A 72,089-nucleotide genomic window follows, 5' to 3' on the forward strand; every position below is an offset into this window, starting at 1 on the left:
ACTAGATGGGGACCTTTCCCTGAGCTATTCTTCCAAGTTGCAGTCCTTACTTAGGAAGGGTGTATTAGGTGGATTAATCCCTAAAAAATTTGCTGAAAAACTCTTCCCTTGTAATCCACAGAAACCTTGCTGGTATTATTTACCAAAAATACATAAGACCCTGATAAAACCGCCTGGGAGACCGATTGTGTCGGGCAGGGGCTCTCTTTCTGAGCCCCTGTCCCGATGCCTGGATTGGTTCCTACACCCATTACTAAAGTCAGTTCCCTCCTACCTGGCTGATATGAAGGCTCTCCTTCAACTAGTAGAGGGTCTTGAGTGGCGTTCGGGATACAGGTTGGCTACTATAGATGTGGTCTCCTTGTATACCAGAATACGCCACCAAGATGGAGTAAAGGCAATACAGACTTTTTTGGAGAGGGCAGGGAAGGACCAGGTCTGTGTGAATTTTATTTGTGAAGCTCTTATGTATGTGCTGGAACACAATGCCTTTCAATTTGGTGACCACTGGTTTGCCCAGCGAACCGGAACGGCGATGGGCACCCCAGTGGCACCAACATATTCTATTTTATTTCTGGCCTTATGAGAATAAATTTACTCCACTGACAACCCCTTCAAAACCAACATAATACATTGGTCAAGATATATTGACGACTGCTTGATTATATGGGATTGCTCCAAGGAGAGGTTTAATGAGTTTGTTACGTACATTAACACTAATAATCTAAATTAGCAGTTTACATTGAACCTCTCTGATACATATCTATAATTTCTAGATGTCACACTACTTGCTTCTCCTTATGGTATCTCGGTAAAAGATTATAGGAAAAAAAACAGCCACCAATTCATTACTGCATTTTAACAGTTTTCACCCTGCTCATGTTTCTAAATCATTACCATACAGTCAATTTCTATGTTTACGTCGTATTAACTCAGAATATTCATCATTTTTACAACAATCATGTGAATTGATGCAGAGACTAAGAGATAGGGGTTACAATGAGCAGATTATACAGGATGCTTTCTCTAGGGCAAGAGTGAAAGACAGGGAAGAACTGGTGTTCAGAAGGGGGATCGGCAGGAAGGGTGGATTGACCCGAGCTGTTTTCTCATTTGAACACAGTCCTATGTCTAATATTTCAGACAGATAATCCGAAAGAACTGGCATATCAAACAAGCTGATACCGAACTGCGATCCCTTACAGTTGAACCACCGCTTGTATCCTTCTGTAGAGCTTGGAACCTAAGGGACGAATTGGTCAAGAGTCGCATCCCTCAGAATGGCCACAACTGGATACAGCAGAGTCTTCCAAAAGGGAATTTAAAATGGAAAACATTGTTCTTTTTGCAAACAATTTGAGCACTCTGCTACTATCCAGCTGGGGTGTATAAACCATATTGTATCCGATTTTATTACATGGCGTTCGGATTTTGTTGTATACATGGTGTTATGCCCTTGTCATCCATTCTATATAGGCAAAACAATTCGCCCTTTGTTTCATAGGTTCCGGGAACATGTTTACTCAATCGGGACGGACAAAGGGTGTCTCTGTTAAATTTCCCATATTAATGAAATGCACAATGGCAATAGTAGTTCACTAAGGTTCATGGGTCTTCAAAGAATGATGCACAGAGAAGGAGGTTTAGATCGCCATACCAGACTTTTGCAGGCTGAAGCGAGATGGATCATTCGGAACGACCGGAATGATCTGTCCTCATTTCTCTGACTGTTATTATTACTATTGTTGGTTAATACTCCATAATATTTATTCCTTCTTTCTTTTGTTTTCAATTGTCATTAATCGTATTTATTTTGTGTGTATTTGTTACAAGTTATGTGATTTTAATATTTGTTATTTTGATTGGTTAAAGGGAGGGCACAGACGGGGCTCCGTCCACTCCCATCATGCCTTCACAAAGCCTCATTGGACGCGAAACCAGCGCTCGTCGACGTCTTGGTCCAGCTCCTTTTTCGCCCTGCTATGCTGCAATAAAGAAGGCTTTTACTTGCAAGTTTACCCAATGCCGTGGCTCTTTTCTTTCAAGTAAGGACATAAATTGTCTTATATCACTACATAAATCAACTTGATAGCCAAGCTAAATCTACTAGAATGCAAAGTTACAGGTGGAGTAGAACAAACGCTATACAAATGTTCCGGGAAGTTCATCCCCATTTTAATTTCCTTATAAAATTTCACAGGACATTTTGTGCCCTTTATACTTTACAATTCTTAGTATTCAGGGAAGGAAGATTTAGAACTTTAATTGTTTATGTACATGTCTAGGTCTAGAACAATGGTTTAAATTGAAACATATATCGTCAACAAGGTCAAGTTCCTTCCTTACTTGTACTTAACGAAACATATGTAAAATAAGTTTCTAAATAAAACATTCAATGTTTTTAAATACTAAACTAATTAATGTATAGTCCTAATAGATTGTTCCATCCATGTCTCATTCCAAAATATAATTGAACATAATCAGAACTAGAGACATATTTCCATTGGGGTGGAAAGGTGATCATATGCCAATTCTCAAACATTTTATATATAATATATTTTAGATAAATGTATATTTGTACAGTGTTCCCTCAACATACAATGGTAATCCGTTCCAAATGGACCATCGTTTGTTTAAACCATCGTATGTTGAGGGACCCGTGCAATGTAAAGTATAGGACAGTGGTCTACAACCTGCGGACCTCCAGATGTTGCAAAACTACAACACCCAGCATGGCCGGACAGCCAACGGCTGTCCGGGCATGCTGGGAGTTGTAGTTTTGCATCATCTGGAGGTCCGCAGGTTGAAGACCACTGGTATTGGAAGTTATACTCACGTGTCCCCGCTGCTCCAGACCATCACCACTCGTCACCGCTGCCCTGGATGTCACCCTCAATTGCTGTTGCCGCGTCCCCGGGGTGTCCCCGAAGCTCCAGCAAGGCCTCTGCTTCCCCGGCATCCTCGCTCTCTGTCGCCGCCATCACGTCCCTATGCACGCCGCTCCTATTGGATGACAGGACGGCGTACGCAGCGACGTGATGACGACGATGGAGAGCGCCAGCGATGCAGGGGATCCCGAAGAGGACGTGCCGGAGCCCCGAGGACAGGTAAGTGATCGTCAGCGGAAAAACACAGGGCACCGTAAACGGCTATCCGTGGCAGCTGAAGCAGTCTGCGCTGCCGGATAGCTGTTTATGCGATGGCCCCGACATACAAAAGCATCGTATGTTGATGCTGCCTCTGAGAGACCATTGTATGTTGAAATGATCATATCTGGGGGCCATCGTAGGTCGGGGGTCACTGTATTTATAGAGAGAGAAAGAGAGAGATTGTGCTTCATACATTGACCTAGGTTGTTTATGAAGGAAGTTATATGTAATTGTTTAACCTTTCATTTGTTTTTGTTTTTTCTTGCAGATATTGAATTTCCTATTTATTTACATACCAAATAAGATAAAGATTTTGGATGTTGCTTGGTGTCTCCTGAAGAGGGTCCTTTATTTAGTAAAATATGCTGTTCCTATGCTGTAAATTGTTTTAAGTGCAACTTAGAACAGGGTGCAATGGAACCATCAGGTTTAAAAAGGTATTGCGCCCCCAGACATCCTATCCCCTATCCAAAGGATAGGGGATAAGATGTCTTATTGTGGGGCTCCCGCCGCTGGAGACCCCAGCGATGTCCAAGCTGCACCCGGTGTTCATTTAGAGTGTCAAGTTCAGCACTGGAGGCTCGTGATGTCACGGCTGTGCCCCACTCGTAATGTCACGGCTCCACCCCCTCAATGCAACCCCCTCAATGCAACGAGCCCGTCACACCCCCTCCCATAGACTTGCATTGAGAGGGCACGGCTGTGACATCACGAGAGGGCGAGCAGGTCCCCAGCGCCGGGAACCCCGCGATCAGACATCTTATCTCCTATCCTTTGGATAAGATGTCTAGGGGCGGAGTACCCCATTTTACTTTTTCTGGTGTAGAAGTAGTATGAAAGAACTAATGTCCAATCTTTGACAGAGGTGCCTTGTTAAAACATAGCTTTTACTAGAAATGATTAAAAATAGATGAAAAAACAAATAATAGTGCACAAAAGTGGTAGAAAACAAAAAATACTATCTGTTATGTAGCAGTAAATACAGCCATGTGTTCACACAGATGGTATATGATACATAAATATGCTCCTACTTGTCATCACAGTGGAGTATTGATTTAATAGAGTACACCATACTCTACTGACTATTCAAAGACAGTGCTCGCTAATCACAAACACGTCCTACTAAGTCCTTATGCCCAACGCGTTTCCATGTGGGCAATCAATGCAAATTGCTATTCCCCGCACTTCATCAGGGGATATATAATATAGCATAAAAATATTGGAGCAATAGCCAAGAAATAATAAAATTAGAAGGCGGGGCCCATCATCATATCAACAAGGTATATAGTCGCATATGGATACATCAATGGGCAGATTAAATCACCCTCAAAGAAACTGATCCCCAAGTAAAACTTATCTATCCAGCCATCTGATATAGTAACCCCATGCTTCTGGGTAAAACAGACCTGTGGAGACAAAAACAGATAAAAATTTTCCTTAGCAACACTGGGTTCACTTACCCCCTATGTTGCCCCTCAGGGAAATTAGAAATATTTACTCACGGACTGCTGGATAGGTAGGAGAGACCCAGGGGAACCGAATACTGAAATAACAATATACCCGTGCTCAATTCATCTATACAAACAAGCCGCAAGGTATTATCTAAATCGTAAGCACTTATTAAGATAATCCTAGAAGGCGTACATACCGTGTCGGCGAACAAAGCAATAAGCTGTCCCTGCAATGGCAGGGGGTCCCGGAACGGTGTCCAGGTTGTGAGCGTGTTAGGTGAAGCCCCCGTAATTCACGGTAAATAATAATGGCAGAGTATTAGATATAGGTCCCACCGGTATTGTTGGTTCATATTCATAACCTTAATAGAGATTAAATCTAACGCTGTGGCATTATGGGAATCTGAAGACTTTACCTTATTTAATCTCTATTAAGGTTATGAATATGAACCAACAATAGCGGTGGGACCTATATCTAATACTCTGCCATTTCTCCTAAGTGTTCTTATTATTTACCGTGAATTACGGGCTAATGACGTCGAGTCTCCCCTACATGCCTCCCTCCAGAATGACCTTCTGCTCATCACAATTGGTATTGGATAAAACTCTTTCATGGGCTATATATGCCTTTCTTATGGTTGTTGCTAGGGGTGATGGTTGATACTAATCCCGGTCACACCTAACAGAACAAATGAGCAAATGTAAGGTTTTGAATGTCCCTATGTTTAGCCTAAGTCAGGAGTCTATTGGTTAACATTATGCAGACGAGTAACCGATATCGCATCCGCCGTCTTTTCTATCATGGGCCGGATCAAGGCCAGTTTTCTATCCGGCTCCGTGTGGAGGCCGCGCCCCCAGCCGCGGCGTCATGGGGACGGGCCTCCGATGACGTAAATAGGATGCGCGCCGGTGTTAGTGAGACGCCGGCGTGTTCACCTAACACGCTCACAACCTGGACACCGTTCCGGGACCCCCTGCCATTGCAGGGACAGCTTATTGCTTTGTTCGCCGACACGGTATGTACGCCTTCTAGGATTATCTTAATAAGTGCTTACGATTTAGATAATACCTTGCGGCTTGTTTGTATAGATGAATTGAGCACGGGTATATTGTTATTTCAGTATTCGGTTCCCCTGGGTCTCTCCTACCTATCCAGCAGTCCGTGAGTAAATATTTCTAATTTCCCTGAGGGGCGACATAGGGGGTAAGTGAACCCAGTGTTGCTAAGGAAAATTTTTATCTGTTTTTTGTCTCCACAGGTCTGTTTTACCCAGAAGCATGGGGTTACTATATCAGATGGCTGGATAGATAAGTTTTACTTGGGGATCAGTTTCTTTGAGGGTGATTTAATCTGCCCATTGATGTATCCATATGCGACTATATACCTTGTTGATATGATGATGGGCCCCTCCTTCTAATTTTATTATTTCTTGGCTATTGCTCCAATATTTTTATGCTATATTCTATATTCCCTGATGAAGTGCGGGGAATAGCAATTTGCATTGATTGCCCGCATGGAAACGCGTTGGGAATAAGGACTTAGTAGGACGTGTTTGTGATTAGCGAGCACTGTCTTTGAATAGTCAGTGGAGTATGGTGTACTCTATTAAATCAATACTCCACTGTGATGACAAGTAGGAGCATATTTATGTATCATATACCATCTGTGTGAACACACGGCTGTATTTACTGCTACATAACAGATAGTATTTTTTGTTTTCTACCACTTTTGTGCACTATTATTTGTTTTTTCATCTATTTTTAATCATTTCTAGTAAAAGCTATGTTTTAACAAGGCACCTCTGTCAAAGATTGGACATTAGTTCTTTCCTATTATCTATTGCCGAGAGGTTTAGTGATTATTAGGGGCACATGTATGGCCTGAGACTCCTTACATACATTTAACTATTTTGTAGAAGTAGTATACTAGGACTTGGCGCCATAACCGTTCATAATTGGCTTCCTGAATGCAGCTATTATATTCAATAGGCCAGTAAGTAAACTGTATATGTGCCTCATTTAAGGAAAACCTCTGTATTTTTGGGACTAAATACATCATACAATTTTGGCACAGTAAAAAAATATTCCTTCATTGAGATTGCTTACACAGTTCTCCTCATGGGCCATAGCACCTTGTTAGGGGTCACATGACCACTACAGGAACAAGCACAAGACGCATGGTTAACGATAGTAGCGCATGCGCAGTGAGCAATGCAAAAAGCTGATATACGTCAAGGGAGATTTATCAAAACCTGTCTAGAAGAAAAGTTGCTGAGTTGCCCATAGCAACCAATCAGATCCCTGCTTTCATTTTGCAGAGGCCTGCAAAAGAAGCCATCTGATTGATTGCTGTGGGCAAATGGGAACTTTTCTCTGCCACAGGTTTTGTTAAATCTCCCTTATTATGTTGAATGGGTTTCATATGAAATTTAAATCCTTGAAGGGGTTGCCATAGCCCAGGAAAGGATAACATAGTTACATAGTTACATAGTTAGTACGGTCGAAAAAAGACATATGTCCATCAAGTTCAATCAGGGAATTAAGGGGTAGGGGTGTGGCGCGATATTGGGGAAGGGATGGGATTTTATATTTCTTCATAAGCATTAATGTTATTTTGTTCCAGGAATGTATCTAATCCTGTTTTAAAGCTGTAAATTGTTCTAGCTGTGACCAGTTCCTGAGGTAGACCGTTCCATAAATTCACAGTCCTCACGGTAAAGAAGGCGTGTCGCCCCTTGAGACTAAACTTTTTCTTCTCCAGACGGAGGGAGTGCCCCCTCGTCCTTTGGGGGGGTTTAACCTGGAACAGTTTTTCTCCATATTTTTTGTATGGGCCATTAATATACTTATATACGTTTATCATATCCACCCTTAAACGTCTCTTCTCAAGACTAAACAATTGTAACTCCTTTAATCGCTCCTCATAGCTAAGATGTTCCATGCCCCATATTAGTTTAGTCGCGCGTCTCTGCACCCTTTCCAACTCCGCAGTGTCCCTTTTATGGACAGGTGCCCAAAACTGAACAGCATATTCCAGGTGAGGCCGTACCAATGCTTTATAAAGGGGGAGTATTATGTCCCTGTCCCTTGAGTCCATGCCTCTTTTGATACATGACAATATCCTGCCGGCTTTGGAAGCAGCAGCCTGACATTGCATGCTATTCTGTAGTCTGTGATCTACAAGTACACCCAGATCCTTCTCTACCAGTGACTCTGCCAGTTTAATCCCCCCTAAGACATACGACACATGCAGGTTATTAGTACCCAGATGCATAACTTTACATTTATCCACATTGAACCTCATTTGCCAAGTGGATGCCCAGACACTTAGTCTATCCAAGTCATCTTGTAACTTATGCACATCCTCTATAGACTGTACTGTGCTACAAAGCTTGGTGTCATCTGCAAAGATAGAAACAGAGCTGTTAATACCATCCTCTATATCATTAATAAATAAATTAAACAACAGCGGGCCCAGTACAGAACCTTGGGGTACACCACTAATAACCGGGGACCAATCAGAGTACGAATCATTGACCACCACTCTCTGGGTACGATCCATGAGCCAGTGTTCAATCCAGTTACAAACTAAAATTTCCAAACCCAAAGACCTTAACTTACCTGTCAGACGTCTATGAGGGACAGTTTTAAACGCTTTAGCAAAATCCAGAAACACTATATCCACAGCCATTCCTCTGTCAAGGCTTCTACTTACCTCTTCATAAAAGCAAATTAGATTGGTTTGACAACTTCTATCCTTAGTAAACCCATGCTGGCTATAACTTATAATACAATTATCCCCTATGTATTCCTGTATGTAATCCCTTATAAGTCCTTCAAACAATTTACCCACAATGCACGTTAAACTTACTGGTCTATAGTTTCCTGGGGAAGACCTAGAGCCCTTTTTGAAGATTGGCACCACATTCGCCTTGCGCCAGTCCCTTGGCACAATACCAGACACCAGAGAATCTCTAAATATCATGAACAGGGGTACAGATATTACTGAACTTACCTCTCTAAGAACTCTTGGGTGTAGTCCATCCGGTCCTGGAGATTTGCTTACATTTATATCACTTAACTTACCTTGTACCATCTCTACATTAAGCCAGTTCAGTACATTACATGATGTGTTACCAGCACTGACCTGGCCAATGTCAGCTCCTTCTTCCATAGTGTATACAGAACTAAAGAACCCATTCAGTAGCTCCGCCTTCTCTTGATCGCCCGTGACAACCTCCCCATTATCATTATCATTATTACATCAATTCTTTGGACACCTGTCTCTCATTTTGAATTTTTGCTGTTTTTATTACATTTTTACAGATTTTATTAAGCTCCTTGTACTGTTTAAATGTTATAGCTGACCCATCAGATTTGTATTTTTTGAAGGCTATTTTTTTGTTGTTTATTGCTCTTTTAACATCATGTGTCAGCCATGTAGGATTTAGTTTTAATCGTTTATATTTGTTCCCCTTTGGTATATATTTAGCTGTATAGTTATTTAGAGTTGATTTAAAGATGTCCCATTTACCTTCTGTATCAGTATTTGACAACACCTCCCCCCAGTCTATGTCCTGTAGTGCAGCCCTCAGCCCAGGGAAATTTGCCTTTTTAAAGTTATATGTTTTTGCCTTCCCCGCCTGTCTTTGTTTTCTACATTTTAAGTTAAAAGTAACTATATTGTGGTCGCTATTACCAAGGTTTTCCCGCACAGTTACATTACCAACCAGCTCTGCGTTGTTGGAAATGATCAGATCCAACAAGGCATCACTTCTTGTTGGGTCCTCCACAAACTGGCCCATAAAATTATCCTGCAATAAATTTAGGAATTGTCGCCCCTTTGTAGTCTTAGCCAACCCCGGACCCCAATCTATATCTGGATAGTTAAAATCTCCCATTATTACCACTGTACCTGCCCGGGCGGCCCTCTCTATTTGTTTATGAAGCCGAACTTCTATCTCTTCATTGATATTAGGGGGTCTGTAGATTACACCAAATACTATTTTTTCAGTATTTCCCTCCTTTTGTAATTCTACCCACAATGATTCCACATCCTCAGAATCATCACACACTATGGCATCGTTCACACTGACTTTCATACCACTTCTTACATACAGACAGACTCCACCACCTTTTCTGTTCATTCTATCCTTGCGAAACAATGTAAACCCCTGCAGATTGACAGCCCAGTCATGCGAGGAGTCCAGCCATGTCTCAGTGACCCCAACTATATCAATATGTTCCTCCAGTATCAAGGCCTCAAGTTCCCCCATTTTATTTGCTAGGCTTCTGGCATTTGTGAACATACACTTTACATTTCCATCCTTTATGTTATTGGGGTTAATGGGATTCAAGGGTGTAAGTTTTATTTTCCTATGAAGCTTATTCCTATTAACTATTCTAACCCCTCCCTCCGCTCCACCCCCAGGTACATTTATAATTCCCACCTCTCTATCTACACTATCTTCCCCCTCTTTGCTGTAGGTTCCCTCCTCCCAAGTCCCTAGTTTAAACACTCCTCCACCCTTCTAGCCATCTTCTCCCCAAGCAAAGCTGCACCCTCCCCATTGAGGTGCAGCTCGTCCCTACGGTAGAGCCGGTAACCGACAGCGAAGTCAGCCCAGTTCTCCATGAACCCAAACCCTTCCTTCCTACACCAGCTTCTGAGCCACTTGTTTACCTCCCTGATCTCCCGCTGCCTCTCTGGTGTGGATCGTGGTACAGGTAATATTTCAGAAAAGACTACCTTGGAGGTCCTTGCCTTAAGCTTGCGGCCTAAGTCCCTGAAATCATTTTTAAGGACACTCCACCTACCTCTTACTTTGTCATTGGTGCCAATATGTACCATGACTGCTGGGTCCTCTCCAGCCCCGCCCAACAACCTGTCAACCCGATCCGCGATGTGCCGAACTCGTGCGCCAGGCAGACAACACACTGTTCGGCGATCCCGGTCTTTGTGACAGATTGCCCTGTCTGTCCCCCTAATAATTGAGTCCCCCAAACATACACTCCATCCCCAAAACCTCAATGGAGCACAAAGACACAGCACTATAGAAAAGATTTATCAAAACTTGTGCAGAAGAAATTGACCAGTTGCCCATAACAACCAATCAGATTGCTTCTTTTATTTCTCAGAGGTCTTTTCAGAAATAAAAGAAACAATCTGATTGGTCAACATTTCCTCTCCTCTCCAAGAGATAATAGTGGCACTCACCAGGTATGTTTCTTCATGCTTTAATAATGAACATCCATACAGTACAGGTTACACTTCAAGCATCTCATTGTGTGGGTGCAGTCACCGGTGCATTCAGATGGATTATGGGTACACCCGTTTACCTGTAATCCAGCTGAATACACCAGTGTCTGCACCTAAACAGTGAAATGCTTGAACGGTAACCTGCAATGTATGGATGTTCATTAATAAAGCACGAAGAAAATGTACCTGGTGAGTGCCACTGTAATCTCTTCATATACCTGATGTCACAGACTGAAGTTCAGCATAGTAGAGCACCACCTGTATATATGAACAACCTTCTCCGTCACCGAAGGTTCAGGGGAGCAGTGGGGATTTGAATATAATTCCAGCCATCTATCCTTTCTAACACCACTTAAAGGGGTTATCCAGCATAATGTGATATTAGTATGTACGTGGCAGACAGTAATGGGCATGCTTAGGAAGGATCTGCGCTTGTCTTGGGGCTAAATGGCCATGTCATGAAATTACCATAACACTGTGGCTGTAACGCCGATCGCTCTGGGCACCGCTTCCCCTCCGGAGCGTCGCGGCGTTACTCCTCTGCTTGCAGCGCTCCAGTCTGCGAGTCTGACCGGGAGCGCTGCTCTATGTCCCTTGGCGGGGATGCGACACCCGTGGTGGGACGTGCCCGCCCTTGGGTCGCATTCCCTGTCTCTTACCGGCCCCGTCCTTCTGCTCAGTCCCGGTGCGCGCGGCCCCGCTCTCAAGGGCGCGCGCGCGTTGGGTCTCTCAGATTTAAAGGGCCAGTGCACCATTGATTGGTGCCTGGCCCAATTAGTTCCTAAGCACTTCCACTCCATAAAAAACAACTTCCCCTTCCTGTCCCTGCCAGATCTTGTTGCCCTAGTGCCCTGAGAAAGCTTTTTGTGTATCCCAAGCCTGTGTATCCAGACCCTTGCCATTGCCCCTGACTACGAACCATTGCTGCCTGCCCAGACCTTCTGCTACGTCCGACCTTGCTCTTGCCTTGTCCTTGTGTACTGCGCCTGTCTCAGCTGTTAGTGAGGTTGAGTCGCTATCGGGTGGAACGACCTGGGGGTTACCTGCTGCTGCAAGTCCATCCCGCTTTGCGGCGGGCTCTTGTGAAAACCCGTAACCCCTTAGATTCCGTTCCCCTGGTACAGCCCACGCCATCACCCCACTGACACAGAGGATCCACCACCAGTGTCCTCGCTACATACCAGTCCGGATCCTGTCAGTGGCTAGCTTTTTGTGAACTTGTATTTCCTGTTTGACTTATGTTTTTTGACTACAAATCCCACAATGCCCTTTCCCTCCCTCCCACACATCAGCCACCCCACCCATTGAAACTAAAGACCTGTGGTTTTCAATCAAGGTGCCCACAGCTGTTGCATTAGTTGCAGATTGATCCCTCCACCCATTGAAGCAGACAGGCTCCCTGTCATCAGCTGACTAGTGAGTCAGGTCTCGGCCGCATTGCAAGCTGGGAAAAATCCGAGACAACAGTCATTTTGTATGCTGGTAAAAATAAATATTGGCGTGAAAATCACAGAAGAATTGTGAGAAAACCATCAAACACAGGTACAGACACTATATTATGAACTACACTAACTTTACAGCCCCTGTAGCATAGTCAAATAAAAAAAAATGGAATACCCCTTTAACTTGAAGTTTGGATCGAAAAAAGGTCCAGAGATGGGGTTGGACAAGCCAATAAAAACAAGTCAAACAAGATCAGGAAGATCCAGTAGTGACAGGATGTTCTCAAGGATATAAAAACACATATATAGATCATAGAATAAAAAAAAATGTATCACCCAAATGAGAGATTGTCAGGTGAGAAAGAATCCTGCACCTGTAAAGCCAGGTACATGGGTCTGAATCCCAGATGAGAAATACTGCACTGTGCAATGAGAACATCCTTTAAAGATGCCCCTGAGATGTTACCTCCTAAGGACTCATTCACATTACCAAATCTCTGCCCGGAGATATTTTGGATGGATATTTCATCTGACGTGCGCTTTATGAACACTTAGAAAGGTGCAGTCTCCATAGATGGCAACGCATTTCTGATCACATCCCGCCAAAAGAATGACATAGTGTGAATGGTTCTGCAGAATCCCATTGAAAATAATGCAACGGAATGGAGTTTCTGCAACAGAACTCAGGTGCGGAATTAAGCTCCAAATATACATAGTGTGAATGGGCCCTTAGTATGACCAAAGACTGTATGTTTTTAGAACTTGTGTAAAGGGTTGGGGGGTGTTACCCTAAGGCCGGGTTCACACAACAGAATTTCAGACCAAAATTCAGCTCAGGTAACATTGCTGCATGAAGGTAACATTCAGTAGAATGGGTTTTCCGACAGAAAATTCTGATCAAACAATTCCGCCAGAACATCGAACCTGCTCAATGTAAGTTCGAACCCGGCCTTACTCCCTTACTTTGTTTGCTTGTTTTTGTCACCTTACATCCCAAAATGGTATCAATGAATAATAATCATGCAAATAATGCATTGGGTTTTAAGTGCAAGAGCTTGAAGCATATATTTATCAGTTTTACTGCACAGTAGAAAACCGTAACATGAAACCACTGAAAGTTGCAGAATGCCTTTTTTTTCAGAACTTTTTTTTTTTTGACCAATATTGTACATTTTTGCACTGATCTAACTCTTGGTCTACTAAGAGTTACGTAAACTCATTGGTTTCAGTTGTTTTTGGTTTCCTGATCACCTATGGCGCTGCAGCAATGTACTTAGTGCACATCAATACAGATCACGGCATCTGCTGCAGTGCTGCACTTAAAATGGCTTATCTGTTCGCCTGTGACACTGCCGCAGGGACCAGCCAAGATGGCAGATGGATGTCCTCTCACCTGCCTCTGTCCCTCTCCCGGGGTCTTTGTCTAATGATTGCTATATATAGTCCCCTATGGGGACAAAAAAAAGTGTAAAATAAATGTAAAAAAAAAAGTTTAAAAAATATGTGAAAAAGCCCCTCCCCAATAAAGATTTAAATCACCCGTCTTCCCCATTTTAACAAAAAAGCGTAAAAATCATAAATAATAAACATGTTTGGTGTCGCCGAGTGTGTAAATGTCCGAATTATAAAAAATATAATGTTAATGATCCCGTATGGTGAACTGCGCAAACATAAAAGAAAAAAAAAGTCCCAAATTTCTGCTTTTTGGTCATATCACATTGAATTTATTTTTTTTTTTTATAAAAAGTGATCAAAAACTCATATATAAGCAAAAGTGGTACTTAAAAAACGACAGGTCATGGCGCAAAAAATTAGCTATCGCACATCCTTGAATACAGAAAAGTAAGTAAGTTAGAGGTGTTAAAAATAGGGCACTTCTAAATGTACTGATTTTGTAAAAAAAATAAAAATTACAGTAATAGAAAAGAATGTAACCATGGGTATCCTTTCAATTGTATTGACCCAGAGAATAAAGAAAACATGTAATGTTTACAGAATTTCGATTTACCATACATGAGTCAACTGGTCACGCAAAAAGCAAGCCCTCATATGGGTCTGTAAATGGAAATATAAAAGAGTTATGGATTTTAGAAGGCGAGGAGGAAAAAACGGAAACGCAAAAATAGAATTAGCTGTGTCCTTAAGGCCAAAATGGGCTGTGTCCTTAAAGTGGTACTCCACTGGAAAAGTTTCTTTTTTTTTTTTTTTTTTATCAACTGGTGCCAGAAAGTTTTTAAACTACTTCTAATAAAAAAAAATGTAATCCTTCCAGTACGTATCAGCTGCTGTATAATCCACAGGATGTTCCTTTCTTTTTGAATTCCTTTTCTGTCTGACCACAGTGCTCTCTGTTGACACATCTGTCCATGTAAGGAACTGTCCAGAGCAAAATAGGTTCCTCAAATGGACAGAGGTGTCAGCAAAGAGCACTGTGGTCAGACAGAAAGAAAATTCAAAAAGAAAAGAACTTCCTGTGGAGCATATAGCAGCACATAAGTACTGGAAGGATTAAGATTTTTCAATAGAAGTAATTATAAAATCTGTTTAACTTTCTGGCACCAGTTGATCAAAATAAGAAAACAAATGTTTTCCTGTGGAGTACCACTTTAAGGGGTTAAAGAATCACACACATACATTTTTATGCCATCTGTATCAAGTATTTTATTGGTCATTTCTGTGAACAGGGTTTAACTGGTAGGGCTGCTTGGTCACATTCCCAAAATACTGGGTGTTGAGATAAGTCAACAAGCCACATTGGTTAAAATATTCAGATATAGGCGGAGATTTAGAGGAAAAGGGTCACCTGTTTACCCGCACTATAATCTGAAACATGGGGTTATAGTGCGGGTGAACAGGAGAACTGCAGTCCGTAGCCCCGATCCCCTGAAGGTCCCCCTCTTCCAGCGCTGACTTGCGCTTTGAGGCGGGCCCGCAGCTAGATTGAAATATTCATAAGCGCTGGTCATGTCACCAGCGCTTATGAATATTTCAATCTAGCCCTTGGGCCCACCTCAAAGCACAAGTCAGCGCTGGAAGAGGGGACTTCCGGGGATCCTGACCGGTCAAGACCACGTATCAGTCTCCTGTTCACCCGCACTATAACCTTGTGTATCGGTTTATAGTGCGGGTAAACAGGTGACCGTTTTCCTTTAATAAAACCTGTGCAGGGGAAAAGTTGACCAGTCACCCATAGCAAGAAATCAAATTTTTGAGACGCCCTTTAAAAATAAAAGAAGCAATCTAATTGGTTGCTATGGGCAATTGGTCAACTTTTGCACAGGTTTTGCTAAATATCCCCCATAGGGCTTGTACAGTAAGCTAAACTTCTTATACAGGGGGATAAAATCATCCGTATGGCTATTCTAAATCTCCTAAAAAAATAAAATATAAAAATAAATAGGTCATTGTAAGGTAACAGCTTCACGTTTAGGACATCATTTTGTTGTGATACGTGAGAACAAGAGCCAATGTTGGCACCTAATGTAATGTTGTGAATCATGCATTAGCCATGAAGACAATTGCACATTTATTACATTTCATATAGAAGATTAGATAAAGATTAACTATGACCTTCCTATTGGATAGTTTGGCAAAATAAGACAGACATAACTAAATACGGTCCAAAAATAACAGCCTGTGACATTTATAGTGAACCTCTTCCCAGAAAGTTCCAGTTACATAAGGTCCTCCACATAATTTACTGCTGCACATCACAAAGGTGAACACTTAATAGCATCGTTCATGTAAATGGGTCCACCCTGAGGCTGGGTTCACACGATCGGAATCTCCATGTGAAATTGTGGCTGGAGATCCCGAGGATGACCAGTGCTGACAGCAGTCAGCACTAGGACCCCACGGACTGCATTGCCCTTCTTATAGACAGCAATGCATTTCTGAGCAGGTCCGTCTTTTGCAGATTGAATCAGAAATGCATTGCTGTCTATAGGAATGGTAAAACAATTTGCACAGTCCTAGTGTCGACTAATGTCACAATTCCAGACAAAAATGATGTGCATGTGAACCCAGCTTTACAGTTTCTTTAGTTAAAGAGGTACCCAACTGCCCCATTTTGCTCTGAATGCTGGGTGCGAGCTGCGGGGGTCATGACGTCACACCACGCCCACTCAATGCAAATCTATGGGAGGGAGTGTGGCATCCCATAGACTTGCGTTGAGGGGGCACAGCGTGACGTCATGACCCCCGCAGCTCGCACCCAGCGTTCAGAGCAAAATGGGGCAGTTGGGGACCGTGGCCGCCAGTAATCCAGAACTCCGTCCGGTTCAGGGAACCGGCCAGAGGTGGCAGCCGCTGTCCTGGCATTAATATTGTGGCAGTGTGGCAAGGAAAGGGTGTATTATCCTTGCTAACTCTGGAGAATGCTCCACCTGTGGCCTGATTAATGAGGTATCAGGAAGGGAAAGTGTGTTTAAAAGGAAAAGAAACAGAGTAGTTGGGGCTCTCCCTGGGAAACAGTACATCGCTGTAGGGGGAGACACTCGGACCCTGTTGAGAAAGCACACAGCTGGAATCTGTGAGTGGTCCAAGAACTGTGAACTGTGAGTAACAGGTTGCAGGAGTCACATGTTTAACTGGCTGAGGGTAGCTCACCAGCTAGTAGTCAGGACATGCTGATATGTGTAGTCAGTGACCAGACGGTCTAGGATTTTATTTTATTCCTGCGTTATGTTTGTCTTCCCCCTGCAACCTGTCTAAATAAAGCTGGCAAGGTGCCAGGCTTGCATGAATAACCATTATCTGCGGGTTTATTGAGTGGAAATGTGTCCCGTGGCAGTGTCCAGGACGATCCCGGAGCTAATCGCCAAGGAGGAATCCTTACAATATGTGTCGATGTCTTTAAGGCACCGATACAAATGAATAGATGAGCGCTGCTGGAGGGAGGGAACACTCTTCTCCTATGATGCAGGTGACGTAATTAGCGCTGCCTGCATCATCTGCTCTGGCCAGGCCTGACAAGAAGAGGCCAGAGCAGCAGAGCAGCGCGGGACCTGAGAAGCAGAAGAACAGGACAATCTTCGGGGCCATCCATCTGCGCCCACCGCCATAAAAGTATGGATGCAGGCGTCTTGGTGTTAGGGCAGAAGAGAATAAATGGGTCTTGGGGGGGGGGCGGTGTTGGCATTAGGGTTAGAAGGGGATAAAGGGGTCTAGGGAAGGGGGTGCAGAAAAGTGAAAATAATAATGATGCAGGGGGGTGTTAGGACAGAAGGGGATAAAAGGGTCTGGGGGGACATAAAAGTGAAAATAAGAATGATTCAGGGGTCCTGGGGGTGGGGGGAGTGTTAGGGCAGAATGGGATAAAAGAGGTCTGGGGGGGCATAAAAGTGAAAATAAGAATGATGCAGGGGTATTGAGGGGTGTTAGGGCAGAAGGGGATAAAGGGCTCTAATGGGGCATAAAAGGGAAAATAAGAATGATGCATGGGGTCTTGGGTGGGGGGTGTTAGGGAAGAAGGGGATAAACAGGTCTGGGGGGCAGAAAAGTGTAAAGAAGGATGATTCAAGGGTCTTGGGGGTGGGGGGTATTAGGGTAGAAGGGGATGGAGGGGTCTGGGGGGGGGCAGAAAAGTTTAAAGAAGAATGATGCAGAGGCCTTGGCGGGTGGGGAGTGTTAGGGCAGAAGAGGATGGAGCGGTCTGTGGGGGACAGAAAAATGTAAACAAGGATGATGCAGGGGTCTTTGGGGGCAAAGGAGTCTACAGGAGGACATATGGGTCAGGGGGGTAGAGGAGTCTGGATGAGGACTTAGGGGTCAGGGGGGCAGAGGTGTCTGGGAGTATTTATAGGATTGGGAGAAAGAGGGGTCTGGAAGAGGACCTAGGGGTCTGGGGGGACATAAGGCCCATCCACATTAAAGGACATTCCTCCAGTGGTAATCTGCTTGCAGCAGAGTCCAAATGTTTTCAATGGCTTTCTGCTGCTCTGTGTATACTGTGGAATCGCCACAGTGGAATTCCCCCAGCAGAATGGACATAAACCCCAAGAATGAACATGTTCGTTCTTTGGGTGGACGTCCATTCTGCTGGTGAAATTCCACCGGACTGCATTGTCATCTATAGAGATGGTGCACATCCGTGCAGTCCAACTGCCAATGGCCTGCAGCAAGCGGACATTCCAACGACTAAATGTCCACAGTTTGAAGAAGCCCTTAGGGGTCTGCAGGAGGAGGGGAAAATGGGTCTGGGGGGAGTACAGGGGTGGGATTCTGACAAACAGAGGGAACAGTGTCTGGCGATAATATTTAAGGGGTCATGATGTCTGGCAGGGTTATAATGATTATTGTTGTCATACAGAGGATGAGGATCTGCTAACAAAGTAACCAATGATGTCCGGGCATCAGACTCTGCAGAGATGATGGAGCTGAAAGAAGATAAAGAAGAGAGGAAGAAGAAAAGTAAAGTAAGGACGTCTCCTGTGAGTCATTATACAATTGTGTATTCTCCTGACTGTCCCATCAGAGCTGGAGTCACTTGTAATTTCTGCAGTGATGATGGGTGACACCTTACCCCAAACTGTGTTACAAAACTACAACTCCCTTAATGCCCGAAGCTTTGCAGGCATGATGGGAGTTGTTGCTTTGCAACAGCTGGAGAGCCACTTAAACAGAGGTGATTTTAGAGTATGCAGCCTATTTTATTTTAATGGATGTCTGACTTCTACGACACCCACCATAAAAAAAAAAAAATTGGCTGCATAGTCTGATATGCCCGGGCCTATTTTTGTTCTCAGTCCGACCCTGGAAGTATGTGTATTACAGGAATTTCCCAACCTTTATCTCTACAGTTGTTTCAAAACTACAGTTCCCATCATGCTCTTCTGTCTGCATGATGGCAGTAGTAGCAGCTGGAGAGTTCATATGGGGGGCAGCTCATTCATTGTTTTAAGGGACACAGAGGTATAATTCGCTTCAGGGCAAGTGGCAATATAATATTTGGGGGCCCAGCATGTGGTAGTTTTATACTCAGGGGCAAAGTGTTAGGCAGCATTATATTCAGGGGCACAATTTGTGGCAGTATTATACTCAGGGGCACAATTTGTGGCAGTATTATACTCAGGGGCACAGTGTGTGGCAGTATGATACTCAGGGGAATAGTGTTTGACAGCATTCTATTTAGGTATACAGCATATGGCAGTATTATATTCAGGGGCATAGAGTGCGACAGTATTATACCAGGGGCACAGTATGCGGCAGTTATATATTTGGAGGCAAAGCGTGTGGCAGTACTAAACCAGGGGCACAGTGTGTGGCAGTATTATACCACGGGTACAGTTTGTGGCAGTATTATACCACGGGTACAGTGTGTGGCAGTTATATATTTAGGGGCAAAGTGTGTGGCAGTATTATACCAGGGGTACAGTGTGTGGCAGTATTATACCACGGGTACAGTGTGTGGCAGTTGGAGAATGGTTATGACTTATTAAGTACTAATTATGTTCTACAACAGGCAGTGCCTATTTCTGGCATGGCACTGTGGCCGCTAGGTGTGAACCAGGTCTTAGGGTTTAGCTCGGACCTTCACTGGATGGCTGGCCTGGAAAAGCAGACCCCTACTAAAAGTAGTTGAGTACCCCTGATCTAGAGCAATGTTACTCGATACAACGAAAACAGACAACCAGGTGAGAATTATCTCCAATTACAATTCTAGATGGAGAGAGATGCAGAGAGCATTGACTAAACACTGGTCCATTTTGCAGATGGATCCGGTGTTAGAGAATTATCTACCTACACGACCTTCTATTACCTACCGCAGGGCTAAAAATCTAAAAAACATTTTGGTACACAGTTACCACAAGGGCCCGAATGTGTATAAGATCTTTGGGTAAAGAGGCCCCAAGTGGAGTTGTAAGCCCTGTGGTGGCTGCGTAGCTTGGCCAAATGTGGAAAGGGCAACAACGTTTTGGAAATCTACAAGAACTAAGGAGTTTAAAATTACCCACACAATTGCACATCGGGGGTTGTGTATTTCGCAACGTGCCCGTGCATCCTAATATATGTGGGTCTCACTTCCAGGGAGATGAGACGGCGAGTCCGAGTACATGTTTTGAGTATCACAGCTGCTAAAGAAATACAGGATCTTTCCACCTTGAAATGCTTAGTTTTGCACGATTTTTATGGTTGTATTCCCCACACATTTGGCTGATACTTTGTTATATCTATTGCTTAATTGATTCCCCTTTTTTTCTTGCATATATTTTTAGTTTTTTAATAGTTTTTAATATGATAAACTCATTGGTCTTCTCTTTTTCCTGTTCTTTTTCTCATTTTCTTTTTCACTCTTTTGTTCCTTTTCTCCTTTTGTTCTTTTCTTTTCCTCTTTCCCTTCACCTCTCCCCTCCCTCCCTTTTGCCCCTCTCCCCCCCCCCTTTTGCCCTCCCCCTCCTTCATTTTCTTCTTCACTTTTCCTTTTCTTTTTCCCCCCGTCTCTGTTTTTTCAGGTGTGGATACGTACCATGGTTTAAAGAAATTTTGGACAAACTTATTCATCATGCTTTTTTTTAAATATATACGTTCCATTATATTATAATGATTAGATTGGTCTGGCGGTGCCCTCCTTTTTTCCTCCCTCCTTTACCTTCTTCCCTTCCCCTCTTCCCTTCCTCCCTTGTTCCCCTCTTCAACCCCCCCTTTCACACCTTTTTCCCTCCCTTTGGTTGATATACTTACCATGGTTTTATTAATGTGTAATTTGGCAGGATATGGTTGGCCACCACAAGGGTTTCTTTTTCACTATATATAAGTGATTCTCTTATGTATATTTATGTAATTTTTACAATCTCATTTTTTTATTCATTCATTTTTAATGTAATAATTATATAGTAATGTGACCTCATTGGGACAGACCCTACACTGTGAATAAGCCTCTGTGCAATCAGTTAAACAGGCATTGCAAGGTCTGAGACATCCGCACCTTATACAGCGCCTAATAGAGGTGGGTGGGGTGCAGGAGCCAACGTGGAGGCAGCTACTCCCCCATATGTATAACACAAACAAGGATAAGTTGGCCAGCACTACTGATACCAAAACTACTGCATGGACCCGGCACACAGGTGCACGCTGCTAGGCTGAATATACAGCAACAGGAGAATACAGCAGCACACTGCTAGCACTAAGATACAGATAAAACATGAGATGCTATATAGGTATAATGCAAAAAATGAATGAAAAAGTGGTCTCAGACCTTGCAATTCCTGTTTAACTGATTGCACAGAGGCATATTGACAGTGTAGGGTCCATCCTAATGAGATGTAAATAAAGCAACTAATTGGTGCCTGGGATGTGCATATAAAACTTAGCTTTTAATTTATCAAGGATTTAATAAAATTATATATATATAGCAGTGTTTAGGTGATGTATATATGATAATTGTAGATCACTAATATCATTGGTCTACACTTGCCTCTGCAGGGTCCAGCCAGTCCAGTGTGACCAATCACCCTAGGTGGCACAAGCACACCATAGGGTGACAACAGTATCAAACCACAACGCGTTTCTACCTGCTGGTACTGAGCAGGTGTCCTCAGGAGGTATAGAGAGTGATCAAATTAACAATTATCTAGAGGACTGTAACATCCATTCTAGCTCCACAAAGTCAGCTAAAATGAAATTATAGCTTAATATTCAGACCGCTATCATAATAGATAATGATACACCATAAATTGACTTGGGTGCCTGTAAGAAAAAATATATTCTATCCCTACGGTATTTGCTCATTCAGAGCTTGTGCAACTTGTACAGGTTATCAAGTTGCACAAGCTCTGAATGAGCAAATACCGTAGGGATAGAATATATTTTTTCTTACAGGCACCCAAGTCAATTTATGGTGTATCATTATCTATTATGATAGCGGTCTGAATATTAAGCTATAATTTCATTTTAGCTGACTTTGTGGAGCTAGAATGGATGTTACAGTCCTCTAGCTAATTGTTAATTTGATCACTCTCTATACCTCCTGAGGACCACCTGCTCAGTACCAGCAGGTAGAAACGTGTTGTGGTTTGATACTGTTGTCACCCTATGGTGTGCTTGTGCCACCTAGGGTGATTGGTCACATTGGACTGGCTGGACCCTGCAGAGTCCAGTGTAGACCAATGATATTAGTGATCTACAATTATCATATATACATCACCTAAACACTGCTATATATATAATTTTATTAAATTCTTGATAAATTAAAAGCTAAGTTTTATATGCACATCCCAGGCACCAATTAGTTGCTTTATTTACATGTGATTACGCTGGATGAATAAGTTGTACATTGGGGAAGGTGTGGACCCCTTGATCAATAACTATGCCTCTTTATAATAATCCGTCCTAATGAGGTCACCTTACCGTGGTGGGATGGTCCAAACTATTTGGCTGCCAAATTGTGAGCTAAGTACCTCACTTTTTCATTCATTTTTTTGCATTATACCTATATAGCATTTCATGTTTTATCTGTATCTTTGTGCTAGCAGTGTGCTGCTGTATTCTCCTGCTTATGTATATTCAGCCTAGCAGCGTGCACTTGTATGCCAGGTCCATACAGTAGTTTTGGTATAAGTATGTGCTGGCCAACTTGTTCTTGTTCATATATATATATATATATATATATATATATATATATTCTGTGTTACAATAAAATTTGTCATTTTCGCTTTGCTATATATATATCACTGATACACTGATTCTCATGTTTTGTCTAATAGTGATTTGACACATATACACTAATATTTTGTTGTATCCATTTTTAATGGTCAATATATATTGTTTTAATATTAACACACATCTCTTATATATTTTCACTAACAATGTATGATTCCTTAATTCTTTTTGTGCACATTCCTATACAGATTGTGGCTAGAGATGAGCACATTTTTGAAAAATTTGATTTTCGCAGAATTTTCCCAAAAAATGTGGTTCAGTTTGAATTTATTCACAGCAAATCTGTATTAAAAACAGCTATTTCTGGCCTACAGAGAGCCTTGATAGGGGTGTAGAACACTTTGCCTTGCTTTAACACGCATATGGTGTGTGCTGGGTTAGTGAAACAATACTGTTATTTAGTTTGACATGCAGTTTAGAGGCGTCACTATTAGAATAACTGTCGCAGAGCGGCACAATGACAGAGCCTGGAGGTGGCATCAGTATGAGGAGACCATATAGTGGCTGAATGACACAGCGTGGAGGTGGCAGCAGCATGAGGAGACCATATAGTGACTTAATGACACAGACTGGAGGTGGCACCAGCATGGGGAGACCATATATTGGCTGAATGACACAGCTTGGAGGTGGCGGCAGCATAAGTAGACCATATAGTGGCTGAATGGCACAGCCTGGAGGTGGCGGAACAATGAGGAGACCATATAGTGGCTGAATGGCACAGCCTGGAGTTGGCGACAGCAAGAGGAGACCATATAGTGGCTGAATGACACAGCCTGTAGTTGGTGCCAGCATAAGGAGACAATATAGTGGCTGAATGATACATCCTAGAGTTGGCGGCAGCATGAGGAGACCATATAGTGGATGAATGACACAGCCTGGAGGTAGCAGAAGCATGAGGAGACCATATAGTTGCAGAATGAGACAGCCTGGAGGTGGCAGCAGCATGAGGAGAACATATGTTGACAGTATGAGACAGCCTGGAGCTGACATCAGCATGAGGAGAACATATGGTGGCAGTATAAGACAGCCTGAAGCTGGCATCAGCATGATGAGAACATATGGCGGCAGTATAAGACAGCCTGGAGCTGGCATCAGCATGATTAGAACATATGGTAGCAGTATAAAAAACAGCCTGGAGCTGGCATCAGCATGAGGAGAACATATGGTGGCAGAATGAGACAGCCTGGATCTGGCATCAGCATGAGGAGAACATATGGTGTCAGTATGAGACAGCCTGGAGCTGGAATCAGCATGAGGAGAACATATGTTGGCAGTATGAAACAGCCTGGAGGTGCATCAGCATGAGGAGAACATATGGTGGCAGTATGAGACAGCCTGGAGCTGGCATCAGCATAAGGAGAACATATGGTGGCAGAATGAGGCAACCCAGAGCTGGCATCAGCATGAGGAGAACCTATGGTGGCAGAATGAGACAGCCTGGAGGTGGCATCAGCAGTATCAGGAGTCCTGAAAGTGACACCCGGTGACATAGTGTGGCGGTGGGTGGCAATACCAGTACCTGGTGATGAAGGTGGGTGAAAAAAGGGAGAACTTGGCATCAGATGTGTGGCATCAGATTGGTGGCAGGATCAGAATAGTAGCTGATGTAGGTAGGCGGAAGAAAACGGTCTCTTTTGTAAAAGTGTTAGTGTGCACAAGTAAGTATTGAGGATATGCATTACATAAAACTTGTACCCAAATTTATTTTGAAATCAAACTAAAGGAAAGGAGTGCAAAAACACCATATGCCACCTACACCACCAAGTATTGATGTGATGCAAAGACCTCTAAAACGTATGGTCCATTGTAACCGGTGGGGGTAAAAACTTCCCCTGTAAGGCCCTACTCTAGCATTATTAATTCCCTTCTTGGCAAGTGTTACTCGCCTTAAACAGGGCGGCCCCACACAGGAACCTCTCCCTATTTCCACCTGCAAACACTGCCATTTCCTAGGGTTTTTAGGTGGAAATAGGGATTGGTTCCTGGGTGGGGCCGCCCTTTTTAAGACGAGTATCACTTTCCTCGAAAAGGTGGAAGGGAACAACATTATTGTCCATTGTAACCAGTGGGTGTAAAAACTTCCCCTGTAAGGCCTTACTCTCGCCCTATTAATTCCCTTCTTGGCAAGTGTTACTCGCCCTAAAAAGGGTGGCCCCACACAGAAAATTCTCCCTATTTCCACCTAAAAACCCTGTGAAATGGCAGTGTTTGTACGTGGAAATAGAGAGAGGTTCCTGTGTTGGACCACACTTTTTAGGGTGAGTAACACTTGCCAAGAAGTTAATTAATAATGCATGAGTAGGGCCTTAAAGGGGAAGTTTTTACCTCCACCGGTTACAATGGACTACATGTTCCTTTCCACCTTTTAGAGGTCTTCGCATCACATGAATACTTGATGGTGTAGGTGGCACATGGTGTTTTTTGCACAACTTTCCTTTTGTTTGATTTCAAAAAATGTTTAGGTACATATATTTTATAAGAAAAGTTAAGTTTTAGCTAATGCATGTGCTCAATATTTACTCGTGGTCTGATGCGAAGGAATGTCTGTAACTGGGGAGCAGCACCTTAAATGTTTTGCACTATCCATATTCGTGAAGTGTTGGTGTGGCACCATGATCAATCTACTCTGATGCATCAGGCATTGGTGGTTGGAAATCCAGGCTGAGCCTTGCCTGATTCTTCTTCACAAAGTTCAGTCTCTCCACATTTTTCATGGACAGATGAGTTCTCCTTGGGGTGACTATGGCCCCCGCCGCACTAAAGTTACTTATCAGCGACTGTAGACTCAGGCTGCTGCTGATGAAGCTGGTACTGCTCCTGCAACCCCAATCCTCCCCAGCAGCCATGGCAGTGGAAGGTGAGTGCAGAGGGCCCCCCGAGTCAGACCTGCGAGAGGATGGACAATGGCACTGATAGGCGTTGGCCAACTGACTACGGGTGGGTTTAAAAAAGGCCCCCATTTTGTGCCGGCAGAGAGGGTCCAATAAGGTGGAAAGCCAGAAGTCTTCCCGCTGCTTAATGGTGACAATTCGGCAGTCACTAAGCAAACAAGTGAGCATGCATCGTGACATTTGTGCAAGTGACTCAGAGGGACTCCCTGCCTCCATCTCCATTGCATACTGCCACTGTGTGTCTGGATCCCCTGTCCTGCCTTCTTCATAACCCTCTAGCTCCTCTGGCTGCTCCTACTGCTTCTCTCCTGTCAGATGACTAGAAAAACTTCCTATCTTGCGAAACCTAAACTGTGCTCCACTGTGCTTCTACCCCTCCTCCTCCAGTTCAGCCCCCACAGGGCTCACGTGGCCGTGAGATGTAGGCGCCACACCTCCAGTGCCCTGACCAGCCAGACCTGAGCAAATGGCAGGTGTCACATATGAGCTGCCACTGGTTGACATTTAAGTTACACAGGGGAGTCCCCCTATCCGCTTGAATCATCAAGAAATCAGTGATGGCTTTTCTCTTTTCTTATAATCAGTCCAACATATGGAGGGTGGAATTCCAACGTGTGGAAATGACGCAAATCAGACTATGTTGGGGGATACTGTTCTTGCGCTGCAGCTCAAGGAGAGTGTGCTTTGCGGTGTACGAGTAGCTGAAGAACATGCAAAGTTTCCTTTCCATTGTTAGGATGCCTTGCAGATGGGGGGAACACCTCAGGAACCACTTGATGAAAAACTGCCACACCGCCGAGTAGCTGATTTTCCCACCAACCGGCTACATTGATTGACTGCTACTACTGCCGACTCCAGGAACCCCTGTTCCACTACCTCCCGGGAACGTATGCTGCCGCAAAGCAGGTGGTCTCCCCTGGGCACGTTTGACTCCCGACTTTCCACTTCTGTCACCATGCTGACTGCCAACCATACTACCACCTTGCTGGCTCAGCTGCTGCCTCACGGGCAACCTGCAACCCTCTTCTCCTGATGATGATGAAGCCCCTTCTGCACCCAGCTCCCAAGTGCGATCAGCTTCAGTTGGAGTTGTGTCTGCATGTCACTGATGTCCTCCTTAACGCTTGCAACACCACCTCCCACACTACTCTCCTCATCACTACTTGCCCACCTAGAAGAGAAAGCGGCGGACATCACTCCACTTCTTGGCTGGGAAGTAGCTGCTGACTGTCCTCTAGTAGATCGTTCTCCCTAAATAGTGGATCTGAACCCACAGCATAAGATACTTCTATGGGGGAAGGGAACAGCATAGGACAGAAGCAATGGGAGGACAAGGACTGCTCCTGGGCCATGCCAACCGAGGGTTGTGTCTGAGGAACCCAATGACTGTTGACTGGGGGTGTCAGATGTCCCTTGTGATGAAGTGGATGACCGTGTTAACCAATCGATGATGGCAGATGGGTTGCTGGTCGAGACATGACCGCTAGCTGATACCGGGACCTCTCGCTGCGACTCCTGCTGCCACTCGCCCCTAGCCTGCTGCAACCTCTGTCTGATGAATTTAGGCCTCTGCCATTCCTTTGTGCATGTCCTGACACTTCTCTGCCTGAAATACTTTGTGCGTATATGAGGGGAGTACAATACGCTCCACTACGCTTAAAGCAGTATTTGTCTACAACACCAGCAGGTGTGTACTTTTGGCTGGACTTTCACAGTATCGAGGCCCTTAAGACTTTAACAGGAACAAAATGGTACACCACTTAGATGTACGTATGTGGTATACCCTTATGAGGGGAGTACAATGAGATACAATACGCTTAAAACAGTATTAGTTGTACGCACAGGTTATACTTAATGGGGGACAATACGCTTTTAGTGCTCTGCTCACCCTAACTGGCTAGCTACTATTAGCTTTTCAGTTGTTGAACACACCAGTGCTGCAGCACGCAGTCGCTGTGTACTACACCCAAAATTGCACTTTTTCTCTCAATCTCACTCCCTATCGGTGCTTCTAGGTTGAATTTGGGCTTGAGATGAATCGCTTCTGTAAAAAAGCTTTTCTGTGCAACACACACTGCTATCTGTCCCTCTCTCTCTGCAATTGAACGCTGATGTGACTTGCCGCAAGATGGCTGCCGATTATATAGGGCTGTGACATCACAGGGGTGGCTGGCTGCTGATAGGCTGCATGCTGCATGTGATTCAGGGTCATCCCACCAACCCTTGTTCCCACCTTCCCAGGATTCCTTGTCCCATGTCCTCACAAGTGGATCCGCCATTTTAGATGCCCTGGAGCCTGGACCGCACTAAATGGAGTTTAATGAAGCAATTTGCGCAATCAAATTGCGGTGATATTCGCATTCTTGTGAATCAAATTTTTCCTGAAATTCGTAACGAATTCAGATTCATCAGATTCAATTCGCTCATCCCAATTGTGGCCTTTTATCATGCTTCATTCTATTCAATGGGGCCTAATGCATTTTTCACTTTATACACTATATAATGTCTCTGCTGTCTCGTGGACACAGCTTCACATCAAGTTTATACCGAATCTCAAGGAAAGACACGCTGGTTTGCTTAACTGATGTAATCTTTACTGAGATATAATGAACACAAGCGCGGTAAAACTGTAAAACAAACATATGAAAGACAAATATAAGCATGGCTATTCAAGTGCCTTACATTATGCATAGCTAATACATAGATAGTCTAACGTGCTCACTTACTACACACTGAAAACACACATTATCTATCTACAAATGCCTATCATCTCTCTACACAGGCTAACTAACAATTCCTTACTCACAGGCTTTGGTATTTATCAGATTTGCAGGCTGTATTAGCTTTAAGAAGTTCTGTGGATCTGGTCACTGTGGTAGCTGGAGCTGGAATGAATGAGACGTGCCGGAGCTAGCCCTATGCTTTAGAGAGAAGGCCCACCTCTAGGCTTCAAGAAAATGGAGGGTATTAAAGGAACAGACCCTGCTGAGTGCCAAGCATGTAAAATACATTGCGAAGGTTTCTGGTTTACGAAGAAAAGATGGACCTACAAACCAGTTAGTTTGCTTGAGCGCAGCGGCTGGCACTAGTCTTGTCCCATGATCAGCTGGGTTCTTGTTTGTGCTGATGTGATGCCACTGTTCTGGACTTGTAGACTTTCTGATACGTGTCACTCTGTTGGCCACGTATGTATAAAATCTTCTTGAAGCATTGTGAATATATCCTAACACAATCTTGCTGTCTGTATAAAAGTTAATTGCATGGATCTCGATGTCCAGTTCTGTTGTAATCATGTCTGCCATCTCTACAGCTAAGACAGCAGCACAAAGTTCTAGACGTGGGACAGTGTGAGCCGGTCTGGGAGCCAGCTTAGATTTTCCCATGAGGAACCCGACATGGCTTTGTCCCTCAGTGTCTATTACCCTAAGGTAGGCGACAGATGCGATAGCCATAGTGGAGGCGTCAGAGAATATGCATATTTCTCTTCTCTTTGTAGCAGACAAGGAAACAGATACGTATGGTCTAGGGATGTTGAGTTGTTCAAGCTCTAACAAGGAGTCTTTCCACAACTTCCACTGCATTTCCTTCTCTTCAGGTAGAGGTACGTCCCAGTCACTTTGTTCTTGCTCAGTAGTGATCTGTCTCAAAAGAGCTTTACCTTGCATGATGATGGGTGCTACGAACCCCAGGGGGTCGTAAAGACTGTTGACTGTAGATAGGACACCTCTTTTTGTGAATGGCTTCTCTTCTCTGGAGACCCTGAAGGTGAAACTGTCAGTCTTCAGGTCCCAACTAATCCCAAGACTTCTTTGCAAGGGTGGTGATTCTGTTCCTAGATCCAAGTCTTTGAGGTCTTTAGCACGATCTTCCATTGGAAATGCTTCCATGACTCTGTTGCTGTTGGAAGCTACCTTGTTCAGTCTTATGTTGGATTCTGCCAACATTTCTCTTGTACTTTTCAGGACGTTGATAGCTTCTTCGTTGCTGGAGAAAGAAGCAAGTCCATCATCTACGTAGAAGTTCTTCATGACGAACTGTGTGGCTTCTTGACCATGTCTTTCACCTTGCTGTGCTGCTCGTCTCAGGTTGTAGATAGCTACAGCTGGAGAAGGGCTGTTTCCAAACACATGTACCTTCATCCTGTACTCTGTGATTTCTTTGTTAAAGTCATTGTCTGCATACCACAGGAACCTTAAGTAGTCTCTGTGATCTTCACGAACAAGGAAACAGTAGAACATCTGTTGTACGTCTGCTGTCACTGCTATGAGTTCTTTTCTGAACCTGATGAGTACTCCAAAGAGTGTGTTGTTCAGGTCAGGTCCGCTGAGAAGGACATCATTTAGTGAGATGCCTTTGTGCTTCGCACTAGAGTCAAATACTACGCGTATCTGGCCTGGTTTCTGAGGATGGTACACCCCAAATATTGGTAAGTACCAGTGTTCTTGGTTCTCTTGTAGTGGTGGTGCCCTTTCAGCTTGATCGTTATCAAAGATCTTCTGCATGAAGGCTTGGAAGTGTTTCTTCATATTTGGCTTTCTTTGTAGCATGTGCTGCAACGAGGTGAAGCGTTTCTCTGCTTGTACCTTGTTGTCAGGAAGGCGATGGCGTGGTGACCGGAAGGGTAGAGGGGCTACCCAGCTGCCTGATTTGTCTCTGAAGACTTCTCTGTCCATGATCTCAAGGAAGAGAGTATCTTCCACAGAGGGTGCTGGCTTGTCGTCGTCTCGTGTTCTTTCAAACACCTTACATCCTAGTTCATCTGTATCTCCAATTGAGGCTAAGTCTTCCATGCACCTCTGGATACTCTGATGATATGTTGGGTTAACAAGTCTCTCTTTAATGTGTAGACTGTTGGTACATGGGCAAAGACAAGATGTACGACCATTCTGTAACACATGTGTTCTGTAGACATTCACCTTTTCTGGTTTGTGGAGTCCGTCTAAACACACTTCTCCAACGATGACCCATCCGAGATCAAGGCGTTGTGCAAATGTGGCATTGTGTGGCCCATTGTACTGTTCTCTGACTTTGTGCACTCTGAGGATATCTCTCCCAAGTAGAAGGATGATTGCAGCATCTGGATCTAGTGCTGATATCTGGTCTGCTATTCGCACCAGATGGGGGTGATGACGAGCAACTTCAGGTGTGGGGATCTCTGACCTGTCGTCTGGTATCTCATCACATTCTATGAGAGTAGGAAGAGTCACCTTTGTCTTTCCATCTAATGACTCAATGATGTAGTTGCTTGCTCTTCTCCCTGTTGTCTCTACAACTCCAGAACAAGTCTTCAGGGTGTATGGAGTTGGACTTCCTTTGTCACCGAAGAGGTCAAAGAACTCTGTTTTTGCCAGAGATCTGTTACTTTGTTCATCCAAGACTGTGTACATCTTGATTGCTTTTTCTCTGAAGCCTGCAGGATACACCTTGACTAAGCATATTTTGGAACATGATCTGGGGCGGCCCTGCTCTGTACAGATCTCAGTACACTTTGAGGTTACTGCTGGCGTTGTACTCTCGCCTTGCTCCCCACCATGATCTTCTTGAGTTGCTGGAACTTCTTGTTTCCATGGTGGTGGTCCTGGGTGCAGTGCTGACAGGTGTTTGTCACTGTTGCACTCTGTGCATTTTATTGTTTTTGTACAGTCTTTTGCAAGATGCTGAATTGAAGCCAACATCTGAAACAAATGTGATTGTCTTTGAGGTAAGCTTTGCGCTCTTCTAATGTCTTACTTCTGAAACTGCGACATTTTCTTAGTGGATGAGGTTTGTTGTGGATGAGACATATTTTGTCTGGCTCCTCAACTTTCTTACTTGCGCTGTCTTCCTGATTGACTGCAGACTCAGGCGAGACTTCTGTCTTCCGTACAGAAACTGTTGCTCTGCGTTCTTTGTAAGGCGTTGGATGTTTTTGCTCTACCTTTGGGGAGCTTGCAGTTCTCTTGTTCAGGAAAGCAAAGCTTGGATCATTGCGTGTTTCAGCTTGGTCTACGATGAATTCAGCAAGGAAGGCAAATGGTGGAAATGCGACTCGATGTTCTTTCTTGTATCTTGATGCTTGAGTGACCCACCTTTCCTGCAAGTTGAAAGGAAGTTTCTCGATTATGGGATCAACTCCACGTGCTGTATCTAAGTATGAGAGAACTGGCAGATATCCACTAGACTTAGCGGCTTCTATTTCTAAGAGTAGGTCCCCAAACCCTCTCAGCTTTTGATTGTCTTTGTTTGTCATTCTTGGATAGTTTTCTATCCTCTTCAGAAGAGCATCTTCAATCACTTCAGGTGACCCATAGCAGTGTTCTAGTCTCCTCCACACCATTGCAAGTCCTGCTGTTGCATCATGAACATGTACTGATTTGATTCTTTGGGTTTGCTCAGTGGACTCTGGTCCTAGCCATTTGACGAGCAGATCAAGCTTTTCTCTGTCTGTCAGATCTAAGTCTTGGGTACCGCTTAGGAAAGAAGACTTCCAGGCCCAGTAGTTTTCTGGGCGGTCGTCGAATTTCATTAGACCAGCGCTCACTATCTCACGGCGCATCAGGAATCTTGCTACCTCTGTAGCTCTTGCTGCATCTGGTGAATACTTCCTGGGTGTAAACTCAGGGTATGGCTGCGGCTGGTAAGGCTGATGAGGTACTTGACTAAGTCTGCTTTGTTCTCCTCTATTGCAAGTCTTTCTGCTATAATCCAGACTTGTATTTGCTTGAGGAGGGAGTAAATCCGCATCCGTTTGCACTCTTGTCAGGTTGGCAGATTGGTCTCTGAGCATGCATCCACTTGACTTCCTACCCTGAGGTTCTAATTCAGTCTTGCAGTATTGCATAGTATCAAAGTTGCTTATTGCTGGTGGAGTCAATGATGGCCTTGGTGTGTCATTGAACTGCTGGTCAGTGTACATGGTTGCTTGTGACTGTATGTACTCACGGGTACGTTGGCTTGCGCTGAGGGGTGACATCTGGGTTTCTATGTCAGCGAACTGAGCTTCGGCAGCCCTTGTGAGAACTTCTGCCTCGGCTAAGGCTGCTGCAGCGTTTTTCTGCTGTTGCAGTAAGTGTAAAGATGCTTGCACTTCAGCTTTTCTTCTAAGTGCTTCAGATTCACTTTTTGCTTGTTCTTTCATCAATTCAGCTTCCTGCTTTGCATAGGACGCCATTGCACAAGCTGCCTCTGCTTTCGCTCTTGCCTTAGTTGCTATGGCGCTAGCGGATGACAGGCTGGTGGTGCTTGAGTGTCTAGAACTATGGCGTTTAAATCTTGATGCATCGGCGCTAACCGAAGTTAGATTTGTTTGACTGGACGCTCTAGACAATGTTGTGCACCTAGATCTACTTCTTGGCAAGGTGTCTTCCTCTTTATAGGAGCATTGAGGGTTAACTGTCAGAGTGCTGTTCTCTGGGTTCTGCATCTTGCTTTAGCTGGCAGCGCAGATAATGATGATGACTGGACACAGCACAGCGGTGTTATAGCACGTGAGAGAATTAGTTTCACTTTCTAGTGCTTCGCGCCTTGACTCCGACACAGACTGCAGGGCACAGGATTTATGAGTCTTTTTTACTGCTGCGGACGATTCAAAGCTGATTAACTGCTTCTGATAACGTTTTAAAAGCCTTTTTACTATAATGTCTCCGCTGTCTCGTGGACACAGCTTCACATCAAGTTTATACCGAATCTCAAGGAAAGACACGCTGGTTTGCTTAACTGATGTAATCTTTACTGAGATATAATGAACACACGCGCGGTAAAACTGTAAAACAAACATATGAAAGACAAATATAAGCATGGCTATTCAAGTGCCTCACATTATGCATAGCTAATACATAGATAGTCTAACATGTGCTCACTTACTGCACACTGAAAACACACATTATCTATCTACAAATGCCTATCATCTCTCTACACAGGCTAACTAACAATTCCTTACTCACAGGCTTTGGTATTTATCAGATTTGCAGGCTGTATTAGCTTTAAGAAGTCCTGTGGATCTGGTCACTGTGGTAGCTGGAGCTGGAATGAATGAGACGTGCCGGAGCTAGCCCTATGCTTTAGAGAGAAGGCCCGCCTCTAGGCTTCAAGAAAATGGAGGGTCTTAAAGGAACAGACCCTGCTGAGTGCCAAGCATGTAAAATACATTGCGAAGGCAGCACACACTAATAATGATCTATGATTGTTGATCTTTATAAATTAGCATTTAATATTATTTTTGTTTGTCTGCTGACACATTGGTGATCCAATGATCCAATGCAAGGATCTGGAGCTATGGTTTCAGTTATCTTCACCCATGCGCTCTGAGGTCTTTGCTTACGGGCTTGCTGACACTGCGCATGCGCTAAGTTCTCTTACGACGGCATGATGCCGGTGTTTAACGCCGGGTCAGAGGACATCGGCGCGGTGACGTGGGCGGATGTGTCCCATCATCACATCACAGCAAACATGAAGCCCGCCACTCCCGGTCATCAAAAGTAATCAGGTAACGAATCCCGCCTTCTAATCTGCACTCCCTTTTATTTCATTGGTCTATGGGTGTATAAATAGTCTAATCTAAGTTTATCTAACCACTCCCTGAGGAAGAAGTGTTAGCGAAACGGCATTGGAGTGACTCCAGGATTGGGGGTAAGGAATGCTGGTATCAGTGGTGGATGTGATAGTTGGGTGATTGATTGTACCTGCCTTTGCAGGGGGGAAAGGAACAGTGGCCATATACAGGTTTGGTTATTCCCTCTGTGTTCATGCCCTGCCCTTTCCTTGAATATTCACCTACACTCACTTTCCAGCCACTTATACTGTGGCGAAGCCACGGGGTGTCTCGGGTTGCGAAGGTGAGGTGAATGGGGCAGATGCTGTAGCCCAGGGGCAAGGTGTTATTAACCCCTAAATGTTCGTGATGCTAGGGCGTGGTTTTCCCGGTAACCACCCGAACAGTAGTACCGCTATAATAATGTTAGGCAGGGCAATAATAGTCCAAGACCAGGTAAGGGTTAACAGTAGCTTAACTGAGGTAGACAGATGGAAATAGTCTTTACAGCTAGGCACGGATCCCAGAGAGGGAAGCCCGTAACACAGAAGGACCTCGCAGCTTGCTGGAACTTGTAGTGACTTTGATAGACTTTAGTTCAGCCACGCAGACTAGACTTGACTTTAGGCTTGACTTTAGACTGGACTGAGCTGTTGATAATGACAGCAGACATAGACTTGACTTACTGGAATGTGGCTGTAGGAGGCATGAGGCCTCCAGATATTCTGGACACTATCTCTGAGACGTCTGGTCTTTACTTTATCTCAGCAGGAATGATAAGAGAGAAAACAGATTGTAATGGCTGCCCCTCTTATAAAAGGGGGGCTGAGCCAGAAGCCCATAGGTCAAGCTGCCGGTCACCTGGTTAGCTGTTGCTCTCTGGGTAACAAACACATAATGTGAACACATTATCATGTGACTAACTCAAAGGTCCTTAACCCCTTCCCGCTACAGGACGTATGCATACATCATGAGCGGGCTCTCGCGCTGATCCCCGCATCATATCGCGTCGGTCCTGGCGGCCATCAACGGCCGGAACCCGCGGCTAATTCCGGACATCACAGATCCCGGTGATGCCAGGTATTAACCCTTCAGACGCGGTGATCAAAGTTGATTGCAGCATCTAAAGTGAAAGTAATCTTTGCCGGTTAACTCAGTGGAGCTGTTCGGGACCTCATTGCGGCGTCCCGAACAGCTTGCAGGACAGCAGGAGGGTCCCTACCTGCCTCCTCGCTGTCCGATCGCCGAATGACTGCTCCGTACCTGAGATCCAGGCAGGAGCAGTCGAGCGGCTATAACACTGATCAATGCCAGGCTATTGCCTGGCAGTGATCAGTGTAGAAGATCAGTGTGTGCAGTGCTATAGCCCCCTATGGGAGCTATAACACTGAAAATAATGTGTTAATAAAGATCATTTAACCCCTTCAATAATAAAAGTCATAATTACCCCCTTTTCCAAATAAAAAAAAAAAACAGTGTAAATAAAAATAAACATATGTGGTATCACTGCGTGCGTAAATGTCTGAAATATACAAATATATTGTTAATTAAACCGCACGGTCTATGGCGTACATGTAATAAAATTCTAAAGTCAAAAATAGCGGATTTTTGGTCACTTTTTATACCATAAAAAAAAGTTAATAAAAAGTGATCAAAAAGTCCAATCAAAACAAAAAGGATACCAATAAAAACTCCTAATTGGAGTTGCGCCCACCAGGGCTCAGGAGTACTTGCATCAGATCCTTCAGCTACTTGAGCCGCACACTGTCGGGCCACTCCCTTGACTCTAGAAGATACAGCTGGGTGACTGGGGTGTATTTAGGCAATACAGCAGCAGCATTCACCAGATTGACTAACCGGACTGGGACTTTCCCGTTGGTAACTGTGACAAGGCTTCTCGCAGCAAGGACAAGGGGATGATCTTCCAATTGCATAGGCTCCAGCAGGGCTTGACAGTCCTTGCTCTTTACTCCAGGACGTGCATGACAACTGATGGTGGTCTCTGTGTTGGGTTGTAAGGTCACCGACCAGATGTCTTGTACTCACACTCTGCAGATTTCACCTTGCTTGTTGGCAAACTTCTGCTCCACCTGTAGAACTTTCAAGTGGTGCTGCGCAGCCCACTGGCCTGAAGGGGACATGTAGGGGAAAGAGGCATGCAAGGCATCTACTATTTCAACAAAACAGTTTTTCATAATGTTCATCCTCAGTATAAACACTGCAGCCCCCTTATCAGACACATTAGTTACAATCACTCCCTGCCCGCTAAGTACATCCTCTCCCAACTGAATGGTTGGCTCCCTGTATCCATGTCTGTGTATTAGTTACTCGCAACTACTCTGAAATCAACATCATCAATGCTTATAGAAAACATTTTTAGATATAGTAGACACTTGTGACCCTGTATCTATCAACGCATCCAACTGTACACCTTCTACAGCAATTTTTACATAGGGGCAGGAGGCGACATAAAGTGAGAGTCCTGACTTAGGGTGTTCTGGAGTTGTGACTGGCTGTTTTCCTGGGGGCCGGTCCTTGACCCCAGAGGGAATTCCGTTTAAACCCCAGCAGTGCATTGTCCAGTGTCCCGACTTTTTACAATGAGTACAGATGGGTCTATTACTCCCAGAATACCTAGCGGGTGAAGGAGCACAGTAACTGGGACTACATGGGGCAGAAGCAGAGGGGGTTTCTCTAGGCAAGGATTGCTCAGGGGAGAGTGGAGCAGGCCGGGTGGCGAGCTCCCTGATAACCTTAGTCAATTGTGCAAGGTCTTGTTTAATACTTTGTAAGCCTGAATCTATAGTGACTGACAGGGTTGCTTGGACTGCGGTAGGGACAGATGAATGGGGCAGTATAGGCCTGACCGTCACCCCTGAGAGCTCCTGAGCAGGTGCAAAGGGAGTACAAACATCTTTAGACTCAGTCCCGGACTAAATTACTTGAATAACAAGTCTTTTAAAAGCAGAAAATGACATGGTGGGGTTTTGGACTGCTAACATTTGGGCCTTGTCCCACTTGTTATGGGCTCTATCAATAAATCTGTCCCTTAATATTTTATTGCCCTGCTTTTTGGACAGTCTCTAGGGCATTCTGCAGGGCTACAGCATACGCTCTAAAGGTCTCATCTGGCTTTTGTCCCCGTTCATATAGCCGGACACATACCTTTGATGGAGAATGCGACTAAAATACCTGGTACACTCCTTCAAAGATCTGCTCTACAGTCGCCTTCTCGAAAGGCTGGCCAGGTGCGGACTTCCTCTAACGCTGATCCCTGGAGTTGTCCTGTGAGCAATGGCACCTGTTGATTAGGAAGGAAAGAGTAAAAGACAAGCAGACTCTGGATCCTTTTCTAGCAATCCCTCAGGGTGAAGGGGTCTCCATTGTAAGTAGGGAGGACAGGGTTTCCCATGAATACCGGTGCAGATGCTGTAACACCCTGGCTGCAGGCAAAAGTGGAAGTATTCTGGCCACTGGGGCAGCAAATGATCCCACTGCTGGAGATGAAGTTGCACCATTACCTGGTTGATCTGGAGAGCTGGGCGCTGACATCTTGTAGACTTTTTTGAGTGCACCGTCACTTTAAGAAGAATTGAGTGCACTGTCGCTTTAAGAAGAATTGAGTGCACTGTCACTTTAAGATGAATTGAGTGCACTGTCGCTTTAAGATTATTTGAGTGCGCTGTCCCTTTAAGATGCTTGATGAGGTGCTGCAGCAGCTTAGTCTTGACTGACAGGAACACTCTGGGTGGTGTTCCCCCACTATGTGTCAGGAACCCAGTAACGCTGCTGGGCACTAGGGGGTTAATGCAACTCGCCACCGGTACCAGAGACTTGCTAATGATGATGGTTAGTATGTGCAGAGTCTGCTCTGCAGCGGGTGCTTGACTGAGGACAGTGGAGCTGGACGCAACCACCGGGACCTCCAATATGGCTGCGCACCAGGAACTTCCTGTTGTGGTCCAGTTGGTAAAGTCTTCCCCTGTGCAACACGGGGAGGGTCTTTAGTTCCTCCTCGTAACACTGAAGAGGCGTCACCGCTGATGGGACAGAGCTGCGACCGCTCGCGCGCGCGGGAAACACCAGACTGCGTTAACCCTTTCAGGTACTGACTTCTCACACTGCACAGTGACACTTTACAGTCTTTCCTTCACCTCTCCCTCTATTTCACAGGCGCTGCTAATAAATACTTTGCAATGACAACAACCCCGTACACTTTTCTGGTGCAGATTATGTGCAATGGCATGCGACTATTACAGACAGTCTTGTAAACAGTTCAGACTGGGAGGGGGGGGGGAGGGCTTGTGGCTTGTGGTAAAAAGTTGTGGTGTCGGGGTGTGAGGTGCAGGGTAGATGCAGGACAGATGTTATGGCCCAAGGGGCCGATGGTATTCACCCCTTCTTGTTGTGATGCCAGGGTGTGGTTTAGCCTTAACCACCCGAAGGTAATACCGCTGACCACGGTGACTACAGATGGACTTGACTTGACAGAGATGGTGACTGACAATAAGATGACTTGACTTACTGATGTCCGAGTTGTGGCTGCAGGACTTTAGGCTTGAGGCCTCCAATGCTCTGGACGCAGACACTTAGACGACTGCACTGGACCTCAGCAGGAAAGAGAGATTGCAGCCCCTCCTCTGGTTATATGGGGGGCTGTGCAAGGAGCCCATAGGTCACTTGGGAGGTCACCTAGTCACTGGAGCCTCCTGGGTAACAATCATGTGATCCAAACATTAAAGCAACAGTACATTATACAGTTTATACAAAACCTATGTACAACATGGTGAACTGTAAGGGGGGCCCTGGGGACATGCAGGGACTCTGCCTGACAGGGCAGGAGGACAGTATGGGGCCACATCATCCCGTACTGGGAAACCACATCTCCATACGATGGTTGCTAGTAATTCAATCACAGAATGGAGATTGCTCTGGGCATGAAGAGAGCGGGGGGGGGTCTGACTGCTCAGACACTTATCCCCTATCCACAGGATCCTGTGTATCGGGGATGAGATGTTCTGTATCAGAGTTCCCCTTTAATGATCCCATGATGTAATGGAACATTAAAGGAGTACTCAGCTTGAAAACATCTTATCCCATATCCAAAGGTAAGATGTCTGATCACGGGTGTCCCGCTGCTGGGGACCCCACAATCTCATTGTTGGCAGTGTCAGCATCTGAAATACTGAAGCTTGGAGCTTCTGAGTTCGTTATGTCCCGCCACCCCCCCCCCCCCCCCCCCCATCCATTAATGTATATTGGATGGGACATGACGGCAAGTACATAGCCGTCACGTCTCCTCCCATAGTATTAATAAATAAGTGGGCTCAACCACACAACTATTATGAATGATGGGTGCTTATCTCTGCCTCAAAGCAAAATGTACAATCAGAAATCAGAAAAGAAAAAGCAGAAAGTGATAGCACACCATAAATATATATATGAAAGTATTTCTTTATTATACAAAAAATAGTCATAAATGTTAAAAACATTTAAAAAGTAAGTCCACAAAACATCTCGGACTAACCTAGAGCCAAGGGGAGGGATCCCAGACTAACTCTGTTGCTCCCCCCACATACAAAGACACCCGTCTAATATCTGTATGTCTAAAAAATGAGATGCAATGATCCACCTGTGACTTCTGGCCCCAACACAGTATATACTAAGGTGCACAGATAGCAGCTCTTATGGGTAAACAATGTATACAGTCTATCTGCAACAAGTGCAGTCTCTAAATCAACCAATTTTTACAATCCATACACTGCTGCTACAACAATGAATAGTTCAAATAAACAAGTCACAAGATACAATCAGGGAAACAAACACATATACATCACACTATCATGTAGAGAGCGGGTGTCTCACAAAGTCCCTAAGTCCCCACGCGTTCCGTCACTCTTGGTGACTTCCTCAGGGCCCCCACATACATACAGATATTAGACGGGTGTCTTTGTGTGTGGGGGGAGCAACAGAGTTAGTCTGGGATCCCTCCCCTTGGCTCTAGGTTGGTCCGAGATGTTTTGTGGACCTCCTTTTTAAATGTTTTTAACATTTATGGCTATTTTTTGTATAATAAAGAAATACTTTCATATATATTTATTTATGGTGTGCTATCACTTTCTGCTTTTTCTTTTCTGATTTCTGATTGTACGTCTCCTCCCATAGACATGAATGGAGGGGGCGTGGTGGTTGCAGTTACCAGTCATCTGTTACAGAGCGGTGCACCGGATGGCTGGGGTGCTGCAGCGGAGGCACGGGGGTCTCCATTGGCAGGACCCAAGACAAAAAAAGAAATGAAAAAAGAACCGAAATTCCTCTTTAGCATACAGCTGCTAAAAAGTACTGTAAGGGTAAAGATTTTTTTTAATAGAAGTAATTTACAAATCTGTTTAACTTTCTGGCACCAGTTCATTGAAAAAAAAGTTTTCCACCGGAGTACCCCTTTAACCCCTAACCACTGGGTCACCTCCTATAGATAGATATGATGTGTACATCTCCATTGAAGCTAGTCGTCTTCTAGTACACATGTTGGACTATGTTGAGCCATGAAAAAAAGATAAGGAAAGACATATCTGTGTGCAGCAATACATCCACATTGCAAAAATAAATACAATAAAATAAATTGCAATTAGAATCTATGTTAGTTGCTTTCCTTTGCATATTTGCAATACACAAGATACAAAACATAAACCCATCCCAATGACCTTTCAAATGGATCCTGTCATTCCTGTTTATGGATCTAGCACGTGTGAATAATTTACTTGGCACGTCTGCTACAATACCACAGCAAGCTGTTTGGAGAAGGGATTAGCTCAATGTTTTCCAAAGAGTGCCTCTCCAGCTGTTGAAAAACTACAACTCCCAGGATGCCGGACAGCCGAAGGCTGGGAGTTGTAGTTTTAAACACCGAACACAGAGGCCAAAATTGTGGTATAAAAAATAACAATTCTTTATTAATCATCTATTAAAAACATAGACAAATGGTATATAAAAGCAGAATACACATACAAATAGAACAAGGTGAGTATATCATTAATAAGTAAAGTGCATTAGGAAACAAGGATCAGTGTCAAAATTATAATGAGACCCTCACAATGTGCACGCAGTATATCGGGCACACTGCATATTACTATTGACAATGCATATAGGTGGAAGTGTACAGCAATGGCGTAATGTGTATCAAACACACTGCATGTAACTATTAACAGTACATATCTAACATAGGGATTATATAAAATTAAAATAAACAGATGTGGGGGGGGGGGGCAGGGGAAACTGCAGGAGGCTGCATGACAGTGCAGCAAGGGTATGGGTTAACACCTCCCGTACTGGGCCACCACAACACTTACAGTATTCTGCGCAGATTTGATGCGCAGGATTTTCTGCTGCAGATTGCAATGTAAACTGAACACAGCTTGAAATCCTGCGAATCAAATCTGCGCAGAATACTGTACGTGTGAATAGACCCTAAAACTACAGCTCCCAGTATAATATAAGCAGTGGTGAAGTTATGCTGGGAGTTGTTTCACCCATCATAATTGTAGAACTTACAAGTGACTCCAGCTCTGATAGGACATAATGAGGAAAATACACAATGATATCAGTGACTACAGGCGACGTCTTCTCTATAGTCTTTCCTTATCTAAATCAGATGGTACATACCCAGGGCCGGCGTTAGGGCAGGGCAAACCAGGCAATTGCCTAGGGCCCCCATCCCCCAGGGGGCCCCCTGCCGGCTGCTCAGTAGTGGATCAGCAGCCCGCTGCAGCCTGGCCACTGCAACTTTAAAATAGTGACCAGCGCAGGGGTGTGCCGGGCCGCTGTCTGCGGGGCCGCTCATCTACCCCGGTGGCCCCTGGTCCCCCACGCAAGGCCGCCTTTTCAGATCGCGCTAAAGCGGCCTCGCAGCTGGCCACTCATCTGGCCCAGGCATTAACAAATGTGAGCCGGGGCAGGGTCACTGCAACTTTAAGGGCAGAGGACGTCCGTGCGCAGGCACCCCTCTGACGTGACGCGACGCGTCCCTGCCCCGGCTTCTCCGCTCTCACCAGGAGGAAGAACATGGAGCTCTGCGTGCTGCAGCCTGCCTCCAGCAAAAGGTGAGAGGGCAGAGAGGTGGTGTCTGGGGGGAGGGAGGAGAAGAGGCACAAAAGGCAAAAGAAGAAGAATGATGGGGGAAGAGGGCAGACGGGCACAAAAGTTAAATGAAGGATGACTGGGGGAGGGAGGGAAAGGTTGCAGAGGAGTCTGGGGGAGGGGAAGAAGGGTGCAGAGGGGTCTGGGGGAGGGGAAGAAGAGTGCAGAGGGGTCTGGGGGAGGGGAAGAAGAGTGCAGAGGGGTCTGGGGGAGGGGAGGAAGGGTGCAGAGGGGTCTGGGGGAGGGGAAGAAGGGTGCAGAGGGGTCTGGCGGAGGGGAAGAAGAGTGCAGAGGGGTCTGGGGGAGGGGAAGAAGAGTGCAGAGGGGTCTGTGGGAGATGAAGAATGGTGCAGAGGGGTCTGGGGGAGATGAAGAAGGGTGCTCGGCAGGCTTAGGTAATGCGGGGGGTCTTGTGGGCTGTGTGGATAATATGAAGAGTGTCGCCTCCTGCGGCTCCTCTGCGCGGTGTCAGGGACGCCACTTATCATTTCCTGCAGTGCCGGCTGCTTAAGTTTAGCAGTCCGGCCGCGGCTGCAGGAAATAATAAGTGACGTCCCTGTCGCCGTGCAGAGGAGCCGCAGGAGGCGACACTCGTCATATTATCCACACAGCCCACAAGACCCCCCGCATTACCTGAGCCTGCCGAGCGTGGCTAGGTAAGGAAATATGAAAAATCAGGGGGAGAGGGGCGACCTAATGTGGGGGAACTATACTGCCAACCTAATGTGGGGGAACTATACTGTACCTAATGTGGGGGAACTATACTGCACCTAATGTGGGGGAACTATACTGCACCTAATGTGGGGGAACTATACTGCCAACCTAATGTGGGGGAACTATACTGCACCTAATGTGGGGAAACTATACTGCCAACCTAATGTGGGGGAACTACAACCTAATGTGGGGGAACTATACTGCCAACCAAATGTGGGGGAACTATACTGCCAACCAAATGTGGGGGAACTACACTGCACCTAATGTGGTGGAACTATATTGCACCTAATGTGGGGGAACTATACTGCACCTAATGTGGGGGAACTATACTGCACCTAATGTGGGGGAACTATACTGCCAACCTAATGTGGAGGAACTATACTGCCCCTAATGTGGGGGAACTATACTGCCAACCTAATGTGGGGGAACTATACCGCCAACCTAATGTGGGGGAACTATACAAAAATTTTTAATTGTGCTATTCTGATCCCTGTAACTCTTTTATTTTTCTGTATATGGGGATGTATGAGGTAATTTTTTGCGCTGTGATTTGTAGTTTTTATTGGTACTATTTTTGTTTTGATGGGACTTTACAATAGCTTTTCAGATATTTTTATGGTATTTGAAATTACCAAAACGTGCAAATCTGGTTAGTTCACTATTACAACTTTTGGGGCCCCTCTTTTGATTTTGCCTAGGCCACGCTAAGCCTAAAACCGGCCCTGTACATACCGCAATGACTTGTTCCAGCTAAATGTTAACTCAGCAGAAATTGACGCCCAAATGGTTCCTCACTATATCTGCAGATTCTGATCCTCTATATCAGGGGTCCTCAAACTTTTTAAACAGGGGGCCAGTTCACTGTCCCTCAGAGCATTGGAGGGCCGGACTATAGTTTTAAAAAAATAAATAAATAAATAAAACTATTTATCTTACTAGTGGACTACCCCTTTAAGCACGTAAGTACGCAGCACAGTTCCCCCCACATTAGGTAGGCAGCTTAGTTCCCCCACATTAGGTGCAGTATAACTCCCCACATTAGGTTGGCAGTATAGTTCCCCACATTAGGTGCAGTATAGCTCCCCACAGTAGGTTGGCAGTATAGTTCCCCCCCGCATTAGGTGCATTATAGATCCCCACATTAGGTTGGCAGTATAGTTCCCCCACATTAGGTGCAGAATTGTTCCCCCACATTAGGTGCAGTATAGTTCCCCCACATTAGGTGCAGTATAGCTCCCACATTAGGGGCAGTATAGCTCCCACATTAGGTGCAGTATAGTTCCCCCACATTAGGTGCAGTATAGTTCCCCCATGTTAGGTGCAGTATAGCTCCCACATTAGGTGCAGTATAGCTCCCCACATTAGGTGCAGTATAGTTCCCCCACATTAGGTGCAGTATAGCTCCTCACATTAGGTTGGCAGTATAGCTCCCCACATTAGGTGCAGTGTAGTACATCTGTGCTGCACTGTAATATAGTACATACTACAGACGATCAGACTGCTTCAGCCAGTCTGATCGGCTTATGTAGCCATGACAACAGAGGCCATTGTCGGACCTCCGGTTGCCATGGCTGCCATCGACGCCTTGCAATCGTTTTGCTCCTTCTTCTGTCTAACTATAGATGCTGCGGTCAGTGTGACCACATCATCTATAGCACCCACTCTGCAGGACTTTTATGCGCCTGAGTGGGTGAATGAGTGGGTGCCGATCGGGGCGGGGTCAGTTGCAGGGGGCGGGGCCAGCACCGGGGGGTTCCGCATTCGGTGTGGGTGACCATCAGCTGTCTATGACGGATGATGTCACCTGTCTCAGCATGTTTACATGTTGTGACAGTTTATGTTCAGGATGAGCCGGCTTGTCCTAATGGGAGAAGTACTCGCTAATTAAGACGAGCAGGCTCGTCCTGCATCGACAAGCGGTTAAAATTGGCCTTTTCTGATCCCTATAACTTTTTATTTTTTCATATACGGAGATGTGGGAGGGCTCATTTTTTGCACCGTGATCTTTAGTTTTTATTGGAATTTTTGTATTGTTGAGACTTTTTAATTGCCTTTTATATACAAAGTGCCCAAAAATACACAATTCTGGACTTTGGTACTTTTTTTTTTACATATATGCCATTGACTATGTGGTTTATTAATGTTTTATTTTTATAAATGGGTTTATTCAAACTTTTTTTAGGGAAGAGGTTAATTCACATAAATTTACTTTTTTTTTAAAAAAAAATTTACCACATTTTTTTAGTCCCCGTGGGGGTCTATTACATGCAATCATTAGATAGCATTTACTGAACAATGCTATGCCATAGCATAGCATTGATCACTGTTATCGGTGCTCCATTTCTCCAGCCTACCATGGCTGACTGGGGCATAGGCACACCGATCCGACAGTGAGGAGGCAGGTAATGCTGACCAGCCGGGATATTATTTTAGATGCCACAATCAACTTTGATTGTGGTAACTAAGAGATTAATGCTGGACATAACCGTGATGGCTATGATGCATGCTCAGCACCCAAGCGCCCGTCATAGAAGGGGCAAGCGCAGGGCGCACGTATGTCCTGTGTACTTATGAGGTTAAGACAACAGACAGATAAATAACATTAGTGTCATACACAAGAGAAGGTGTACACAGTAACATGCACCCTTGTGTTCCTTTGAATTAAACTTTTGTTCTCAGGATGTGGATACAGTTGAATACTATGGTGGAGAAGGGAAGCCATCAGATCCCTGCCCTGTATTAGGCAGAAAACAATCAGACATTTCTTGATTTATTCAATGCATAAAAAATAAACAAGTGTAAGGATCTGAGCAACTTTAACCCCTAGAGGACACACGATACTTAGTGTTCAGCGACATACATGTTCTGCGATCACTGCCTCACCCGACATAGTGATGGAACCAGCCGGCTGTTATTATTAGCAGCCAGGACCTCATGGATAACGGTGGACATCAGTGATCCTGCTTATGTCCGCCATTTACCCTTCAGATGTCATGATCAATACTGATCATCATCCAGACCCCCCCCCCCCTAGTTTTCTACTCACCTCCCCTCAGTGGGAAGGAAGGGGGAGTTGGTCCGGGCCATCTATGCTGCAGGGACTGTCCGGTGGGGAAGGTTAGTTGTTCCGGCCTGTCGTTGTCAAGGCAACGTCATTAGTCCGGGGCCGGGCCCGGAGCGGAGAAGAGGGCCACCCGGGGAAGATGGACAGCCCGGAACGACTAACCCTCCCCACCGGACGGTCCCTGCAGCATAGATGGCCCGGACCAGCTCACCCTTCCTTCCCACTGAGGGGAGGTGAGTAGAAAACTAAAGGGGGATCTGGATGATGACGAAGGCCCACAGTGGTGATGGGTGATGATGACCGGGGTCTGGATGATGGCAGGGTGATGATGACGGGGGTCTGGATGATGACAGGGTGATGATGACGGGGGTCTGGATGATGACAAGGTGATGATGACAGGGGTCGTGATGATGACGTGGGTCTGGATGATGACAGGGTGATGATGACGGGGGTGTTAATGACGGGGTCTGGATCATAACAGGGGGGATGATGTATTCCCCACCCTAGGCTTATAGTCGAGTCAATAACTTTTCCTGGGTTTTTGGGGTGAAATTAGGGGTCTCGGCTTATATTCGGGTCGGCTTATACTAGAGTATATAAAGTATTTATATTTTATATCTCTGTGTGTGTAAATGTCCGACCTTAATTTTAATTAAAATATAATGTTAATGATCCCGTATGGTGAATTGCATAGATGCAAAAAAATAAAAATAAACTATGAAAATTAGCTGCTATTTGGGTACATCACATCCTAAATTTTTTTTAATAAAAAGTGATTAAAATGTCACAAAAAGTGGAACCAATAACAACTACATATCAGGGCACATGAGTCATGGGCCCCCAGTGATCATTTAAGTGTTTGGGGCTGTCTGGGTCGATCCCACAGAAGAACCATTGTATGTGTACCATTGTATTGTACCATTTTGCCTATAAACCCAAGATACCTGGTAAGTCTCATTAAATTTGGACAGAGCCCAGTTGGCAGAACGTTGCTGGAACTGACTTCATAATTTCATAATCGCCAAATTACTTCATAGTAGATGGTGATATAATACGGCCAAAATACACATAATGCAGCTCTATAGTTTATTGTGAAAAGGTGAAGGGAAACCATTATCTTCTGTATTACAAATACTAGAGTAATGGACAAAGCAAAGTGAGGACACTTACCTGGATGACCTACTAACCTGACTAGAGAGGAAGTGGGGGGGGGGGGTGGCAGAACAAAGCTTCTTTTGTTGCTTTCTCGTTGGACACTGGATGGAATAACCCCAGATTATCTTTTTAAAATGTTACTCTGGACTCTGATCAAGGCCCAGACTTGATAGATCGATAGATAGATAGATAGATATGAGATAGATAGATATGAGATAGATAGATAGATAGATATGAGATATAGATAGATATGAGATCGATAGATAGATATGAGATAGATAGATATGAGATAGATAGATAGATATGAGATAGATAGATATGAGATATACCGTATATACTCGAGTATAAGCCGACCCGAGTATAAGCCGAGACCCCTAATTTCAACCCAAAATCCCAGGAAAAGTTATTGACTCGAGTATAAGCCTAGGGTGGGAAATACATCATCCCCCCTGTCATCATCCAGACCCCCGTCATTAACATCCTCATCATCATCACCGCCTGTCATCATCCAGACCCTCATCATCATCACCTGTCATCATCCCACCCCCCTTCATCATCCCCTTGTCATCATCCCCACCCCCCTTCATCATCATCCCACACACCCCCCTTCATCATCCCCACCCCACTTCATCATCCCCTTGTCATCATCCCCACCTCCTTCATCATCCCCTTGTAATCATCCCACACCCCCCCCCTTCATCATCCCCTTGTCATCATCCCACACACCCCCCTTCATCATCCCACCCCCCCCTTCATCATCCCACACCCCCCCCCCCTTCATCATCCCACACCCCCCCCTTCATCATCCTCTTGTCATCATCCGCCCGCAGTGGTCTTCAACCTGCGGACCTCCAGAGGTTTCAAAACTACAACTCCCAGCAAGCCCGGGCAGCCATCGGCTGTCCGGGCTTGCTGGGAGTTGTAGTTTTGAAACCTCCGGAGGTCCGCAGGTTGAAGACCACTGCGGCCTTCGACATCATCCAGCCCCCTCTCACCCCCTTTAGTTCTATACAGTACTCACCTCCGCTCGGCGCTGGTCCGGTCCTGCAGGACTGTCCGATGAGGAGGTGGTCTGGTGGGATAGTGGTTCCGGGTTGCTATCTTCACTGGGGGCGCCTCTTCTCCGCGCTTCCGGCCCGGAATAGAGGCGTTGCCTTGACAATGACGCAGAAATACGTTGGCAATGAACGTACCTCTGCGTCGTTGTCAAGGCAACGTGACTATTCTGGGGCCGGGCCCGAAGCGCTTAGAAGAGGCCTCCCCGGTGAAGATAGCAGCCCGGAACCACTATCCCACCGGACCACCTCCTCTCCGGACAGTCCTGCAGCACCGGACCAGCGCCGAGCAGAGGTGAGTACTGTACAGAACTAAAGGGGGTGAGAGGGGGCTGGATGATGTCGAAGGCCGCAGTGGTCTTCAACCTGCGGACCTCCGGAGGTTTCAAAACTACAACTCCCAGCAAGCCCGGACAGCCGATGGCTGCCCGGGCTTGCTGGGAGTTGTAGTTTTGAAACCTCTGGAGGTCCGCAGGTTGAAGACCACTGCGGGTGGGGGAGTTCACTCGAGTATAAGCCGAGGGGGGTGTTTTCAGCACGAAAAATCGTGCTGAAAAACTCGGCTTATACTCGAGTATATACGGTAGATAGATATAAGATAGATAGATACATGTATAGATAGATATGAGATAGATAGATATGCAAAATAGGATGCAGCACACCACGAATGCAATCAAAATTGATGGTTTATTTCATAAGGTGCAAAAGAAAACGTTTCGCCAGCCTCGCACTGTCTTTTGCACGTTATGGAATAAACCATCAACTTTGATTGCATTCGTGGTGTGCTGCATCCTATTTTGCATTTCTGGATTAAGGAACCAGTGCACCCAGGCTCCAAGTATGCGAGCACCCCGCATCTATTATCAGCCAATACTGCTTGATGTGCTGCTTCTATATGGATTTTTAGATAGATAGATAGATATGAGATAGATAGATATGAGATAGATAGATATGAGATAGATAGATAGATAGATATGAGATAGATAGATATGAGATAGAAAGATAGATATGAGATAGATAGGTAGATATGAGATAGATAGATAGATGATAGATATGAGATAGATAGATGATAGATATGAGATAGATAGATATGATATGATATAGATAGGAAATATATATTGAATACCTATACTTGCACATTATGTATGAAATATCACATGTAAATGGTTTGAAGCATTATTTTTGTTTTCTGTATGCTTTGCACTTTAATTTGCAGTATTGTAGGTCTCCCTAAATGAATGATGTGTAGAGTATCGCTACTGCAATCTTATCTCTTTATTTGTGTAGATATGGTAATTTGATTAACGCCCACAGGATGTGAGGTCACTGTGTTCCACCATATTTAAACTGCTCATTATGTAACATGCACTGTTTGATGAGGCAACCAGAGGTGGTTGAAACGTCACTGTACATTTTAGTGATAAATAAAGTCACTATTTTTCACTACTCCTGGAGTGCTGCAGCGTCTATCTGTTTGCCGTAGATAGATAGATATATAGATAGATAAGAGATAAATAGATAGATAGATATGAGATATATAGATAGATAGATATAAGATAGATAGATAGATACATAGATAGATAGATACAGCAAAAACAAGATGGTCGCAGCACTCCAAAGCTAGAAAAAATAATGTGACTTTTATTCCATTAGCAAATACAGTGCAATGTTTCAGCTGCCCATGCAGCCTTTTTCAAGCATGCTAGCCAGCTTCATGAAATTTAAAGGGCCAGCGCACCATTGATTGGTGCCTGGCCCTCACTGTTCCAATCAAGGTCTCCAGCCCCTTCCTGCCCTCGCCGGATCTTTGTGCTTCGTGCCTAGTGAAAGCGTTCCATATCATTAAAGTGTTCCCTGCCTGTTGCCGACCCTTGCCTGTGACCACTGCCTCTGAACCCACGCCACCTGCCTAGACCTGTTGCTAGTGACTACCGCTTCTGTTCCTGTGCCGCCTGCCCTGACCTTTGCTACGTCTGACTTCGCTTCTGCCTGTTCCTCCTGTACCGCGCATATCTCAGCAACCAGAGTGGTTGAGTCGCTATCTGGTGGAACGACCTGGGGGCTACCTGCCGCAGCAAGACCATCCAGATTTGCGGCGGGCCCTGGTGAAGACCAGTAGCCCCTTAGATTCCGTTCCCTGCGTACGGCCCACGCCATCACTCCTCCTGTCCAGTGGATCCACCTCCAGTCTCCAGTCCGGACCGTTACAGTAAGATCCGGCCATGGATCCCGCTGATGTACCTCTTCCTAGCCTTGTGGATCTGACTACCATAGTGGCTCAACAGACACAGCAGATCGCCCAGCAAGGTCAACAGCTGGCTCAGTTGACCGCCATGGTGCAGCAGCTCCTGCCTGTCCAGCAACAGCCGTCTCCTCCGCCTCTGCCAGCTGCTCCACCTCAGCCAGCAGCTGTCCCCTCTTCCAGAATCCGCTTGTCCTTGCCCGACAAGTATGGTGGAGATCCGAAGCAGTGCTGTGGGTTCCTGTCACAGTGCTCACTCCACCTTGAATTAATAGCCGACCAGTTCCTGTCTGAACGTGCCAAGGTGGCCTTCATTCTCAGTCTGTTAACAGGAAAGGCCCTGGCCTGGGCTACACCTTTGTGGGACCGCTCTGATCAAGCCACTATCTCCGTACGGAATTTTTGCCAAGAGTTCCGCAGTGTATTCGAGAAACCTGCCCGGGTGTCCTATGCAGAGACTGCTTTGCTGAACCTGACCTAAGGAGGTTCTACCGTGGGTGATTATGCCATCCAATTCCGCACTCTTGCCTCCGAGTTGAATTGGAATGATAATGCTCTATGTGCCACATTTAAGAAGGGACTATGCAGTGAAATCAAGGATGTCCTGGCGGCACGTGAGATGCCATCTACCCTTAGTGACCTTATACTTCTGGCCACTAGGATTGACAAGCGTTTCCTTGAGAGAAAAGAGGAACTGCTGCATGAAAAGGAGAAAGCTCGTCCAAGACATTATCCTCAGCTGGCTCCGGTTTTTCAGTGTCCACCGCAACCCTTCTGTTACGATTACACCCTATCGGTCCAGCCAAGACGCTAGAGAGAGTGTGATGGTGCAAGGGTTAAAGCCACCAGACCTCTTGGTATCCACTACTAGTCCCAGCAAGTCACCAAATTAACCCTTAGATAAACGTGTTTCACCCGAGCCTCCTTCAGAAAGGTGAGCTCATATATTTAGAGATCAAAGACCAGAGCTGATTAATTAAACATTTAATCTGATAAAAGGTTTCACAGTGCTGACTATATAAACATAGAGAAACAAATGACATACAGGTACAAAAATATATAAAAGAGTTTAGCAAGTTCAGAAAGCAAAATTGAAGTTCTTACAGCATGATATTATAGTAGTCCATGAGAGTGGGTCTCCAGCTGCTCTTAGGATGGTCTTGTCAGCTTGGGGCACAGATCTTCACAACCGACTCTAGCATTGTTACATATTATATATCTCCTTTTTGGAGGGACTCCATTCGCCCCCTCCCCTCTGGTCACACCAGGGGGGGGCATCTCTTATCTCATATATGGGACCAGAGACCCCTTGCATCCTGCTACTTCAAAGAAAACTCCTGACTTCAAAAAGAGGAAAACAGCAGACAGGCCCCAATTGACTGCAATACACAAAAACAAAGGATACACCGTCTGAATGACCCCTCACCCATGTCCTGGATAATACAGTACACACAGTACAATTATAATACACATATATGATTTAATACTCAGGCCTGGGCCTTACACCTTCTCTGGGCCTCCTGCCGTGGAGGCCATGCAGGTGTATCGGTCTCGCTTGACCACTCAAGAACGGAGTCGTCGAAGAAATGAGAATCTGTGTCTGTACTGTGCCAGTACCGAGTATTTCCTTAGAGACTGTCCTCTCCGTCCTCCGCGTTCGGGAAACGCACGCACCTAGTGAACGTGGGTGAGGTGTTGCTAGACGTGGATTCCTCCTCTCCACGTCTTACATTATCTGTACAGCTCGCCATGCCTGCCAAGTCCACCCTCTCTGCAACCGCCTTCCTGGATTCCGGATCTGCCGGCAATTTCATCCACGCCTCTCTGGTTGACAAGTATCTGATCCCTGTGGTTCGTTTGCCCAAGCCATGTTTCATTTCTGCTGTCAACAGTGAGAGACTTTATGCCACTGTGCAGTACCGCACTTTGCCATTACAGATGGACATCGTATTTTCGCATACAGAGACTTTGGAGTTCTTGGTCCTTCCATACTGCTCCTCAGAAATCCTCCTGGGCTTGCCATGGCTTCAGCGTCACTGTCCCATCCTGGATTGGTCCTCCGGAGACATCCTGAGGTGGGGTTCCTCTTGCTCTGGCCGTTGCCTCAAGTCTGTTTTTATCAAGCAACACCCCACTGTTCCTCCGCCACCTGGTCTTCCGGAGCCTTACCACTGCTTCGCTGACATTTTTTGCAAGAAGCAAGCCGAGGTTCTTCCACTGCATGGGCCCTACGATTATCCTATCGACTTGGTGCCGGGGACTACTCCACCCCGGGGTAGAATCTACCCGCTCTCACCACCAGAGAGTCTCGCCATGTCAGATTACATTCAGGAAAATCTACAGAGAGGTTTTATAAGAAAATCTTCCTCTCCTGCTGGGGCTGGGTTTTTCTTTATTACCAAAAAGGACGGCACCCTCCGTCCTTGCATAGACTACAGAGGTCTAAACAAGATTACCATCAAGAATCGCTATCCTCTCCCCTTGATCTCTGAGCTATTTGACCGTCTCCGTGGGGCTAGGATTTTCACCAAGTTGGACCTGCGTGGAGCTTATAACCTGATCCGAATCCGAGAGGGTGACGAGTGGAAGACCGCTTTCAACACATGGGATGGCCATTTTGAATACCAGGTGATGCCATTCGGTCTTTGCAACGTGCCTTCGGTATTCCAAGAATTTGTCAATGACATTTTTAGAGACTTGCTCTACACCTGCGTGGTTGTATACCTTGACAACATCCTCATCTTCTCCACCAACCTGGATCAACATCGGGTCCATGTTCGTCTAGTTCTTTCGCGCCTTTGAAAGAATTGACTGTACGCTAAGATTGAGAAGTGTCTATGTTCGAGCGGTCAAGCTTGCCCTTCCTAGGATACATCATTTCAGCCCAGGGTCTACAGATGGACCCAGCAAAGCTCTCAGCGGTACTGGACTGGCCACACCCCTCTGGTCTCCGTGCCATTCAAAGATTTTTGGGTTTTGCCAATTATTATAGGCAATTCATTTCCCATTATTCTACTCTGGTGTCTCCAATAGTAGCTTTGACCAAGAAAGGGGCTAATCCTAAATCATGGCCTTTTCAAGCTGAAGAGGCCTTCCATTCTTTGAAAGCTTCTTTTGCCACCGCACCTGTACTCTCCAGACCTGACCCCACTAAGCCATTTTCCCTGGAAGTGGATGCCTCCTCTGTGGGAGCCGGAGCCGTATTTACCCAAAAGTCACCCAGAGGCAAGACACTCACTTGCGGCTTTTACTCCAAGACCTTCACTCCCGTCGAGAGAAACTATTCTATTGGTGACAGAGAACTGTTGGCCATAAAATTGGCACTTCAGGAGTGGAGGCATCTTCTCGAGGGCTCCATCCACCTTGTGAGTATTTTAACGGACAACAAGAACCTTGCCTACCTCCAATCCGCTCAAAGGCTGAATCCACGTCAGGCTCGCTGGTCGTTGTTCTTTGCTCGCTTTAATTTTTTGATTCCTTTTTGTCCAGCGAGCAAGAATATCAGGGCGGATGCCCTTTCCCGCTCTTCCGATGTGGTGGGCAGCGAAACTACTCCCCAACATTTAATTCCACCTGAGCGCATAATTGCTGTTGCTCCAGTGGATCTACGCTCTCTCCCTCCAGGAAAATCCTTTGTCCCCCCACGTCAGCGGCTACGTGTCCTCAAGTGGGGCCATGCCTCTTTATTTGCTGGTCATCCTGGGGTACAGAATTCTCTCCAGCTTATCTCCCAAAGATACTGGTGGCCTACTATGGAGAAAGATGTCTCTGACTATGTCCAAGCCTGTATGATTTGTGCTCAGGACAAGTCACCCCGCCAGAAGCCAGCTGGTTTTCTATTACCCCTCCCTATTCCTGAGACTCTGTGGTCCCATATCACCATGGACTTTGTTACCGACCTTACCTCCTCCAATGGAATGACAGTCATTTGGGTCGTGGATGAAGATGGCCCACTTTATACCTCTGCCTGGTCTTCCATCCGCGCCAGCATTGGCCAAACAGTTTTTCCAACACATTTTCCGCCTCCATGTTCGCCCCAAGCACATTGTCTCAGGCCGGAGGAGTACAGTTTGTTTCTAAATTCTGGAGGGCGCTATGTGGTCAGCTCGGGGTCAAGTTGGACTTTTCATCTTCCCATCACCCTCAGTCCAATGGCCAAGTGGAACGGGTGAATCAAATTTTGGGAGATTATCTACGCCACTTCGTCTCCTCACACCACAGTGACTGGTCAGATCTGCTTCCCTGGGCAGAATTTTCCTATAATTACAAACACTGCCTCTAACAAGTCTCCATTTTTTGTAGTCTATGGTCGCCACCCTCTTCCACCGCTGCCGCTGACTTCCTCTTCTCCCGTACCCGCAGTTGACGGGATTTCTCTTCTGTCTGGCGAGAGACTCGCACCGCTCTCCTCAAAGCCTCTGCCCGCATGAACTCTCAGGCAGACAAGAAACGCAGAGCTCCTCCAGAGTTCTTCCCTGGTGACAAGGTGTGGCTCTCCTCCAAATATATACGATTTAAGGTCCCAAGTTACAAGTTGGGTCCCGCTTCTTGGAACCCTATAGAATTAAGAAACGAATCAATCCGGTGTCCTACCAACTCCATCTTCCTCCTTCCCTCAGGATTCCCAACTCTTTCAATGTCTCCCTCCTAAAGCCTGCCATCTTTAACCGCTTCTCCCCCAAGGTCTCTTCCCCTACCCCTGTGTCCGGCACAACCGATGTGTTATCTGTCAAGGAAATTTTGGCGTCCAAGCTCATCCGGGGAAGAAGATTTTTTTTGGTCGACTGGGAGGGCTACGGCCCTGAGGAGAGATCTTGGGAGCCTGAGGAGAACATCTTGGACCGCAGTCTCATCCCCAGTTTTCTTGGTACCAAAAAGAGGGGGAGACCTAAGGGGGGGGGGGGGGGTACTGTAGCAGTGAGCGCTCCGGTCCCCTCCTCTGGATCGGAGCGCTCGCTTTCTCTGCCCCAGTCCACATTGTCCCTGCGTGTCCCGGTCACACACGCTGACCGGGAGCGCAGGGTCTCCTCCGTCGGGAATGCGGTTAGTGTGGCGGCCGGTCCCCGCATACACGCCGCATCCCGTGTCCACTTACCCGCGGCCCCGTCCTCATGCACTGCCTCTGCCTCCCGGCGCGCGTGGCCCCGCTCCTTAGGGCGCGCACCTGCCGGCTTCATGAAATTTAAAGGGCCAGCGCACCATTGATTGGTGCCTGGCCCTCACTGTTCCAATCAAGGTCTCCAGCCCCTTCCTGCCCTCGCCGGATCTTTGTGCCTCGTGCCTAGTGAAAGCGTTCCATATCATTAACCCCTTAAGGACGCAGGACGTAAATGTACGTCCTGGTGAGGTGGTACTTAACGCACCAGGATGTACATTTACGTCCTAAGCATAACCGCGGGCATCGGAGCGATGCCCGTGTCATGCGCGGCTGATCCCGGCTGCTGATCACAGCCAGGGACCCGCCGGCAATGGCCGACGCCCGCGATCTCGCGGGCGTCCGCCATTAACCCCTCAGGTGCTGGGATCAATACAGATCCCGGCATCTGCGGCAGTTCGCGATTAAAATGAACGATCGGATCGCCCGCAGCGCTGCTGCGGGGATCCGATCATTCATAACGCCGCACGGAGGTCCCCTCACCTTCCTCCGTGCGGCTCCCGGCGTCTCCTGCTCTGGTCTGTGATCGAGCAGACCAGAGCAGAAGATGACCGATAATACTGATCTGTTCTATGTCCTATACATAGAACAGATCAGTATTAGCAATCATGGTATTGCTATGAATAGTCCCCTATGGGGACTATTCAAGTGTAAAAAAAAATGTAAAAAAATGTAAAAGTAAAAGTAAAAAAAAAGTGAAAAATCCCCTCCCCCAATAAAAAAGTAAAACGTCCGTTTTTTCCTATTTTACCCCCAAAAAGCTTAAAAAACATTTTTTATAGACATATTTGGTATTGCCGCGTGCGTAAATGTCCGAACTATTAAAATAAAATGTTAAAGATCCCGTACGGTGAACGGCGTGAACGAAAAAAAATTAAAAAAGTCCAAAATTCCTACTTTTTTAATACATTTTATTAAAAAAAAATTATAAAAAATGTATTAAAAGTTTTTTATATACAATTGTGGTATCAAAAAAAAGTACAGATCATGGCGCAAAAAATGAGCCCCCATACCGCCGCTTATACGGAAAAATAAAAAAGTTATAGGTCATCAAAATAAAGGGATTATAAACGTACTAATTTGGTTAAAAAGTTTGTGATTTTTTTTAAGCGCAACAATAATATAAAAGTATATAATAATGGGTATCATTTTAATCGTATTGACCCTCAGAATAAAGAACACACGTCATTTTTACCAGAAATTGTACGGCGTGAAAACAAAACCTTCCAAAATTAGCAAAATTGCGTTTTTCGTTTTAATTTCCCCACAAAAATAGTGTTTTTTGGTTGCGCCATACATTTTATGATATAATGAGTGATGTCATTACAAAGGACAACTGGTCGCGCAAAAAACAAGCCCTCATACTAGTCTGTGGATGAAAATATAAAAGAGTTATGATTTTTAGAAGGCGAGGAGGAAAAAATGAAAACGTAAAAATTTAATTGTCTGAGTCCTTAAGGCCAAAATGGTCTGAGTCCTTAAGGGGTTAAAGTGTTCCCTGCCTGTTGCCGACCCTTGCCTGTGACCACCGCCTCTGAACCCGTGCCGCCTGCCTAGACCTGTTGCTAGTGACTACCGCTTCTGTTCCTGTGCCGCCTGCCCTGACCTTTGCTACGTCTGACTTCGCTTCTGCCTGTTCCTCCTGTACCGCGCAAATATCAGCAACCAGAGTGGTTGAGTCGCTATCTGGTGGAACGACCTGGGGGCTACCTGCCGCAGCAAGACCATCCCGCTTTGCGGCGGGCCCTGGTGAAGACCAGTAGCCCCTTAGATTCCATTCCCTGGGTACGGCCCACGCCATCGCTCCTCTGGTCCAGTGGATCAACCTCCAGACTCCAGTCCGTTACACCTGCATTTTTTATGCTTTTGGGTTGTGCTGCTTTTCCTGTATTTTTCGGATATGAGATATATAGATAGATATGAGATAAATAGATATGAGATAGATAGATAGATATGAGATAGAGAGATATGAGATTGTGAGATATGAGATAGATAGATAGATATGAGATAGATAGATAGATATGAGATAGATAGAGAGATATGAGATAGATAGATATGAGATAGATAGATAGATAGATAAATAGGTATGAGCTATATATAGATAGATAGATAGATAGATATGAAAATAGAGATACAAGATAGATAGATAGATATGAGATAGATATGAGATAGATAGATAGATAGATAGATATGAGATAGATAGAGAGATATGAGATAGATAGATATGAGATAGATATATAGATAGATAGATAGATAGATAGATAGATAGATAGGAGATATATAGATTTATATGAGATAGATAGATATGAGATAGATAGATATGAGATAGATAGATATGAGATATATAGATAGATATGAGACAGATAGATATATAGATATGAGATAGATAAATAGATATGAGATAGATAGATATGAGATAGATAGATTGATATAGATAGATAGATAGCTAACAATTATCATATGAAGCAGCACCTCCTTGTATCCAGATGGTTGGGTGCAAGCCCTTGAACCTCGGTGCTCCGGTCCTCTTTAAATATAAATGGATGTAGGCAGCACACCAAAATAGGTGAAAAAATAAGTGCTTTTATTCCAAGAAAAATTGACAAAGTTTCAGCGATCTCTCACCTGAAAATGGCGGTGAGAGATCGCTGAAACTTTGTCAATTTTCCTTGGAATAAAAGAACTTATTTTTTCACCTATTTTGGTGTGCTGCCTACATCCATTTATATTTAGATAGATAGCTAGATATGAGATAGATAGATAGATAGATATGAGATAGATAGATAGATAGATAGGAGATAGATAGATATGAGATAGATAGATAGATATACAGCAACAGAAGAATGCAGCAGCACACTGCCAGCACAAAGATATAGATGAAACACAGTTAAAACATGGAGAGCTATACAGCTATGGTGTAATAGATGCAAATGTGAAACTATGAAATAGTGAGGCACTTGGCTCGCAAATTTGTCTCCGCCGGCGGTCAAATAGCTTGGACCGTCCCACCGCGATAAGGTGGCCTCATGGGACGGACCCTACACTGTGAATATGCCTCTGTGTGAACAGTTCAGTAAGCATGGCAGGGTCTGGAACATCCAAGACACCTTATATACACACCTGATAGAGGTGGGTGGGGTGCAAGGCCAACATGGAGGTAGCCACTCCCCCGTATGGAGGTAGCCACTCCCCCATCTATATCTTTGTGCTGGCAGTGTGCTGCTGCATTCTTCTGTTGCTGTATATCTAGCCTAGTAGCGTGCACCTGCAGGCCAGGTCCATATAATAGTTTGGTATCAACTAAAGTGCTGGCTGACTTATTCTTTGTCTAGATAGATATATAGATATGAGATAGATAGATATGAGATAGATAGATAGATAGATATGAGATAGATAGATATGAGATAGATAGATATGAGATAGATATGAGATAGATAGATATGAGATAGATAGATAGATAGATAGATAGATAGATAAGAGATAGATAGATATGAGATAGATAGAGTGCCAAAATAAGCAGCACATCATGTAAAAAGCCCAGATGTAGATGGGGTGCACGCATAATGGATCCTCAGTCGCCAGTTTCTTTATCCAATTATCGACATAGATGCAGCACAACACGTAGGTAGAATTAAAGTTTATTCCATGATGTATTACAGACAACGTTCCCCCAGCCTCACGCTGGCTTCTGGTGTGACCACAAGTGATAAGGGCTGGACTTTTATACCCTGCCCACAATCATTCAGTGACATCATTAATTGGTAAATTAGCATAAACAAAGTAGACATAGTGTATATAGCATCAAAATATATCCCATATTTCTCAATATGATAGTGTATAACCCCACAAAACTTTATATATACATATGTGCCATGTATATTCAAGATCTCCGATCACCACTGTGCAATGAAAACATTATACATTCTTATTCCCACCTCAGTTGTATATTGCAGGTGAACTTCCTTATTTCATTAACCCCGAGGGATCCAGCCACAATGTCCAAACGCCGCATACACACTGCTTTGTCCAATTTTTTGTCTGTGTCCTCAATGGGATTAGCACGTACCAACTGACTGTAAGGTAGAGATGGAACCATTGATCTCGGATGCGAAGACTCAAACCTCAAAAATGTGTTGCAATCCGTTGGTTTACTATAAATGTCAGTAAACAGCTTCTTTCCCACTATGGTGACCTCCGTGTCAAGAAAATGTATAGTACGATCAGAATATGTGAGTGTGAACTGTAAATCTCTATCCACGCTGTTAAGGAAGTCCTGGTGTGGCAATGTGGAAGAACTACTTAAATTCCAGGACTTCCTTAAAGGGGTTCTCCACCCCTAGACATCTTATCCCCTATCCAAAGGATAGGGGATAAGATGTCTGATCGCGGGGGTCCCGCCGGAAGGACTGGAGGGTCTGGGTCCCGTCCACAGGAACGGAAGTTCGTGACATTATGACTCCGCCCCCATGTGATGTCACGCCCCGTCCCCTCAATGCATGTCAATAGGAGGGGGCGTGACAGCCGTCACGCCCCCTCCCATAGACTTGCATTAAGGGGACGGGGCGTGACATCACATGGGGCGGAGTCGTGACATCACAAACTTCCGTTCCCGTGGATGGGACCCAGACCCTCCAGTGCTTCCGGACAAGAAACAGGTGGGGGCAACATACTATATTGCGGGGGTCCCCAGCGGCGGGACCCCCGCGATCAGACATCTTATCCCCTATCCTTTGGATAGGGGTTAAGATGTCTAGGGGTGGAGTACCCCTTCAACAGCCTGGATGGAGATTTACAGTTAACACTCACATATTCTGATCATACTATACATTTTCTTGACACGGAGGTCACCATAGTGGGAAAGAAGCTGTTTACTGACATTTATAGTAAACCAACGGATTAAAACACATTTTGGAGGTTTGAGTCTTCTCATCCAAGATTTTTCTTTTTTTTATATAGTACACATCACAATGATGTGTACAGTGTAAATAAAAGGTGATCATCCCTCCCTAATGACAGAGCATCCGACCCAAATCATTCCCCAGCAGAACATTAACCGGGATGTCCTCAGAGACCCCCACCTCCCGCAAACCCTTGCCTGTACCCCAATCCAGGTGCACACGGGCCATGGGCACAGCAGGCCGCACACCTCCAATTCCTTTTAAAGCCATGGTTCTTCCAGGCATGATGTCCTCTGTATCCACCACTTCAGGCCGCACCAGGGTAAAGGAGGCTCCCATATCTCGTAAACCCACTGTCACCCGGTCACCCACAGTTACACTCTGCAGGTTATCCGCTCTTTTCTCCACCACTCCGGACACCAGAAGAACGGCTGTGTGTCCTCCAGCTACTGGTGGAGAATTCTTTTTGTTGGGGCAAGTGGCACTCAGGTGCCCAATATTGTTGCATCTGTAACATCGGCGGGTGTCCCCCTGACCCAATGTGGCTCCTGTTGCTTTTGGACTTGCTCCAGCTTGTGCAGATCCACGCTTTGCTGCTGGCGCCCGGTTGTTGGCAAAGTCATCTCCTAGTTCTGCTGCTTCCATGGCTGTCTTGGGCTTGCGGTCCAATATCCACTCTCTGGCTTCAAAGCTCCGTGTTTGGAGAAACTGATCCAGGACCATAAAGTCCTCCAGGGCCTCATAGGTAGTGACTTGTAGGCCCCCAGTCCATAGCCTGAATGCAGTCCTTAGCTGACCTGCATGTTCAGTGCAGCTTTCTGTGGCGCTTTGTTGCAAAGTCCTAAATCTTTTCCGATAAGCCTCTGGAGTCAGATTAAAACTTTTTAGCAGGGCAGATTTTATTGCCTCATAGTCCTGGTCACTCTCAGAGGGAAGCAAACACATCCAGAGCTTTCCCTCGCAGCCGTGGGGTTAGATATCGTCCCCACTGTTCCTTAGGTAGATGGAACTGCCGGCAAACCTTTTCAAATCCCCTCAGGAACACATCCAGATCCTCATCTTTCTCCAACTTGGGGAAATGTTCCAAGCGGGGTTTGTGGTCTCCTTGATCCTGCACATCACTCCCTGCGGATGAAGCATCCCCTCTCAGCCTCAAAACCTCCAGTTCATGCCTCCGCTGAGCCTCTCCTTCTGCGGCTTGTGCATGAGCCTCTCTTTCTGCGGCTTGTGCCCGGGCCTCTCTTTCTGGAGCTTGTGCCCGGGCCTCTCTTTCTGCGGCTCGTGCCTGGGCCTCTCTTTCTGCGGCTTGTGCCCGGGCCTCTCTTTCTGCGGCTCGTGCCTGGGCCTCTCTTTCTGCGGCTTGTGCCTGGGCCTCTCTTTCTGCGGCTTGTGCCTGGGCCTCTCTTTCTGCGGCTTGTGTCTGGGTCTCTCTTTCTGAGGCTCCTGCCTGAGCCTCTCTCTCAGCAGTTTGGTACTGGAGAAGCAGTTGGAGTTTCATATAAGCATCCACATTCCCAAGGTGTTGTAAGGCAGTTCGCATATAAGAGTCCAAGGCCTCATGTGGAGTACTGTTCTGATGGGGAGTAATGTTGTATTCCCCAGGAGATATCAGTCCTTGGATGGCAGTTCCAGCTGCAGGACTTGGCCTCATGTCACTCAGCTCTTCTGCACGGGCATCATACTCCACAAGATCAGCAATAAGTTGTTCCTTGTTCTTTCCTGCAGTAGGGATGTCCTTTTCTTGGCACATTAGCTCCAGTGCAGGCTTGAACTGCTTGCGATATGCCTCCATATTTCCGATATGAGACAGAGGAGGTAAAACAGGAGATGGGGAGGACAGAACTGTCTTGCACTCTTTTTGTATGTCTTTTAGACCAGCACTGAGCACTGTCTTTGGAATTTACACACAAGAATATGTATGCAATTTCTTTTTAGTGCTAAGATTTCCTTCAGGTAAAATCCAACAAGCACTAAAAATCTCTAAATATGTCCCGACGCTGCCACCAGTTGTCACGATCACACCCTATCGGTCCAGCCAAGACATTAGAGAGAGTGTGATGGTGCAAGGGTTAAAGCCACCAGACCTCTAAGTATCCACTACTAGTCCCAGCAAGTCACCAAATTAACCCTTAGATAAACGTGTTTCACCCGAGCCTCCTTCAGAAAGGTGAGCTCCTATCTTTAGAGATCAAAGACCAGAGCTGATTAATTAAACATTTAATCTGATAAAAGGTATCACAGTGCTAAATATATAAAAATACAGGAACAAATGACATACAGTTACAAAAATATATAAAAGAGTTTAGCAAGTTCAGAAAGCAAAAATTAAGTTCTTACAGCGTAATAGTATAGTAGTCCATGAGAGTGAGTCTCCGGCTGCTCTTAGGATGGTCTTGTCAGCTTGGGGCACAGATCTTAACTCCTGACTCTAGCATTGTTAAATATTATACATCTCCTTTTTGGAGGGACTCCATTCCCCCCTCCCTTCTGGTCCCACCAGGGGGGGGGGGGGGGCATCTCTTATCTCATATATGGGACCAGAGACCCCTTACATCCTGCTACTTCAAAGAAACTCCTGACTTCAAACAAACAACCAGCCAGGCCCCCTAATAAACTGCAATACACAAACAGGGACACACCGTCTGAATGACCCCTCACCCATGTCCTGGATAATACATTACACACAGTACAATTATAATACACATATATTATTTAATACTCAGGCCTGGGCCTGACATAGCTGAATAGTTATTTACTTGTAGCTGTATAGTTATATACTTGTAGCTGTATAGTTATATACTTGTAGCTGTATAGTTATTTACTTGTAGCTGTATAGTTATATACTTGTAGCTGTATAGTTATATACTTGTAGCTGAATAGTTATATACTTGTAGCTGTATAGTTATATACTTGTAGCTGTATAGTTATATACTTGTAGCTGTATAGTTATATACTTGTAGCTGAATAGTTATATACTTGTAGCTGAATAGTTATATACTTGTAGCTGTATAGTTATATACTTGTAGCTGTATAGTTATATACTTGTAGCTGTATAGTTATTTATTTGTAGCTGTATAGTTATTTATTTGTAGCTGTATAGTTATTTATTTGTAGCTGTATAGTTATTTATTTGTAGCTGAATAGTTATTTACTTGTAGCTGTATAGTTATTTACTTGTAGCTGTATAGTTATTTATTTGTAGCTGTATAGTTATATACTTGTAGCTGTATAGTTATATATTTGTAGCTGTATAGTTATATACTTGTAGCTGTATAGTTATATACTTGTAGCTGTATAGTTATTTACTTGTAGCTGTATAGTTATTTACTTGTAGCTGTATAGTTATTTATTTGTAGCTGTATAGTTATTTACTTGTAGCTGTATAGTTATATACTTGTAGTTGTATAGTTATATACTTGTAGCTGTATAGTTATATACTTGTAGCTGTATAGTTATATATTTGTAGCTGAATAGTTATTTACTTGTAGCTGTATAGTTATATACTTGTAGTTGTATAGTTATATACTTGTAGCTGTATAGTTATATACTTGTAGCTGTATAGTTATTTACTTGTAGCTGTATAGTTATATACTTGTAGTTGTATAGTTATATACTTGTAGCTGTATAGTTATTTACTTGTAGCTGTATAGTTATATACTTGTAGCTGTATAGTTATATACTTGTAGCTGTATAGTTATATACTTGTAGCTGTATAGTTATATACTTGTAGCTGTATAGTTATATACTTGTAGCTGTATAGTTATTTACTTGTAGCTGTATAGTTATATACTTGTAGCTGTATAGTTATTTACTTGTAGCTGTATAGTTATTTACTTGTAGCTGTATAGTTATATACTTGTAGCTGTATAGTTATATACTTGTAGCTGAATAGTTATATACTTGTAGCTGTATAGTTATTTACTTGTAGTTGTATAGTTATATACTTGTAGTTGTATAGTTATATACTTTTAGCTGAATAGTTATTTACTTGTAGCTGTATAGTTATATACTTGTAGCTGTATAGTTATATACTTGTAGCTGTATAGTTATATACTTGTAGCTGAATAGTTATATACTTGTAGTTGTATAGTTATATACTTGTAGCTGTATAGTTATATACTTGTAGCTGTATAGTTATATACTTGTAGCTGTATAGTTATATACTTGTAGCTGTATAGTTATATACTTGTAGCTGAATAGTTATATACTTGTAGCTGTATAGTTATATACTTGTAGCTGAATAGTTATATACTTGTAGCTGTATAGTTATATACTTTTAGCTGAATAGTTATTTACTTGTAGCTGTATAGTTATATACTTGTAGCTGTATAGTTATATACTTGTAGCTGAATAGTTATTTACTTGTAGCCGTATAGTTATTTACTTGTAGCTGTATAGTTATATACTTGTAGCTGTATAGTTATATATTTGTAGCTGAATAGTTATATACTTGTAGCTGTATAGTTATTTACTTGTAGCTGTATAGTTATTTACTTGTAGCTGTATAGTTATATACTTGTAGCTGAATAGTTATATACTTGTAGCTGTATAGTTATATACTTGTAGCTGTATAGTTATTTACTTGTAGCTGTATAGTTATTTACTTGTAGCTGTATAGTTATATACTTGTAGCTGAATAGTTATATACTTGTAGCTGTATAGTTATTTACTTGTAGCTGTATAGTTATTTATTTGTAGCTGAATAGTTATATACTTGTAGTTGTATAGTTATATACTTGTAGCTGTATAGTTATTTACTTGTAGCTGTATAGTTATATACTTGTAGCTGTATAGTTATATACTTGTAGCTGTATAGTTATATACTTGTAGCTGAATAGTTATATACTTGTAGCTGTATAGTTATATACTTGTAGCTGAATAGTTATTTACTCGTAGCTGTATAGTTATATACTTGTAGCTGTATAGTTATATACTTGTAGCTGAATAGTTATTTACTCGTAGCTGTATAGTTATATACTTGTAGCTGTATAGTTATATACTTGTAGCTGTATAGTTATATACTTGTAGCTGAATAGTTATATACTTGTAGCTGTATAGTTATTTACTTGTAGCTGTATAGTTATTTACTTGTAGCTGTATAGTTATATACTTGTAGCTGAATAGTTATATACTTGTAGCTGTATAGTTATTTACTTGTAGCTGTATAGTTATTTACTTGTAGCTGTATAGTTATATACTTGTAGCTGAATAGTTATATACTTGTAGCTGAATAGTTATTTACTCGTAGCTGTATAGTTATATACTTGTAGCTGAATAGTTATTTACTCGTAGCTGTATAGTTATATACTTGTAGCTGTATAGTTATATACTTGTAGCTGTATAGTTATATACTTGTAGCTGAATAGTTATATACTTGTAGCTGTATAGTTATATACTTGTAGCTGAATAGTTATATACTTGTAGCTGAATAGTTATATACTTGTAGCTGTATAGTTATATACTTGTAGCTGTATAGTTATATACTTGTAGCTGAATAGTTATATACTTGTAGCTGAATAGTTATATACTTGTAGCTGAATAGTTATATACTTGTAGCTGAATAGTTATATACTTGTAGTTGTATAGTTATATACTTGTAGCTGTATAGTTATATACTTGTAGCTGTATAGTTATATACTTGTAGCTGTATAGTTATATACTTGTAGCTGAATAGTTATATACTTGTAGCTGTATAGTTATATATTTGTAGCTGTATAGTTATTTACTTGTAGCTGTATAGTTATATACTTGTAGCTGAATAGTTATTTACTCGTAGCTGTATAGTTATATACTTGTAGCTGTATAGTTATATACTTGTAGCTGTATAGTTATATACTTTTAGCTGTATAGTTATATACTTGTAGCTGTATAGTTATTTACTTGTAGCTGTATAGTTATATACTTGTAGCTGAATAGTTATATACTTGTAGCTGTATAGTTATATATTTGTAGCTGTATAGTTATTTACTTGTAGCTGTATAGTTATATACTTGTAGCTGAATAGTTATATACTTGTAGCTGTATAGTTATATACTTGTAGCTGTATAGTTATTTACTTGTAGCTGTATAGTTATATACTTGTAGCTGTATAGTTATTTACTTGTAGCTGAATAGTTATATACTTGTAGCTGTATAGTTATATATTTGTAGCTGTATAGTTATATACTTGTAGCTGTATAGTTATATACTTGTAGCTGTATAGTTATATACTTGTAGCTGTATAGTTATTTACTTGTAGCTGTATAGTTATATACTTGTAGCTGTATAGTTATATACTTGTAGCTGTATAGTTATTTACTTGTAGCTGTATAGTTATTTACTTGTAGCTTTATACAGTAGTTGAAGACACTGATAACTATTATTATTGTCATGTGTTTCCTTTGCGGCCCCACATGATTATATCCTACTCATCAATGGCCCAATAAGCTTTTCTTTTGAATTGCTTTTATTTTAATATTACAGATACAACAGCCCCTCATTTCCCTAAATTGTCAGACAAACTATAAACCCACGTATCTCAGTAATGGGAGGACGTATCAAGAAACTGTAAAAAAAGGGGTGTGATCAGGGGACTCTGACCTATATAACAACTCATTTTGGGGGGTTGGCCGCAGGTACTCTTTAAAATTGAAACAGATCCTGAAACTTGTCAGACACAAACTGACACTTTTAACCATGTCAAACGCCCCATTGAAAACCCTTGGATTAGTTAATGAATTATTTGAAAATAAATAAATAAATAGACAAAATAATCTAACAGATGTTTCAAGAGAATAAGCTAATGTTAACGGAAAATTATTCCATACATTATATTCCATAACGGACATTACTGAATATAAATGTGCCAATAAGACAGAGCTGTACGACTAGTGTGCCTCCAGCTGTTGCCAAACTACAACTCCTGGCATGCTGGCAGTTATAGTCTTGCAACAGCTGGAGGCACACTGATTGGGAAACAATGCATTGGATGGTCAGCAGATTTGGCAGATGTTGCAAAACTACAAATCTCAGCATGTCCGGACAGCCTCTGTTTGTCCGGGCATGCTGAGATTTGTAGTTTGGCACCAGCTGGAGGAACCCTGGTTGGAAAATGCTGCAGATGGTTAGCAGGTTTTGCAGTTGTTGCAAAACTACAACTCTCAGCATGACTTTGGCTGTCCGGTCATGCTGGGAGTTAGAGTTTTGCAACAGCTGGAGGCTCACTTATGGGTAAGTGACAAGCGGATTTTGGTCATTTTTAGGCTATGCAATGTCACCCCACCTAAGTTACATTAATTCCATATCTTAATTATTTTACTATAAACCAGACATTCTGCTGCATTTTCACAGGATATACAGAAAAAAAAGAAGAAAAAGCTTATAGTAAATTATTATTATAGTAAATTGTTAGTGATTACATCATATGCTGCAAGCAAAAACAATCCTAGCTCCTAGCTATAGGAAAAATGATGTAACTTGCATTCAATCCACAGACATGGTTATCTAGCACCATCTAGTGGAAAAAATTGAGAATGCAGGTGCTTGTTTTTCTTTTTTATAAAGCAGTGCTTTTAAACCAGTGAACACCCAGTAGCAAAACTACAATTCCCAACATGCCTGGAAATCCAATTCCTTCTTTTATGGGTATATATATTTTTTATTATTATTATATCCCTGCTGAGTAGCATTTAGGTTTATGGCTTGTGTGACTTTTCTTACCATTTTTTACTTGAGCCCTATACATCTTACATAATGTGAATTTATACTTTTGCTGTTACCTGGTTTTTGGGCACCTTGCATATTGCTACATTTATACTGTAATATGTACCACAATGTGCATAGAGGCATACAGATGGCATGGAGATTCAGTCCAAACCTCAATACCCTTATTTTTTATTTAATATTATTCTTATTCTTCTTATTATTATTGTCTTTTATGTAAACTTCAATAATAAACTCAATATATCACCTAAACAGCAACACTGAAGGACCAATAAAGAAAAAAATAAATATAATAATAATAATAATATATTGATATATTATTATTGACATAGTTACATAGTTCTTAAAGTTGAAAAAAAGACCAGAGTCCATCACGTTCAATCTATAACCTTATTTTGTCCCTACAGTAATGATCCAGAAGGGCAAAAAACCCTTACAAGGCTGATTTCATTCAAGCCATACTAGGGAAAAAAATATTCCTTACCGACTCCAATAAGGCAGTCAGAATAAATCCCTGGATCAACGTTCTGTACCCTGTAAATCTAGTATCTATAACCTGCAATGTGATTACTCTCCAGAAATGCATCCAGACCCCTCCTGATGTCATTTATTGAGTTCACCATGACCACTTCCTCCAGAAGAGAGTTCCAGTCTCACTGCTCTTACAGTAAAGAACCCCCGTCTGTGCTGGTGTAGAAACCTTCTTTCCTCTAGAACAGGGGTCTCAAACTGGTGGCCCTCCAGATGTTGCAAAACTTCAACTCCCAACATGTCTGGACATGCCCAGACCACCATTTGCTGCAGCTAATGGCTGTAAGGAATTATGGGAGTTGAAGTTTTGCAACATCTGGAATCTGGAATCCAAATTTCACTTTTTTACAAGGTTTAATAGCAGAAAATGCCCCCCAAAATTTGTAACCCCATTTCTTCTGATTATGGAAATACCCCATATGTGGATGTAAAGTGCTCTACGGGCGAACTACAATGCTCAGAAGAGAAGGAGTGCCATTGAGCTTTTAGAGAGAGAATTTGTTTGGAATGGAAGTCGGGGGCCATGTGCATTTACAAAGCCCCCCGTGGTGCCATAACAGTGGACCCCCCACACGTGACCCCATTTTGGAAACTACACACCTCACGGAATGTAATAAGGGGGCAGTGAGTATTTACACCCTACTGGTGTTTGAAAGATCTTTTTTTCATTTTCACGGACCACTGTTCCAAAAATCTGTCAGGCACCTGTGGGGCGTGATTGCTCACTGTACCCCTTATGACATTCCGTCAAGGGTATAGTTTCTAAAATGGGGTCACATGTGGGGGAGGTTCCTTGTTCTGGCACTATGGGGACTTTGTAAACACATGTGGCCTTCAATTTCCGGACAAATTATCTCTCCAAAAGCCCAACGGCGTTCCTTCTCTTCTGAGCATTGTAGTTCGCCCGTAGAGCACTTTACATCCACATATGGGGTATTTATATACTCAGAAGAAATGGGGTTACAAATTTTTGGGGTCTTTTTTCCTATTTTCCCTTGTGAAAATGAAAAATTTAGGGTAACACCAGCATTTAGTTAATTTTTTTTAAAAATTTTTATTTTCCCATTCAACTTTAATGAAAATTCGTCAAACACCTGTGAGGTGTTAAAGTTCACTATACCCCTTGTTACATTCCGTGAGGGGTGTAGTTTCCAAAATAGGGTCACATGGGGTTATTTTTTTTTTTTGTGCGTTTATGTCAGAACCGCTGTAAAATCAGCCACCTCTGTGCAAATCACCAATTTAGGCCTCAAATGTACATAGTGTGCTCTCACTCCTGAGCCTTGTTGTGCGCCCACAGAGCATTTTACACCCACATATGGGGTATTTCCGTACTCAGGAGAAATTGCGTTACAGATTTTGGGGGTCTTTTTTTCCTTTTACCTCTTGTGAAAATAAAAAGTAAATTGCAACACCAGCATTTTAGTGTAAAAAAAATATTTTTTTTACACTAACAGGCTGGTGTAGACCACAACTTTTCCTTTTCATAAGGGGTAAAAGGAGAAAAAATAAAATAAAATTTGTAGTGCAATTTCTCCCGAGTACGGAAACACCCCATATGTGGCCCTAAACTGTTTCCTTGAAATGTGACAGGGCTCCGAAATGAGAGAGCGCCATGCGCATTTGAGGACTAAATTAGGGATTGCATAGGGGTGGACATAGGGGTATTCTATGTCAGTGATTCCCAAACAGGGTGCCTCCAGCTGTTGCTAAACTCCCAGCATGCCTGGACAGTTCGTGGCTGTCCGAAAATGCTGGGAGTTGTTGTTTTGCAACAGCTGGAGGCTGCATTTTGGAAACACTGCTGTACAATACGTTTTTCATTTTTATTGGGGGGGGGCAGTGTAAGGGGGTATTTATGTGGTGTTTTATCCTTTATTATGTGTTAGTGTAGTGTAGTGTTTTTAGGGTACATTCGCACTGGCAGAGGTTTACAGTGAGCTTACCGCTACGAGTTTGCGCTGTATCTTGCTCATACTTGAAGCAGGAAACTTACTGTAAACCTACCTGTGTGAATGTACCCTGCACATTCACATGGGCGGGCAAACCCCCAGCTGTTTCAAAACTACAACTCCCAGCATGCACTGACAGACCGTGCATGCTGGGAGTTGTACTTTTGCAACAGCTGGAGGCACACTGGTTGGAAAAACTTCAGTTAGGTTCTGTTACCTAACTCAGTATTTTCCAACCAGTGTCCCTCCAGCTATTGCAAAACTACAACTCCCAGCATGTACTGATCGCCGAAGTGCATGCTGCCAACTACAACTCCCAGCATGTCGAGACAGCTGTTTGCTGTTTGGGCGTGCTGGAATTTGCCGGCGCGCGGCGGGGACTGAAATGCCCACGGCGTATGCATACGCCCTTCGTCCTTACGTACCAGGACGCAAGGGCGTATGCATACGTCCTTTGTCCCCAACAGGTTAAAATTTAACTTTTTGGCCGGAATGAGCAATGGTACGTTTGGAGAAGAAGGGAACAGAATTTAATGAAAATAACCTCTGTCCAACTGTTAAACATGGGGGTGGATCAATCATGCTTTGGGTTGTATTGCAGTCAGTGGCACAGGGAACATCTCACAAGTAGAAGGGAAAAATGGATTCAATGAAATTTCAGCAAATTTTGGATGCTAACTTGATGCCTTCTCTGAAAAAGCTGAAGTCAAAGAGAGGATGGCTTCTACAAATGGATAATGATCCTAAACACACCTCAAAATCCACAGGGGATTACATCAAGAGGCGTAAACTGAAGGTTTTGCCATGGTCTTCACAATCTCCTGACCTCAACATAATTGAAAATCTATGGATAGACCTTAAAAGAGCAATGCGTGACAGACAGCCTAGAAATCTCAAAGAACTGAAAGACTTTTGTAAGGAATAATGAGCAAAGATACCTCAAACAAGAATTGAAAGACTCTTGGCTGGCTACAAAAAGCATTTACAAGCTGTGATACTTGCCAAAGGGGGCAGTACAAGATATTAACTCTTCAGGGTGCCCAAACTTTTGCAGACGCCCTTTTTTTGTTTTCTGTTATTCTGTAAGTGTAAATGATGGAAATAAAATCTAACTTTTGTTGACATA

At 44.0% G+C, this 72,089-nt stretch overlaps 1 protein-coding gene across 1 annotated transcript; it reads right to left on the reverse strand.

The window, feature by feature from the left end:
• Positions 1 to 994: 994 nt before the first annotated feature.
• On the reverse strand, positions 995 to 33,833 carry LOC130360962 (uncharacterized). Its single transcript, XM_056563518.1, has 4 exons — positions 33,774 to 33,833; positions 32,165 to 33,592; positions 30,513 to 30,737; positions 995 to 1,243 (listed from the first exon to the last, which is right to left on the reverse strand). The coding sequence occupies exons 2-4, from the start codon at positions 33,251 to 33,253 to the stop codon at positions 995 to 997; spliced, it is 1,563 nt and encodes a 520-aa protein (XP_056419493.1). The 5' UTR covers positions 33,254 to 33,592; positions 33,774 to 33,833.
• Positions 33,834 to 72,089: the final 38,256 nt, after the last annotated feature.

The sequence above is a fragment of the Hyla sarda genome, chromosome 3 (assembly GCF_029499605.1).
Source record: "Hyla sarda isolate aHylSar1 chromosome 3, aHylSar1.hap1, whole genome shotgun sequence".
Classification (NCBI taxonomy): Eukaryota; Metazoa; Chordata; class Amphibia; order Anura; family Hylidae; genus Hyla; species Hyla sarda.

What these genes read in the sequence shown, in the direction of transcription:
- LOC130360962 (XM_056563518.1), bottom strand. Translation starts at nt 33,253, where the DNA reads ATGCAGAACCCAGAGAACAGCACTCTGACAGTTAACCCTCAATGCTCC. An exon ending in CAACAGCAGGACTTGCAATG is followed by an intron (nt 30,738 to 32,164) that starts GTGTGGAGGAGA and finishes CATGTGTTACAG; the next exon opens with AATGGTCGTACATCTTGTCT. An exon ending in TTGAGATCATGGACAGAGAA is followed by an intron (nt 1,244 to 30,512) that starts GTCTTCAGAGAC and finishes TTCGTCCCTTAG; the next exon opens with GTTCCAAGCTCTACAGAAGG.